This window comes from Hydra vulgaris, chromosome 02 (genome assembly GCF_038396675.1).
Source record: "Hydra vulgaris chromosome 02, alternate assembly HydraT2T_AEP".
NCBI classification, from domain to species: domain Eukaryota; kingdom Metazoa; phylum Cnidaria; class Hydrozoa; order Anthoathecata; family Hydridae; genus Hydra; species Hydra vulgaris.
Genome location: NC_088921.1, coordinates 50,400,122 through 50,465,000, shown reverse-complemented (window position 1 = coordinate 50,465,000; position 64,879 = coordinate 50,400,122). Strand labels below are relative to the sequence as shown.

Genomic DNA, 64,879 nt, shown 5'->3' with positions numbered 1-64,879 from the left:
CAGCTTGTTAAACTTCCAAGATCTGCTAAGGAACTAATCAGAAGTAAGTATATGGAGCTTTTGCAAATGCTTTATTACATGGTATTAAATATCTCTTGTAAACTGATGTAGATATCAGCCACATCTTAATTGACATCCTATCTTGATTGACAGGTGTGAATTAAATAGAGCTAAATGAAAAGTCAAAGTTGTTAGAAAATATGGACAAAATAAGCAGTTAGTTTGCTTTGGGGTTGACAACAAAGTTAATGTTTAAGATCAGACATAATGAACAAGTATAATAATAAACTTACTTTTTGAAATACTCAAAAAATGCATTGAACCTGAAGATAACCTTGCATTTACTTGTGAAGGTGGAGAATAAACTAAAAATTATTTGAACCATACAACATATTATATGGACATATTATATGACATATCTATTATGTGGCTACAGAATTAGTACTTGCTCAGTGTTTTACATAATATTATTGTTTTTGTTGATAATGCTGCTACCAATACTCTATCGATAAGTGGCTTAATGCTAAAACCAGACCGGTCACAAACCCAGCCCCGGTAATATTTTATCAAACCCGGCCCCGGTCAAATATCAACCCTGGTCGTTTACTAAGAGGTTGTTTTTTTTTTTTTAATGTAATAAATAGCTTAAGTTTATAATTACAGAATAACAGGGCTTCCACTCCTTAAAAGCTATCAAATCCTTAAAAATAAAAACCTTTTAAAATACAGAATAACAGGGCTTCCACTCCTTAAAAACCTATCAAATCCATAAAAATAAAAACCTTTTAAAATACAGAATAACAGGGCTTCCATTCCTTAAAAACCTATCAAATCCTTAAAAATAAAAACCTTTTAAAAAGCTTTTAAATAATCTTAAAAAGATAAAAATTTTAGGTGTCCTCCTTAATTTCCTCTTATTTTACTTTTTAACCTTTAAGAAAATATAAATGGACAGAATCAATTATATTCATCTATAGAACAGCAAATAATTATTTTTTGACAATTTAAAATCCTATAATTAAAATAAAATTTACTATATTTGCATTATTTTAGTATTCTCTATACCAAGATATATTTACATGATTACCTTCAAAAAGTTTTTCAATTTAGTTATATCATTAGTAAAACATAATTTTTTTTTATGACTTGTTTAATTATTATAGAGATATTTTTATGACTGATAATAATTGTAAATAAATGTAATACTAAACATGCTTAGTGCATCTTTAGTAATTTAGTTATACTAAATGGCATTTAGATTTTTAATTGTATCGACTATTTTTTAAAATGAATTTAAAATGAATGTTAGTGAAATCAATGGCACTAAAGCAAGTGTTGCTGACATGTCAGCAAAAAATTGTGTTTTTGCTATAACATATCATGATAAATGTTTAGATGCATCTTTCAGTTTAAATAACTAATTCAAACTGAATAATGCATCTAAGATATTCCCTTTATAGCGCATTCCTTAAACTAAAGAATGCATCTAATTATCGAGTTATCGTACTACTGATTTATTTAAGTTTTTTTAAGTTTCTGAAAATTTATTTTACATTGTATAATTTTTGCAACATAACCAATCAAATTAAATATGTATTTATGATATATTTTATAGATGGGTCTTTACCACCCCCAAGTCAAGAAATCAAAGGGAACATTAAAAAACTTATTGAGTACCGTTTTAATGAAGAAGGAAAAAGAGTGAAAGTATTCTTTTTTAAAGACTATTTTGAGTTATCTTTCATATAAACATTAAAAATCTTCACATTATAATTTTGGTTCTTAAAGTTTTTTTTTGTTATCAAAATTTATTGTTTAAATTGTTTTGTATATTTATTTGGTAATATAATATTGCATAAGTATGATATAATAGCATACAGGCCTTGTTTTAAATAAAAAATGCTTTACGCAATTGCCTAATGTGAATTTGACGTCATAAGATTCTCTTTATTTTTTATTTTTAAAGATATCAATTTTTTTAAATTACTGCAATAATATTAATTACAGCAAAACGATTTAAATGTTATTTAACTTCTTTTTTATCATTAACATAAGGGAATGTTTATTTTATTTTTTTTAATATTAAATTTAATATTACATTTTTAAAAATGTTTGATATTAACAAATTTTTTTACTTTTCTTGACATTTGCATTAATGAGTTAAAATATGTTAAATTTTTGAATTTTTAAACAATTATTTCTTCAATTTCTAAATGCGGTTTTGCAACTACAAATGATTTTTTATTTTAAAAATAATAATGATTACCAAATAAAAAAATTACATTAATTTATCTACTTTATTTATTAAAAGTTTATTATTTTATTAACAATTTTGTTATAAAAGCAAAGATTATTTTTCCAAACATCATTTATTAAAATTGTATCGTTGTATATATTTTTATTAAAAATAGTCGCTGCGATTTAACTTGCGTTTTTAAAAAAAAAAGGTTCAACCTACGTTTTTTGTGCCAATTTTTGATGCAGCCATTTATTTAAAATTTAATTTTGAGTTTAAGAAATATTTAGGAAAGAAAACTGAAGAAACAATTGCGATAAAAATGAGCTAATTTTTTTTAAAAAGCAAATAAAATTTAAATATTGAATAATAATTAGTAATAATTTAAAATAAATTTGACAGTAAAGTTAAACCCAAGCATTAACTTTAGTTTTAATAAACTTAAATATATTTTTCAAATCAAAATTAAATTATATTTTTTAAACCTAAATTAAGTTATATATTTTTTTTATTAGAATAAAATTAAATATTTTTATTAAATTAGTTTTAAATTAAATAATATAATTTTTATTAGTGTTAAATTATATTATGATCTTTGCGTTTTTTAAGCGAAAAAATCAATCATTACAATAAAATAAAAACTAAATAAATTTTTAATTTTATTTTAGTTTTTTTTTCATTGATAAATAGCACTTATATATATATCATTCAAATATTTTTACATAAATGTGTTATTCAAAAGATAATGTAATTTTTTTAAAATTTAATTACTTCTTTTATCTTACTGGTTATAGAATAATTTAAAAGTTAAAAAATAATAGAAAGTCACTTAACCAAAATTGCTTACTGCTTATGTAAAATTGCTTAAGGCGTATGTAAATGGCTCTACGCATAACCAGTAGCATAGCTAAAAGTTTTGGGCTCATAGGCAAGATCCTCTGAAGGTAAATTTATTTTATAAAAAAAGTAAATTCATTAAATATATTATAAATTCAGTAGTTAATTATTATTACAGAAAAGAACACAGTATGAAAAACACTTACAAAGTACATAATATTAAAAAACTTTTTTTCTAGCTTTTGCATATGCAAAGATATTCACAACTTCTTTAACATCCATTGTTGATGCTGTTTTATGCTCTATGGCTAGTAATGCAATATGATGTAGTCTGCTTTGAGTGGTTGCATTTCTTTTGTAATCTTTAATTATTTTTAATTTATATAAAACTTCTCTCCATGCTTGCTACCGTTACTGGTAATGTGAAAAATAAAAGAACTGTCATGTAAATTTCGAAAAAATCACTTTCCAATACACTATATTTGGTTGTCATTATTTCAGCTGTTTAACTGTCATTGTGTGGTTTAAATCTAATTTTAATAATGTGGTAAGTTGGACAAATTGATTAGCTAGGTTGGATGTAAATACTTCTGGATATTTGCTGCAAAGTGTATCATAAGCTTTTAACATATTTTGTTACGACATCGTTAATATATTCTTAGGTTCAAGAAATGCAAAATAATGGTTGTTAGTTCTCATTCCGGTGAAACGTTTATCGATTTGGACAATTATTTTGTCAAGTGTATAATAAAAAACATTTACCTTGAATATTTCTTCACTATTACTAAGACGATAATCTGATGATAATTCAACAAAATGACGTTTAACAAATCTTCGTTGTTAACACATAAAACGCGGATCAACTTTTCACAAGTTTGCTAGCACTTTAACTTCCATTTTAAACTCTTCATATAAGTCTCGAAATATTTTTAGTTTAATATTTAAATTTTCTAATGCAGAAACTGCCGTACCTAAATCCACATCTTTATTTTGTAAAATTTTAGATACATAATTGATTTCAGTCATGATTTTGAATAAAAATACAGTAATAAATACAAACTCAAAATTTTTGATTTGTTTTTAAATATTGGCTGCTTCATTTCTTTCATCCGCCTTATTTGATTGCAGTATTATTTTTGTAACTGCTTTTAAAATTTCAACGAAACGAACTTTAATAGCTGCTATAGATTGTATTCTCCCTGACCAATGCGTAGGGTTAAGTTTTTTTTAAAGTTTTTTCCGATTCCCCAGAAAACTGTGACAGCAGATCACACCGATTGATACTGTTTCCAAAGAAAATATATATATTTTGAAGTGTGATATAAAATGACATTACATCATGGCAGCCAGATACGCTATCATTAACAACTAAATTCAAGTTGTCACTGTTCCAGCGGACATATTCAGCATTTGGTTGCATTTGTTTACTTTTGGACTGTAGTCCATTGTAAATTCCAATAATACTGGCACCATCATAACCTTGACCATAGCACTTTTCAATTGGAATATTTAATTCATTAAGTATACGCAGAACCTCATTAGTAATTCCTTTGGCTGAATGATCCGTTAATTCAAAAAATCCTAAGAAGGTTTCAATAATATTAAAATGTGTCGCTTTTTTGTTTTCACTGTGATCTATGTGTACATGTCTTATAACAATGCTCAATTGATCTTTCTTAGTGATATCTTGTGTCGTATCTAACATTAAAGAATAAAATGACGATGTATTGATCGTAGTTAGTTCTTCCAATAATTTTACTCCCAAAATTGTTATTAATTCATTTTGTATATCTGGACTAAGATACGTAATGGATCCGGAAGACATTGAAATAGTTTGTTTCATCACATCATTATAATGAGCAAGTAGTTTTACTTGTGACAAAAAATTTCCGTTATAATCTCCTGTAAATCCTTCTCGATGTTCGCAAAAGGCTAAAGAATTTTTGGCGAGCATAAGCGTTATATGAATTAAACGCTCTAATGCCATTTTCCAAAAGGATGCTTTATAACGTAACTGTTCCTCCTGTGTTTCATCAATTGTCTGATTAGTTTTCCATAGTTCATATACTGCACAAGCATTAACATGAGCTTGTAAAGAGGTATGAGAACTTATACGTGTAGATAAATTTTTCCAATCTTTCAGACCAGTTTTCCATTGTCTATTTTGATTTGAAAATAACCAGCATGGCTCACAGTAGACAGCATCTAAAAGTATGGAATAACATAGCCAAATTTGAGGAACTGGACCATATTTTGATGTGTAGTAATAATAAGTTTCACTAAAACTCCTGTTTTTATAATCTTTGATTGATAATCTTTGGGAAATAGTCCTTTTGGCCGATGCGGTGGGTTACGTACTAATAAACATTTTTCATCATCAGATATAATTTGATTTAAATATTTACCCGAATCATTAGTTAGTGCCATAGGGTGAATATTAGTTTCTACTGCTGTTTCTTTATTTGCTCCTTCAATTTGTATTGCATTTTCAGTAGCAGTATCAGTAGTCTGCGATTCTTTAGTTTTCGGAAATTCATTTATATCCGCAGAATCTATATTATCAGATTGGTGAATATCATTTTTACTTTTTTTAAAAAATATATTGAGCTTGGGTAATTTTTGCAATTCTTTTTCCTTTCTAATTTTATGCTTTTCAGCGCCAATTTTAACTTTAGATGTAGATTCCGCCATGATAAAAAGGGTCTTACACTTATAAATTCCAAAAACTGATGAAATCAATATATATAAAAGTTTTATTACTTTTTTGAATTAATTTTTTACCCCTTAAAAAAAATACATAAATTTTATAAATGTCAGAAACATGTATTCTTGAGGCAATCCAATAAATTAATTGAGTTCAAACAATGTTCTTGACATTAACACATAACTATATGTTGACATAATGATCCATTTTAAAGAGCTCTAAATATTATATATATTAAACCCGTTTTTTAAAACGGGCTAGCACACTAGTAATGTATTAAAAATGAGATTATGTAATAATGCTTGCTTACCTTCGGTAATAATAAAAAAAAAATGTCTATTAATATACATATGACTAAATAAACAACGTAGAAGTTCACAAATATAAAAAACGATGACTTAAACACAAATCTATACTCTTTAAAGATTCTCATTGAACTACAATAGTTTATAAATATTTTAGCAAAAAATACTACAAACGTTACTTAGATAACAAAAATTCAAATTAAAAAAAAAAAACTTGCCAACTCTATTGCAAATTTTAATATCTCAATTTCGATTTATGAATTTTGAGTAGTGTCGACGTTTGGGCCCCTTTTTCGATGGGTTCTTAGGCTGTGCCTACTCTTGCTATAGGGTAGCTATGCGCCTGTGCATAACGCTTTAAAACAAGGCCTGGCATATAACTATGCTATTGTTTTATATGTTTTAATATTTATCAGGGTGGCTAGGACTTCACTAAAGTCTCTTTTTTAAAAAAATCTCTAAATTTATCCTCTATTATTTTTTTAAAAGTTAAAAATGTGAACAAATTTATTTTTGACTATTTTTTTTTTCAGGTTCACACTTGTTTTTTCACTTTATAAACTGAAGAGATTATTGTTAATAAAGAAAATGTTTATAAAGTATATATTTAAAAGTTTATAATATAAAAGAATATTGTAAATCTTTTGATTAGCAGATTTTCATATTAATTACACTAGTTTTATTTTCTTACACTCTAAAAAAAGTTAGAAATTTCTAAGTGAGCATTTCAACCTTTTTTGTTTAGAGTTTATAACAATATTAATGAAAAAGCAAATTTGTAAAAACTAAACTGGTTCGCATGTAGTTGTATTCTGATATGTCTACGATAAGGAATTTATTTGTTCCATTCAAAGGTTGTTTGTATAGAGATATAAGGGATGAAATAAATTTTGTAAAGTTTGTTTGAAGTCCTTTGGTGTTACAAACTGTGGAATCGAGAACATAAGGCAGCGTGCTAAAAGAAAACATGTAGAAAGATGTTCTTCTTGTAGCAATAAGATTTAAAACAAAAGTTATCTGAAGTAACTAATTTACTAAAATAGAAAGTAAACAAATTTGGTTGATATGTCAAGAATTTATATATTAAATACAGAAGCAATTTGGACATTAAAAGTTTTAAAATTTAAATGTTGACTTGTACCATCATCAGAATCAAAAAGTAAGCTTTTCTCTTCCATGTTTCCAGACAGTCAATTTGAATATAAGTTCACTTCTAAAATATAAAAACACAACATGCAGTTACATTTTAGGTTATATTCTTTATATATTTCTTCTTTTATTAAAAAAAATCCTGCTAAAAGTCTTGATCAACAAAATCTCTTATTACACCGCATTATTTAATGAATTAAAAAAAAAAATTCAAACAAATCTACATGTTTGCTTTTGGTATGACACAGACAAGTAAAAATATCTTCTTGGAGTTCTGAGTTAAAGCATCAGCTGGTAATGTTTTTTTTTAATATAGTATAGTTATTTAATAGGGAATAAAAAAAATCTTCGGTTTTCTTCTCCTCTAAAAGAGGATCACACACACAAACACTACTCTTTAGATTGTTTTACAGTCTTTCAAGTTACTTTTAATGGACCTAATGTAAGTCTCTAAACCCAACATTATTTAATGTGCTTTTCAAATAGGAGAAAAGGCTATTGACATGACTGGACATCGCTGGATTGAAAATAGTGAAAAATAAAAAAGATTAAAAATAACTGGATTGAAAAAGTGTTGCTAAACTGCCCAAAAATTGAGCCCAAGAGTATTAAAGTTGTAAAATTTTGCAAATGTTTAGCAAAATTAAAGCAACCTAAAAACAGAAAGCTTAGTCAAAACTTCAGTGGTTTTGCTACAGCTGTGGGTGATGTCACATATTTGACTGAAATATAGATATTTTAATGAACCTGCACAGTTAAATACATTTTTAACCACTTTTTAAATTAACAATCTGAGTCACTTTACGGTTTTCCAATGTCAAAGATTTTGTTATTGTATGTTAAATCCTTTTAAAATAGAACTAGTTGCTTGTTCATAAATCTAAATTTAAATTGAGCAAGGAGAAGAATGAAAATAAAGTTGTTTTTAAAGTTCAAAAAAATGTACTCTTAATACTTCATTGTAGATTCTTAAATTATACCAATCAAGCCACCCTATTTATGTTCTGATATATTAGCAAATAAATATATTGTTTTTGTAAATGTTGTGCATATTTATGTGATGATAAATTTTTAAAGTTTACATTCATTAGAAGTATTAGCTATTAAGATTTAATAAATTAAGATTTTTATATAAAATTTTAAATTTTTGTTTTAGAATGAAATAACAAAAATTTTCTTTTAATTTTTTATTTAATAATTTTATTTAAAAAATATTGATTCAGAATTAATAGTTAATTTTTATTTTTAGGTTACAAGGGTGTACAGTTTAGAAACACTCAAGGTTTCAACATCAATAGCAAAGCGAAAGGTAAATTAGTGCTTTACTTTACAAGTCATTTTTCACTAAAACTTTAATGCTTTAAATTACAGTGATAGCCATCACAACAAAGGTGGGTGTAAAACAAAGATGAGTGTAAAAGTTTTCCAGTTAAATAGCACACGTGTTTAGAAAATTTAAGATATTAATTGTCATCTAAATGATTTTGATAGGTGTTTTCTAGTGGTAAAAAAGTTGTTCCTCAAATTTAGTTGACTCCATTAGGTTTTTATTTTTTCACAACCACTGCACAACAACTGCTGCATTGAAATATATGTATATTCAACATGGCATTTTATATATATATATATATATATATATATATATATATATATATATATATATATATATAACTATATATATTGCTACATATAAAGGTTTCATGTATGTATGCGGTAGTGGTGTAGTGGTAGAGCGCTCGACTCATAAGCAAGAAGTTACAAGTTTGATCCCCACCACATCCCTGGTTGTACCGTGCTCAACTTGTTTCTCCGCGCAGTAGGAAGTGGCTGGAGCCCCATCCTCGGCTAAAAATAAGACTTTTTGCAAACCCGGCCCCGTCAAATTCATAAGATTTAGCAGGGGTTTATAGCCGGAGGTGGAAAAAAATTTACAATACTTTCCATATTATAATTTTATACTTAAATATATACTGTTTATTTAATACTGGCATATATTTATATATTTTTAAACTCTAATTTACTTTCAACAAGATTGCAAGCAACCGCTATTAAATTACGAGTTACTTTAAAATAGAGGATAGGTTAAAATAATAAGAAACAGTTAACTGAAGACTTAAAATGTTGTAGGTTGTATAAAAAAAGAAAACATGAAGATGGGTAAGAGTTATAAGGTTTTTTTGATGTGCAAGGAAAAAAGCTAGGTTAATAAAAGTTATTATAGCATGAAGGGACAGATGCAGTAAAAGGATGCAACTTGTTGAATAAGAAGCCAAGTAAGAATGAGTTTTGTTTTATCATATTAGAGATAATAGTTGGTTTGAGCATCAACCATGATAGTATTTTCAGAAAAAAGAAAGAAATACAATTTTACAACAATGGAAGAGTGGCTCAAGCTTGACAGATAATGCAGCTCTAACTACATTAACAATGTGCTTTTAGCAAATAGAGCCACTTTAGATGTAAAATTTTCATGAAGATTGTTATTCTAAATAAGAGCCATTACAGGAGCAAAGATAGAACTTTGTGGTACCCTTAAAGTTATTCAAAATGAAGAAGAGTGTAGGCCTTCAAGAATAACTTTAATACTGCAGTTAGAAAGAAATGATTTAATAATCTCAAAAACTTTATATAAGGAAACTAATAACAGAGTGAAGACTGACCGAAGGATAGTTAGAGAGGTCCAAGTGTTTTTAAGAGTTTTGAAAAGTTAGTACCACTTATTTAGCACTTTTTTAAGACTATGATGGAAATCTTGTTTAGAGAAGTTAAAAGTGTATAATTGAGAATTAACTGGAGAAGTTAGAAATGCTTAATTGATAATTAATTAGCATTGGAAGTCAGAGTGATTTGGATGTTTACAATTGTTTAATCTGTTTAACTGGCAAGAAGAGTATGAACATTAGATTCAAGAGTGAAATAAGAGTAAAATTTCTTTGCAAATCTGCCTTATTCTAGGGAGAAGTAAAAAAATCAGACCCATGAGTTAGAGATTAAATGTTAGACTTACTTTAGTTAATGACACTGTTGAAGACTTACCAAAAGTCTCTAGAACCTAACATCTGAGATAAGATACATGACAGGGACAAACCCAGACCTGTTTTAGTTCCATGGTAGGGCGCCCAAAAAAAGCGCCCAAAAATTATTTTAATTTTTTAATTTTTCTTTTGCTTTTTTATGAAAAATAGAAGAAAAAAATTTCAGTTTTGAATGCAGTATTTAATAATTTTCGGTTTATTTTAGCTACCTCATTTATTCTTCAGGTCAATAAAATAAATTAAAAAGAAATTGCTTTTTTACGTAATGTCGTAATTGTCCTTCAGTTACTAACTGAACATTAGTTTTAAAAAAAAGAATGTTGTTACGAAACTTAGTTTTAAAAACTTGTTATGAAATTTTATAACAATGGAGTGTATAAAAAATTTGCTTTTTCGAAAGATAGAACGATTTTATAATATCCTCTCCGAGTTAAGTTAACTTTTGTTATTGGCAATTAAGAGTAAACTGCTTTTGATAATAAATGAACAAAAGTAAAAAGTTCAATTGTAATAACTATCACGAAAATTTAACTTTTGAATGAACGAACTTTTGATCTTTAGCTTGCTATTTTAGTTTATGTGAGAAAAATGAAAAAATGAAACATAAACTTTTTCAGAAAGTTTTGTTTCATATTCTTTTTGATTTTTAAAATAATGAAAATAATGATGACAGTAACTTAATAAAAGTTTTATTAAGATCTGTTTAAAAAAACTGAATGTAAATTTAACTTATTTATTAAACATAATTTTTTTCATTACACTTGATTTGATTAAAAAATTATAATATATTTTTTAAAATATAATGTCTTTTAAAACATAATATATTTTTTAATAAAAAAAAATAACATTTTTAAAATTATGTTTACCGTAATTATCTCTTCTTTAAATATCTTTTATTTAAAAGGCGCTTTAAAATCACTTTAAAAATTATTAACCTTTAGTAGAAGTTAAATGAACCGATTTGCTAATATTTAACTCAAAAATTTAAAATTAAAATAATAGTAAACACGTTTATTAAATGCTTATGTTTTTTATTCAAATAGTTATTTGAATACAAGACGTAAAACTACTTTGTTAATTTTACAAATATTGCGCAATTTAATATATGCAAATATATTATGTAATGTAATTATTGATTAAAAATTGTTTAAAGTATTTAAACATTTAATTACTATTTAAAACATTAATAACTACTAAAATTGAATTTACTAAAATATAGTTAATAAATGTTTAAAATACTTTGAACAACTTTCAATAATTATTTACTAATAATAGCTAGATATAATAATATCGGGCCCCCCCCCCCCCCCAATGTTACCAGAAAAAAATACAGTATCCCCAAATAAACTCTGGGTTGTTCACTGCATGGTTTAGTAAACTGAGAATAACTGAGCTTAACATTAGATAGGACCTTTTTACATTGGCTTCTTGGAATAGGATATTTGTTCTTGAGAAGATGTTCTTGTAAAAAAGATAAAAAAAAAGAGTACTGTTTAATAAAACAACTGCTCAAGATGTTAAAAAATGTGGAGTAGAATGAGGCTTGACTTAAAACTGAAGAGAAGGAATAGAAGTTTCCAAACTTTTATTCCAGAAGGAATAAAAGCTTCCAAGATGCGCTTTATGCATACATATTATGGACATAAACATATATGTTTTCTATTTATTTATTTAGATGCTTGCATACAAAATCCTTTCATGTTTATATAAACTTTAGTATTTATATTGTGTAGTATTTGCCAAAAGAGAATCAGATGAATGTGTGGAAAAAGAGGCATAATCTTAGACTGATTAGAAAAAATTATTGTATCAAAGAAAGTTTGTTAGAGAAGATTAAAGCGATATTGGTATCAGCATGTAGAGAGGTAGCAGCTTCAGGAGAAAATGGTAGTGGTAGAAGTAAGAAAACTTGAAGAGAGTGCTTTACATATTGTATGAATGAGGTTTAGTTAAGGAAAAAAAATGCTCTAGATATTAAAGAAACAGCATAAAAGAAGAAGGCTAAAGCCTGATGATGATGATGGTGATGATAATGATGATGATAAAAATGATGATGATAAAAATGATGATGATGATAATGATGATGATGATCATGATCATGATGGTAATGATGATTATGATGATCATGTTAATCATAATGATGTTTATATAAGCGTATATATATACAAAATATAACATGAATTTTGAATAAAAATAATATACTTTAGGATGTATAATTGTTGGAAACCCAGCCCCAGCCCCTGCTATATTTTATCAAACCCCACCCTGGTCAGATATCAACCCCTCTCACTTACTACCATGCAGGAAAAAAAAGAGTATTAAAAAAATTCTTATTTATTTTTTCATTTTATTTTAATTTTCAGTGAGTTAAAGCACATAAATGATAAAAGAATTTGTTTTTAGTATTATTAGTAATAGACAAAGTTGTATATTTTATATAGAAATTTTTGTCTTTCGTTAATTTTTTTAACAGGCTAAGAACTTTAATAGCCCCTATATCATTTTTACCTAAATAAAGCACCCACTCAATACAACCTTTACATCTAATTTTACACAGTCCTACTCTTGATCTACCCACCCAATCTACCTAAGTTCAACTTTTGTGTATATTTATGTCAATGTATTTTATGACAAAAGTAATGAAGTATACCAGGTCTATAAGCATGAAGTGAGCGTCGAGTTACAAATGTATCAATAGAGAACATTTGTTGTGAACGGGCCTTAATTTTTTTTAATTTTGTTGCTATGACATCTCTTAAACATATTTAGTAAACATCATGTCATTGTATAAACATGTTGTCATTGTATAAACATGTTAAAAATGTTGAATTTTGTACCAGAAAATGATGATTTGCGGAAAGCACTAATTTTTTGTTTTCATTTGAAGAAAAGTGCTGCAGAATGCGAAATGAAGAACGTGGAAGACCACCAAAAAAGTTTGAAGACACAGAAATGGAAGCAATACTGGATGAAGATGACAAGTCAAAAAATGTTACGACACGAAAGGAAGTCAGTATTGCATCGAATTGTGACTGGTGATGAAAAATGGATTTATTTTAAGAATCCTAAACGCAAAAGATCATGGGTAAATCCAGGTGAAGCATCAACATCAACTACAAAGCCTGATCGGTTCAGAAAAAAAATAATGCTCTGTATTTGGTCGGACCAGAAGGGAGTGGTGCATCATGAACTTCTAAAACCTAGCGAAACTGTTGATACGCAACGCTAACGACAATAAATGATCACTTTGAACCATGCATTAATTGAAAAATGACCAAAATGGGCCAGGAAATGGACACGGAAAGGTAATTTTGTTGCATGATAATGCTCTGAGTCATACAGCAAAAGCGGTCAAGGAAACTATAACATCACTTGGCTGGGAATAGTTACCTCACCCGATGTATTCACCAGACTTGGCTCCTTCCGACTACCATTTATTTTCATCGATAGGACACGCATTGAATGAGCAACACTTCAATTCCTACGAAGAAGCCGAAAAATGAGTCTCCGAATGGTTTGCCTCAAAAAACGATCAGTTTTATTGGCGTGGTATTCACAAATTGCCAGAAAGGTGGTCAAAATGTGTAGAAAGCAATGGCAAAAACTTTGAATAAAATATTTTTTACTTTTCCATTAGAAAATAGTGTTTTATTTTAAAAAAAAAACACGCTCATTTCATACTTATAGACCTGGTAAATAAAATTACATGCAGTATTTAAGAAGACTTTAATGTAGTATTTTAGATATAGTATTGTCTAAGGTTAGTTTAACTATTTTATTTAGAATTTAAATGATACATTTGCCTATTTTAAATTCATTTGAAATAACAAATCAAATTAAGTTTTAAAATTCTGAGGTCAGAAAAAAATTGCTGAATTCAAGCACTGTTAAGTCGGCATTGCCCAAGGCCAACCCTAATTTTGAGATAAGCATTTATCAGCAAAATAAATAACAACTCCTTTATTTAATTACCATATGTTTTTTAAGTGATCTTTCTTTGTTATTACAGCTTCTTTTAGATAATATTTAGAATACTAGTTTTAGATAATATTTAGAATACTAGTTTTAGATAATATTTAGAATACTAGTTATTAGTTGATATTGTTTAATTACTAATGTTATGGCTTAAAAAGGTACCATTGGTTATTATATTTAAAATGTCCTTGTTGCTTTTCTTTTTTCTTTTTTTTTTGTAAACTTCTTAATTATGTAAATTAAAAAAATTGGATATATACATAGGTTTTATAATTTATTTATAGACATGGAAAAAGTTTGGTTTAGCCCAAAGGGATAATCCTCATGGACCTGATCATTCAACAACGTTTGTTGGAGAAGATGTTTATCTATCCTTTACAACAAATAAAGAAGTTTGTTTTTATAAACTTTTTAAAATATTATTTGAACTTTAAAAAAGTATATGCTAGTTCTAATTTTGTTTAAGCTTTCATTAAATATAAAAATTAAATTATAATTTGATTTTTGGTTTGTTTTAGCAATATTTAGTTGTTGTTTTTTTTGAATTTTTTTTTACTTGTATTTGCTTTAATTTTTTGATAAAGAGTAAAAAAGTTTATTTTAGGAATTGGATGAAGATAAAGATGATCCATTGAAGAAGTTAAAGGGAAGTAGTCTTGTGAAGTGCCGTATTTGCAAAGGGGACCATTGGACTACAAAATGTCCTTACAAAGATAGTTTAACACCTCTTAAAGAAATGGAAGATAAAGAAAGAGTTAAAGAAAATGGTATGTTAGGTATAATATATATATATATATATATATATATATATATATATATATATATATATATATATATATATATATATATATATATATATATATATATATATATATATGTATGTATATATATATATTTATTTGTAATAAAAATATAAAGTAGAATTTTTTAATTCAAAAAAAAAAAAAAAAAAAAATTTATTTTACCTTATTATAATCATGACAAATGTGCCAAATACAAAAAACACAAAAATATTTTTTTTAAATTTAAAATTTATTATGCTTAACCTTTTGAGCGCTCGATAAAATTTAAATGCCATTCAGAAAAATTCAAATAAAAAAAATCGGCAAAAAAACAACTACTTTTGAACTTTATTTTTTTGTAGGTTATATAAGATTAAAAGCAGTTTAATGATTTTAATGCACAACTTTTGTGTGATAATTAGAAAAATAGGTTGGACACAGTCCAACACCACATAACTGACACTGCCAACTTGTGTGGACTTGAGTTTGGTGCCCATCTACACATTTTATTTTTTTCCTGCACCAACTTTCACAAGAATGTGACCATATAATGGATTTTTATTTGCAGAATGTTGGGGAAGTGGGTATGGAACAATTGTACTTCTAGCCACTTCAATCTCTTACTGTTTGTCTTTTAGAAATAACTTCACTGGAAAATAACCTCCGGCTAAACTTTCCACTATAATCATAAAATCTGTTCTTAACATTGGCATATCTTCATTTGTATTGAGCGTATACAATAAATAGCTATTTAAAATTACCCTACCAAATAAAGAAAAAGCAGCTTTAGTTGTCCACTTTATTGTTTTACACTCAGACAAGTACACATAGAGCTGTGCATCACCCAAATCTACACTGTCCATGTTTTTATTGTAAAGGGAAACAACATTTGGTTTCATAACTATATTTTCTCTTCTGTTACGCACTTCAGTATAACCTGCTTTGGCAACAGTAGATAGTAATATAGGCTTCTTTTTACCATCTTGGTATGTCACACACAACAAAGGACCTTTTCTATATTGGCAAACCTACTTGTTTTTTAATTTTGATTTAATACAGATTTCTGGTAGGCCTTTCCTTTTTCTTTTCTGTATAATAATAATGAGAAGTATAATAATTGTCAATAGTGATGACCTTGGTGGAGGAAATTAGTTTGGCACAAAAAATGAAAAACTATAAGTTGTACAATAGGCAACGGCTTCTACATCTGGGCCTTTTCTTCCCTTGTAAATTTCGAATTGACACAAATAACCATTGGTGCTGTCTGAAACACACCATAACTTAATTCCAAATCTAGAATGATGTTTGTTTGGCATATATATAGACGCAGATGTGGTGTTTTTCTTTTGTAGCCAAACATCCTCTCATCTATAGAAATGTCTCTTTGTGGATAATAATAAAGAAATTTTTTGTTAAATTGTTCAACTAAAAACTGAATTTTATAAATATTATTGGTTGGTTGTTGATTTGGTACATGGATGTCTATAAAATAAAGAAATTTAAGCAAAAGTTGAAACCGTTCATGATTGAAGTGGGTAACAAACCAGGGAGTAGATCCACAAGGATCACTTATATCCCAGTACAGTTTAAGGTTAGCTTTTTTGATGAGACCCATGTTGGTTACAACTCCAATGAAAGCTCTTATCTCTAAAAGATTGGTCTTTCCCTGTTTGATCCATCCAGGACCTCATGTTAGATGGGACCTCAAATGTTGTTGATTATTTTGAATCCACGTATCAGCATAATTATTAGTAAAATTTACTATATTTTGCAAAAATTTAGGAGTAAAAAACAAGTCAAGATATTCAATAGGCTTAGACTCAGGTGAAATTGAGTGCTTGGTTCCTGATTCACAAGTAAAGTGAACAACATCAGGACCATGGTCATCTCCTAGAACAAATACCCAATCATCTAAAACATTACCACCAACATCATCTACATCAACATCGCCATCAGAACTGAAGTCTACATAAAAATTAAAATAAAAATCTCCAAATTATCATACTAGGTGATATATTTTTATTAAATAATATTGTATACAATTTTTAAATTAAAGTTATCGTGCCTTTATCAAACAAACTGTCATCACTGGAACTTAAAAATTCTTCGCTGGTACAACTCTCGTCATCCATACAACTTTCTTCACTGTCCCTCATTTTCAATGTTAAATATATAACAGCAATATACCATAAGATAGAAAAAAAATGTGCTCTATTTAATGCTACCTTTTTTAATGAACCAACATTGGTATTTTGCTGTAAAAAGTCATAGTTTCATATTTACTCATTTATTTTTATAACTAATAGTAAGCTCAAAATAGTAAAATCAAAATAAGAAATAAATCAAACAGCCAAGTGGAAACTAAGCATTCATTAAATACTAATTTTTATAGTATTAAGGGGCTAATTAAGTGATTGCTCGTTGATTAAGTGATCGCAAGTTAATTTAGTGATCGCCAGTTTAATGGGCTATTGACCTATCTTGAATGTATAATTGAAGCAATCGCTAATTTTTATATTCCTGGTTAAAGGTTTTTATGAAAAAAAGATTTTATCATGTTTTATGACAATGTTGATAAAAAACCAGGCCCAATTATTATATTATCATTTGTTAATTGTTTTAAAATTTCTTTGCCCTCCAGGTCTGGCAAAGAAATTTTAAAATTAACGTATGTACTTTTCGGACCACGAGTATCACCGAGAAATGCTTGTTTTTAAAGTTTGTTTATTTGTATATGCTTTTGAATTTGATTAAAGTATTTATTTACCTCATTTTTATTTTCTTAATTTAGCATATAACAATAAGTATTTTTATCCTAGACTTGTATTACCTGGATTAACATCTGCTTTATACAAATAATATATAAAACATGTTAGTTATGAATGTCTTTGTGGATTTTGCTATTTTTATTGCAGTAAATTCTTTTTTCTGAAAAGTTTTTAGAGTTAAATCTAACTATAAATTTAACAATTAGAATTAGAAATAAGGAATGTGTCATAGGAATAACTAAAAAATTTATATAATTAATATAACTTACAATTAATTATAATAGAAAACAGTTTATAATATTGTAAATCTTCTTTAAGCTGAACCTGTTACTTTACCAAATGAAGCAACTGGTAAACCTGCTGGTGCTGATAAATATATGCCTCCTTCACTACGTACTGGAGGTGATACACAGAGAAGAGGAGAAACAATGAATTCTCGAAAGCAAGGTATTTCACATTGAATACAATATTCTATATTTAAAATGAGAAATCATATTTAGAGAGATGCAAGGGAATTGTTATTTTGAAATAATTGAAAATTGATTCAGAAAGTTTTAAACTTAACATTGATTGTATGTTTTAACTTAAAGTTTGCTACTATTAGTAATTTATTTTCCCCAACAATAATAAATGATTTTCAAAATATGGTGTTATTTTGCTTATAGCCGATGAAGCAGCTACTTTAAGAGTGACAAACCTCTCTGAAGACGCCTGTGAAGCGGATATTCAAGAGCTGTTCCGCCCATTTGGCTCAATAGCTCGAGTTTATCTTGCAAAAGATAAAATCACTAATCAATCAAAGGTAATAAGAACCTTTATATATATATTTTTAAAAAAAGTGTTAGCTGACATGTCTGTACACCGAAGTTGATTAACCCCAAGTCTGCTAATTAGTTAATTAGAATAGGTTTTGCAATTGTTTTTTTGTAAATATTTAATTTTATTTATTGTAACACTTTTATTGCTGACCATAACTAAAGTATAGACATATGGCATTTATGGCAGCTAGTTGGAAGATAATGCCCCTTGAAAAGTAATTTTGATAAGAAGTACTAATGTTAACATTTATATGTAAAGTACACCATAAACTTTTTTTTTGTCCATTCTTAAATTTTGTCCATTGTTCTTTTTTCAATGTTTTTATTATAAAATTTTGCCCTCAGTCTCCACTTTTTTTTTTTCCTCCTGATATTGTTATAATTAAGTCTAATCTTTATTATATTAGACAAAAAATTTAAAGTTCTAGCTAGAGCTACTAATGATTATTAACTAATTTGTAACAGTAAATTTTTAAAATTTACTAAGTCTACCATATAAAGAAACTTGAAAAGTACATTATTCTACAAGAATAAAAAGAAAATAAGTAAGGATTTCTTTGAAAAAATATCATAATTAAAATTACAATATTGTTGTACTGAAATGCAATAAAATATTTTGATAATAAATTATTATAGTCTTAACTTTTTTTAATAATATTTGAATGACTGTTTTTGACTTTTTGCCAGTTTTATTAAACAATCCAAAAATGGAGAAAATCTTGTTTGCGTTAAAATTTATTAGTCGATGAAAATGAAGAAGCTTCATTTAGAGTCAATTAAAAAGTAAAGATTCAATAGTTTTGAAAAATTTCCCAAGTTTGCAATGCAAAAAGAACTAACATCGACCAACATATTGAATTATGTTTTTAAAATGTTAGCGACAACAAATAAATAATTTGTCGAATAATTTGCACGTTTAACAAATCATCAAAGGAATGAGATAATTGAAGTTAGTTTCTATTGTCATATAAACAATTAAAAGAACTTGAGATGATGTGTTAAAAGTTTCTTAAAGACTCTAGTTAATAAGAAAACTAATTGTTAGTAACAGTAAGAAAAAATAATTAATAAGGTTAGAGTTCTAGAGTTAAGAAATTACTTAATGTTTTTCCTAAAGTTTAAAAATGACTCAAAGTTTTTTCTTAAGTTTAAAAATGACTCAAAGTTTTTTCTTGAGTTAAGAAATTACTTAAAGTTTCTTTCTAGAGTTAAGAAATGACTCAAAGTTTTTTCTAACTTTTAGAAATCACTTAAAGTTTCTAGTTTTTTTTCTAGAGTTGAGAAATTTGCCCTAAAGCAAGTCAAAAAACTGTATTCTTTGAAAATGCATGTTCTTTTTATTAGACAAATATAATTTTCTATATTGGTATGGAACCTATAATAAGAATCACATAAAAGAACTTAAAAAAGTTCAAAAAATCTATAAAGATTTGCCTATTCTTTATAAAAATTTATTTTTAATTTTTACAATAAAACATCTTACTTATGTAGATTTAGGTATATTCACTACTTTTAAGAAGAAAACCAATGAATTTAAATCTATACTTTTTTAGGTTGATAAAAATAAAATGAATTTCCCTTGATAAAATATTTTTATATTACATACACTGTTTTGTATTCTTTTCTTTTTATTCTTATCCATCTAAATTCATTCATTAAAATTATGGTATTTTTTTAAATAAGAAGTGAAAATCCTTTTTAGGGTTTTGCTTTTGTCAGCTATATTAGACGTGAAGATGCTGCTCGAGCCATAAAATCACTTCAAGGATATGGATATGATCATTTAATATTGAATGTTGAATGGGCAAAGTAAGTCATTCTGTAATTTATAGGTTTATAAAAAGTAAAGGAAAAAAAAAAAATTGAAATAATCCTTTTATTGATAATATATTAAAGAGTTGTGAGAATTTATAGAATATATATATATATATATATATATATATATATAGATATATATATATATATATATATATATATATATATATATATATATATATAATATATATATATATATATTGTATATTCTATTATATTCTATTGTTTATATATTCTTATTCTATATTCTATTATATTCTATTCTTTATATATATAGTATATATATATAGTGTATATATATATATTATATATATATATATATACTATTTAAATATAAAATATATATATATATATATATATATATATATATATATATATATATATATTGCGGTTGGCGTAACGTTTTTTCCATTTGCCTTTGGTTAAGCCAATATATTGTTTTTCAGGGTTATTTTATGAAGAAACAATGTATTTGTAAATAATATTTTTTACAAATAAGCATTTTCCAATCATAGGGCAAATTATTTTTAAGCATTTTCCATTCATAGGGCAGTTTTTATGTTTGGAATTTTCAATACTTTTTAGAGATTTTTTTTTCAGTTTTTATTTATGATTATCTTTTTTTTTAACATTTGTTTGTGATTATCTTACTAATTTTTGATTTTAGGCCATCAAGTCACCAATAGAAGTCCAAAAGAAGCATTTCGATTGTACATTGTGTGATAATAAAATTAAAATATATTCATTAACTGGTCTTGTATTTCATATCATAGTTATTTTTTTTTTGATTCTATTGTTGTAGCTGTTATTATTATCTTGTATGTATATATGTATGTGTGTATATATGTATAAATGCACCGTAATAACTCACAACAACAACAACAACAGCAAAAAAATAACAACAACAACAACAAAGAAAGAAAAGATGAGAGTTAAATTATTTTTTTATCATTTTTAAGAAATTTACTAGATTTTTAATATTAGCATTTTCAGCTTTTAAATTTTTAATGAAAAGTATAAACAATCTAAAAAATCTCTAAAACCTAAATAATTTAAAAAATAGTATCAAGAGAACTTATATTTATTGATGTTTATAAATTTAATTTATCTAAATCTCATACAAGATGACAATACAAATGATAAGGTCGCCTTTTAATGGCTTCGCTCAAGTTCACATTAAAGGGACTTCTTTTGAGTAATGCAAGTTTAAAAATTATGGCTTCCAGAATTTATATATATATATATATATATATATATATATATATATATATATATATATATATATATATATATATATATATATATATATATATATATATATATTAGGGTGATTCTAAAAACAACTTTTTTTGAAAATGTCTGCTGGCACCCCTTGAATGTGTTCAATAAAATCGGTCCCCAATATTTAAAAAAAAAATGTCATGTTGGGTCTCAAATGAAGCAAAATTATATTAAAGTTACAAAAATATTAATCATTTTATAAAAGAAAAACATTGTTAAAAAAAAATCATTATTAAAAAATCTTGTTAAATTCCCTATTTTTCGTTTTTAGTTAAAAATATCATTTTTTGTTCACTGTAATCTAAAATAATAAATACAAAATGATTCATATTTTCGAAATTTTTATATAATTTTGCTTCATTTAAGACCCAACAATTTTTTTTATAATATTAGGGACCGATTTAATGTTTGAGATTCCGTAGCAACTGCTAAAAATATTTTTTATTGAAAAATTTTTAAAATCCAGTGTTATATTTTTATATAGAACACTTTCAAGGGGTGTCAGCAGACATTTTCATTTTTCATTTTATATATATTATATATATATATTTATAATATATATATATATATATATATATATATATATATATATATATGTATATATATATATATATATATTATATATTATATATTTATATATATATTTATATATATGTACTTATTTATATATATATATATATTTATATATATGTACGTATTTATATATATATATATATTTTTATATATATGTATATTTTTATATACGTATATATATATATGTGTGCCACTACTATTATTACTACTGCGTATTAAGATTGGCATGGTACTACACTGCTCACTTTTATTTTTAAAATTTGCTTTAAGTATCATTATTGTTATATTTTTAACCATACAATGAAAAAGTTATTTTTCTTAAGAGCAGCCATTGGGCAGTGATTAGAGTATGTTCTTCAGAATTGAGAAGTTTTATGCTTAAATATTCCTTCACAGTACTCTGTGCTAAGATTGTTATGTCTTCTTGGAGCATCTTAATAATCAGATGTAAAAAAAAAGTTAGCAAATCAGTATAATAATGGTAGTTATGTATTATTATGTAATTTAGTTTAATAATTATAAAATATTATCACATAATAACCATTATCATGCTAATTAAATACTCCTGTTATGGTAATTATTTTCGTTAGTTTTAACTAACAAAATTAGTTTATTTGTGTTAATTTTTAATAAATAAATTTTATGCTATTTAATAAATATAATACATAAATATAAATAAATAATAAATATAATACAATAAATATAAATAAATAATAAATATAATACATAAATGCTGAATAGCTAAACTAATTTAGTATAAATTTAGATTTTGGTTTACACTATAAATGTAAATTTTTTTATAAAGATTATATTTTTAGTTTATCTTTATAGTATGTTAATATTTATTGTTATACTTTGGCTTGATATTATCGCTTGTAAAAGTATAGATGAAAATGGTTATGTTGTATATTGCCCTTGTATGGGTATGTATTGTTTTTTGTTCATTCAGAATTTTATCATTACTCTGTTATCATTTCATAGTGCATGTTATGTCTCACTTTATTTTGAGTTTATACTATTTAGACTAGATTTGTATAAGAATATATTACAACGATCTTAATAATTTAAAGGTAGATTCGGAAATCAAGCAGAGCAGTTTATTGGTGCCCTGGCATTTGCAAAAGGAATTAATAGAACTCTGATTTTGCCACCTTGGGTTACATATTCATCTCGCATGATTTATAAATCAGTAAGTATTTTTGTTCTAAACTTCAAAGAATCGATCTTGTACCCAGATCTCAGGTGAACTTTATCAGTGTATATGTCCCATACATTGATAAAGTTAAGATAAAGTAAGGTCTTTAATTTTCTAATCTTTTTTAATTGTTTGATTTTAATATATTGTCTCTATTTCTATTTAAAACCAATCAAGAGTCAAAAAAATATAAAATTGTAAAACTTGAAGTGTTTAATAAAATCAAAAATTGTTTCTTGCTTTTGTTTGTTTTACATATTTATTATTTTTTCTTTTCTTTTTATCAGTTTTCATTCAATTAACTAATAATTGGTTCATTTAGCTTCAAATTAACTTTGATAGATGGTTTAAAGTGAATCCTTTGCAGTCATATCATCGTGTCATATTAATGGAGGAATTCATGGAAAAATTGTCACCTAAGATCTGGCCACCTGATAAAAGAAAAGGTTTTTTAGTTACTTAAAAAATTGGTGTTTTTTTATAATACTGTAACATAACTTTAATATAATTTATAATACTATTGTGCAGTTTTAATATAATGATTTGTATCTGTTTGCACCTGCTGTTGTTTTATTGATTTGAATGTGTTTTGCAAAATTAACTTTGTGTTGAAATTAGATTGCCATAGCAACACTGTTATAAATTATTGTTCTTGTTACACAATAACTAATTCTTATTGTTGAATAGTTAGTGTGTTACTGTGTTTTGGTAGTAAATAAAGTTTGTTTCTAAAAAGGTTTAGATCTAACCATGCTCTAACTTTTAATGAAAACATTAAGTTTAACTTTATAAATGGGAGGTTGCTGCCACATTATTAGATAATGTCATTATTATTGATCTGTTGCAGCATTTTAAGTTTTGTTACTACTAGAGATTTTAATTGATATCACTATTTCATCATAGTGTGTGCTGCAAAAATCTGCCAAAATGCAAAACCAGAACATCCTTAAGTGCAAAAATTTTCTGAATTTTAGAACAAGTCATGTAGGACCAGGAAAATGGTTATGAAAGATGTGCAGTTCTTCAAAGATCAAACATGGTTAACTGAAAATGTTAGTATCTTAAATTGTATGATAATAACAATAACAATAACTATGATTTAAAAGTATTAATTACCCTTTCAACTAGTATCACAATTCATACAAAAACTTACTTTAAATCTACCCAGTAATTCACTTAAAAGTATATATTATAAATATATAATCCCAATAATCCATTAAAAGCATTCTCTCAGCTGGAATACGAATAGCTCTCATGGAATGGTTCTTACAGAAAGAGTTTCACTTGAGCAACTCTTTCGATGAACTTAAAGAGTAGTTAAAGGAGTTAGGAAATTGATGGCACAATCAAATAAGGTTAAATTTACAGTATTCATCTTTTTTACTGTGTTTGGCTCCATAAATATTGTGTTTAATGTAACTAAGTTTAATCATTTTTTAAAGAATGGCAAGTCTGTTTACACCAGAAAGTATTTATTTACATTTTTTTGTTGCTTATTCCATTTTATTTATATATATTTGTTTGTTTTTTTGTGTATTTTTTTGGAGAATATGCAGGAAGTGTACATACATCAACTGACTTAAATAAGGAAAACATGAGAGGAGTGTACATACATCCACTTAGGGTTTAAGTTTGTGCAGTTAATTTTAATGCCAACCTTAATCTTTAGGAAAAATAACAAGATAGATTCTATTATAGTAAAATCTAGTTTGCTAATCTAAATGCCAATTACGAAGAAAATAGCAATTTCATGTTAGAAAATACTATGAATTGTTTTATTGTTAATGTTGTTATTGTTATTATGTACTTTTTAGTTGTGGGTGACCAGGGCCCCGGCAAAACATGAGACTTTTTGCTAACCTGGCTCTGGCAAGATTTAGCAGGGGTTGATAGTCAAGGGTAGAAAAAATTTAATTATATTTTATATATTATAAATTTAAACTTACATTTACTATTTATTAAATACTATCATATATTTATATATTTTTAAAAACTAATTTACTTGCAACAAGGTTGCAAGCAACAAGGTTGCAAGCAACTACTATTAAGTTATGAGTTACTAGAAAATAGAGGATAGGGTTAAAGAGCTAGGAAACAGTTAACTGAAGACTTAAAAAGTTGTAGGTTGTATAAGTCAGGAAAACATGAAAATGGGTAAGAGTTATGAGGTTTTGTTGATGTGCAAGGAAAAAATTGGATTAATAAAAGTTTTTATAGCATGAAGGAACAGATAAAGTAAAAGGATGCAAGTTGCATCCTTTTAATAAGAAGCTAAGCGAGTGAGTTTTGGATGAGTTTTGGTTGATCAAACTAGAGATGATAGCTTGTTTGAGCATTGACCATGATTTAGATTGTCGGAGAGTGAAAGAGTTATTATTCATCAATATAAGAATATTGACAATATTGCAATATTTGTTTGCAGTAAATTAATGAGTTTTGTTGTCCAACAAAATTGTGGATTTTAAGTCCAGACTTAAAATCCACAAGCCACTGCAAGCCCCAATTTGTTACAGAAGAGAGATCAGATTAAAATTGGCTGCTTGTTCTAAGCAATCAAAAAATGACAAATTTTTGTCAAGACAAAAGTATAAAGTTGAATCATCAGCAAATAGAGCCACTTTAGATTAAATATTTTTATGAAGACATTTATTGGAGAAACAATACAGAAGCAAAGATAGAACTTTGTGGTAACCTTAAAGTTGCTCGAAATGAAGTTAAAAATACTGCAGTTAAAAAAAAAAGATTTAACAATCTTTATATAAAGAAGCTAATGAGTGAAGCACAGAGTGAAGACTAATCGTAGGATAGTTAGCCAAAGTGTTTTCTAGAGTTTTGAAAAATTGGAACCACTTATTTAGCACTATTTAAAAGTTTAGCAAAAATTCAAGAGAGTTCTTGAGAACGCTTTTTTAAGACTATGATGGAAGTTTTGTCTGAAGCACAAACTGTAGAAGTGTTTGATTGAGAATTAACTTTAACATTGCTATCTAGAATGATTTGGATGTGAATCGTAGTAAGAATATAGCCATTTGATTATAAAGTCAAGTTAGAGGAAAAGTTCTTTCCAAATAACTCTGACCTATTCTATGGAGAAGTAAAAAGATCAGACCCATGAATTAGAGATTAAATGTTAGATTTAGTTTAGTTAATGACACTGTTAAAGACTTTTTAAAAGTCACTAGAGCCTAACATCTGAGATAAATACAAGATTTAGAAAACTGAGTATAACAGAGCTTAACATCGAACAGGACCTTTTTACATTGGCTCCTTGCAATAATATTTATTTAAAAACTTTGGCATATAAAATTCGCCAAATGGTTACACACAAGCAGTAAACGCCTGAATCTTCTTGCAATAATAAAAGGACATTCCAGAGAGAAAGTTCTTCTAGAGAGATGATCTTGTAAAAAAGATTTAAAAAATGATTACGGTTTAATAAAGCAACTGCTCACCAGGGCGCGACAAATCTTTCTTTTTTTAAATGAATGTTAATGTTTGTATCTTTTTGAGTATCTTATTGAAGAATGTCTAATTTAAGAGATGTGTCAAATAAAGGAATTTTATTTTCAAATAATTTTTATTCTAATTGAGAACTTGAAAGTTGTAATTAAGAAACCTAAAATGTAATTGAGAAAATGAAAGTAATAATTGAAAAACATAAGATGTAATTTAGAATATGAATGTTATAAATAAGAAACGTAATGAAAAAAGAAGATGTAATTTAAAATATGAGAACATAATAGTTGTAATTAAGAAAAGTTTATCGTATTCTAAGTCTAAGAACAAAGTTCTTTGTATTTTTAATTTTGTTCCCTTAATTTACCTTGTAATAAAAGGTTAGTTCCTAATTTGCCAAGGTGGCCATATGGGTTGGTTTTCAATAAATAATAATATACTACCAATAAAATAAAAAGTGATGAAAAAGGCATTTGCCGTTTTCACTAAAAGAAGAAAAAAACTATATTGTTGTATATACTCCTGCCACCTTTTAACTTTAAAACAGATACCTTGATAAACAAGACCTCTGCATGGAGAACTTGCTAGTTACAACTATTGAAAATTCTAGTTAATTAACAACTTTGTTATAACAATTTAGGTTTCTGTTATTCGTTTCGAAGCAATAAAGAATGTGCTATGAAAGAAGGAAATCCGTTTGGCCCATTTTGGGATCATTTCAATATAAGCTTTGTATCTACTATAGAACACAAAGGATTGCTATGGAACACTTTAGGTGATGCTTACACAAGGGAGGGCTGGATTCAAAGGTAGGTAAACTTTATATTTATATATATACACTGCCACTCATGGAAGTTAGCACAATGGAGATTTTTTCAAAAAAAAAAATGTAATTATGTTATAGAATTGTTAATTTAATTAATAAAAATTATATTTTTTATACATTTTCAATATAAAATATATCATCAGTCAGTTTTATGCAATAAAAGTTTATAAAATCCATAATATAATAATTAAATCTGCATATAAAAACACAGTAAGCAAAAGAAATACTTGTTAAATAAAAAACTTAAAAAATTTAAGTCGATAATGTAAAATACTGGTTCATACATGAATTTAATGTTTCTTAGTTTATTAAAACTTGAAATGATAAGGCTTTTACTTGCATGTACTATTTACATTAAAATAACTTAATTTAGAATTTTTTTATACAAATTTTATTTAACTTGATTTATTTTTATATAAACATAAATTTTATTAATATAAATTAATTTTATAATGCAATTAGATTTTAATATTGTTCTTTTTTTAGACAAAAAATATTTTTTGTCCTAACTTCCATGAGCGGCAGTGTGTGTATATATATATATATCTATATATATATACATATATATATACATATTTATATATATATATATATATATATACAGGGCTTGTGATGAAGCGAGCGCGATCGCGCTCCGCTCGTAAAATGCGCTCGTAAACGGTATTTTCAAACGTTCTAGGCGCGATAAACAACGCTCGTTCAGCTTATAACAAGCGTATAAAATAACGCTTGTCCAATAGTTCGGGATTATTTTTTTATTTTCATAAAATATTTAAAAAAGATTTTTTATTAAAGATATACTATTATCAAAGCACTAATATAAAATATAAAAAGCACTACGTCGTTCTCTTTTGCACTAATGTAATGAATGAGCAGTTTGAAGTCGTTAATAGTCACTAATTTCTATTATGGAATGTGCACGTGGAAACACAATGTGAATACAAAAATGCGCAAATAAAATAAGAATAGAAAATTAGAAAACCACTATAAGAAAATTAAAACTTTATTTTTAATCTTTTTAGAGTATTTTTAATCTTGTGAAAATATCAAGTAAGATTTATTTGATTTATTGTTTGTAATATTCCACACATCGTTTATAATAAAAATAAATATTAATAATAGTGTAATTTTTAAAATTAGTTTTTGTTTATAGTATAGGTTTTTTTATTAACTATTATTTATTTTAAATCAAATTTAAAACGATTCTGTTGTTTAGAATGTTCGCAATCGCATTCGAAAAGTAAACAAAGTAATAACGTCAACGTTTATTAAATGGAAAGTTATTATTCTAATTTATTCTTATTTCAAATTATGTGTTATTTTTTTAAGGTTAAAAAAACGTAATTTAAAAAAGAAATTTTAGAAAAAAATTAAATAATTAATTTGAATAAAAAATATCAAAAAATATAAAAACCATTAACCGTTAATTAAGTTTACCGCGTAACATTTTAAAATGCAAATATCAAAACAACGAATCAAAACACTAAATTATACTTCAATACTAAATCAATAAGAAGTTGCGTTTTTGTTTGATATTATTTTTTTATTAATATAAATAGTTAAAAATAAAATCGCGATCTGACAATATACAAGAAGTTTAGAAGTATAAAAATCTACTTCGTTGAAGTAGTTTCATGAGCGTGATACTAATTCAAACATTTTTTGACGAAAGAATTATGTAACAAATAAAAAAAGATAAAAAAAAATAAAAAGCTTTTTATGAGCATCGCCTTCAGCAATTTTCATGATCGCGCTCGCCGACGTTATTTCGAGCGCACGTAATCACGCTCGATGAAAACATTTTCTAATTTTACGAGCGCGATTTAACACGCTTGACGATTTTCTTCATCACAAGCCCTGTATATATATATATATATATATATGTATGTATGTATGTATGTATGTATATATATGTATATATATATAAATATATATATATATATATATATATATATATATATATATATATATATATATATATATATATATATATATACTTCCATTCGGTAACAACTAAAGTTTGGGTTTGTTTCGGTTATATCTAATGTTTGAGTTTGGTTCGGTCTTAAGCGCAGTTTGGGTTTCCTTCCATTTGTTCACAACTAAAGTTTGGGTTTGGTTCAACCAAATTGTTTTTTAATTAGTTTTATTAGTTACATTCACAAAGATAAAATTAAATTAAAGTAATATAGTAGTTAATAATATTAGGTAGTTAAAGCATTATAAATTATTTGCAATAATTAGCAATGATTTAGCTACTGCAACTACAAAAGTTCAAAAATAAAAACACTGTAGTTTGAGTACGCAAAACATAAAAGCAGTAACTTTCTGAACACAGATAACAGTAGCTTAAGTAGCCTACTAATCAGCGCTGTATGTTATGTATATCAGCATTTCTAATGTTTCTGGGTTTAGGCGAGGCCTGTGATCACTAATCGTCACCGCACATACTGAAAACACACTTTCACTTGCAGTATTAGTATTAAGAATAGCCAAAAATTCTCTAGCAGTCATTGCCATTATCAAAAGATTAGGTTAAAGGTCATTGTTTTTCAGAACTGCAATGCATCACACAGTCACAGACAGTGCTAAGTAATTGTCAAATTCATGCCTTGTGTCATTACTGCCAGCCTTAGACAGTGGAGTGGCAGTTGTTTTAAAGCCTGTCAGCAAGTTATACGATTTAGGGTTACATTTACTCTTTTTTGAAGGTAATTGATTTGAATGACTGCATTTACTTAAAGTGTCCATATCTGTAGTGCCTGAGGTATTGAAGAAAAAATTTTTTTGCGTACCATACTACACATCTCTGAATAAACAAAATTGCGATCTTCTGCATTGACAAAAAACAAGTATTTGTAAGAAGGAACATTAAGTGCTGAAAGCTTGTGTGAAGAATGAATAATATATTTTTTATTCATGCTGGACAGAAAAACTGCTTTTAAATATGCATGCTGTCGCTGTCTAAACCATTGATCTTACAGACTGGCCGTAAACAAAATAGTATTATGTTATATATTGTAGGCTTATATTACGTATTATGTATTGTAGACTTATTTTATGTATTAGATTATGATTATTATGTTATGTTATTTATTATAATTATACATATAATATAATTATATATATATACATATATATATATATATATATATATATATATATATATATATATATATATATATATATATATATATATATATATATATATATATATATATAGTTTTACATAATTACACATATGCACATAATTATGTTATGTATTGTAGACTTATGCTATGTATTATATAATGTATTATGTTATGTATTTTAGTGCAAATTGCAAAATTTTCACTATAAATCTCTTTTCGGTTTGGTTAGGGTAAAAACAGTTTGTTTGGTTCGGTTTGAAATTGACAACAAGTCAATTCAATTTAAAGTTCAGGTTCGGTTTGTTAACAAGTAAAGTTTGGGTTCGGTTCTGTTCAGTCATATGTTAGGTTCTAGTTCGGTTTGATTCATTTCCCATCTCTAATATATACATATATATATATATATATATATATATATATATATATATATATATATATATATATATATATATATATATGTATATATATATATATATATATATATATATATATATATATATATATATATATATATATATATATATATATATATATATATATATATATATATATATATATATATATATATATATATATATATAGAACCCTTAGATGTTGTCCGAAAGTTTTAAGTTTTTTCCATATTTTGTTGACAAAAAGTAAAAATTAAAATGCAAGACCGGAATTTTTTTTTTTTAATAATGATAGACTGCCTGCCCCAACCAAACCCTCAGTCGATGTAGCAGCACTCCATTGCGGGTCAGGCTATTTGTCAGTCGATGTAGCAGCACTCCCTTTCGAGTCAGGCTATTTGTCAGTCGATGTAGCAGCACTCCCTTGCGAGTCAGGCTATAAGATAGTCGATGTAGCAACACTCCGCACATGATTTACAGTAAAAAAAATGAAAATAAAAACATTTTATTAAAAAAAATAAAAATAAAAACATTTTATTAAAAAAAATAAAAATAAAAACATTGTTTATATTGTTAAAAACATTCAGAATGTTTTTAAAAACATTCTGGTCAATTAAGTTTGCGTTTTTGTGGTTTTTTTATATAACAATTAATTTGTAATTAAATTAATGGTTTTGACTTTCGTCCAACACGAAAATGTTGGACGAAAGTCAAAAGTAATTAAAAGTGATGTATGTGTTGGCGTAAGAATCACTTTTTTTCTTCCGCTCTTCCCAAAGCCAACAAACTATAGATCTATATATATATATATGTATATATATATATATATATATATATATATATATATATATATATATATATATATATATATATATTTATACATATACATATACATATACATATATATATATATATATATATATATATTATATATATATATATATGCTTATATATATATATATATCTTGCTTTCCTGATTCATATAATTTGCAATCTTTTAAATCGTCCGTCAATTGTTATCTTGCTCTACAATCTTCATCTTTTCTCTTACAGTAACTTCCAACTTTAATTAGTGGCTGCTTGCAGCCTTGTTGGAAGCGAATGATGTTTAAAAAAAAAAAAATATATATATATATATATATATACATATATATATATATATATATATATATATATATATATATATATATATATATATATATATATATATATATATATATGGCCAATTCCATAGTTCAATGACGCATCATGCGGAGAGATTTTTTTTAATAGAAATTTTTCTATAACTCAAAAATAATTTTTTATTACTCTAAATCAATCTTGAATTAAAATTTTATAATATAAATTAAACACAATTGTATTAACATAACACTGCTACATAGCAAAAATTAAAACATGAGTTCAGTGACGCAACGCGGAAAAAAGTGTTTTTTTATCAGCATACTTTTAAATGGAGTTTTCGCTGAAATTTTAATTCTTGCTTGACTTATTAGATTTTTTTGTTGTAATTTATTCATTTGGCAATAAGGTAGTCATAAAAAAAGCCACAAACAATAAAGTTTTCATATCGTTTTATTTTATAGAAAAAAAACTATCAGTTCAGTGACGCAACGTTCAGTGACGAAACAAAAAGACGAAATTAAAATCATTTTAAAAAGTTTTGTTATTTTGTAATAAATTTTAATTATACTCAGGTAAAAATAGCATCGGAACAACGTTATCATTCTGAACATAAAAATAATGTGATTTTGATATACCTTTGATTTTTCTTAAATAACTTAAAATTGAACTGAATCCAAGTTCATTTTTTTGTTGTCTTGTATCGTTATCTGACATGTGAATTACAGATATTTGCAAATCTTGTAATGCTAACGCAAAATCTGCTGCTGACCTGATTTCGTATTGACTAGTTTTAACTCTCAGGGCTGCGATTCGCTTAACAGTAGCTCCTATTCCGTCAACCACTCCTTTCTCGTGCAAAGAAATGCCAGAAGAATTTTTTATTAAAACGTTTTTCAAACACAACCATTACAGCCATAATGCTTTTGTTTTTGAACTGAGAAGTGGCATTATCGCTGAACATGTGTACTTCTTTGACTTGATCAGGAATAAGGTGAAGGATTTTGTCAATGTACGGTATAACGGAAGGCTTAGTATGATCAGTTGAATCTGAAACTATGGCAAATGTTTTTAACTCAATGTTCCAGACTGCTAGGGTCATGATAGAAACTTGATTTTGACCAAAATGAGCCACTTGTGGCTCATTTTGATAGAAACACCTAGCGTTTTCAGCCCAGTCAACTTGGATTACCGCAATTTCAGAATTAACACTCATCGAAACCTCCTTCAGTTTATTAAAAATTGTTGATTGGTTTTTCTTTACAAATGCGTGTTTAACGAACTTATCATGCATCGCTGATATGTGTTGGATGAGTTCTGTTACAGTAGACTTTTTTGAAATTTTTTCAATGTTTGCATATGTTTTAGTTTCAGGCTTTCTCCACTCGTCCCAGGATACTTCGAAACCAAATGTATTAACAGTTTGCAAGTGTTTATCGAACTGTTTCATACCTTTGCATGCAACGCATTTGTCGTAGGCGCAATCGTATGTGTACGGTTCACAAACAAAGTTATTTATCATTTCAGATCCAACTTTGATTGAAGGCGCTTGAATTTATTTTGTTAATGCATTTAAGGCAAATCGCATATTTTCATGCAAACTACAAACACAAACATTATGCGGAAATTTTGTAACTGATTTTACATTGCGTGGTCGAAGGTCGCAAAATTTGCTGAGTTTTTTATGTGCAGATGCTTTTACTTAAATAACTCAAAAGCTTCTTTTAGCGTATAATATAAATGACGTATCTGAATATTGTTTGCTTTTCCGTCAGATAATTGAATTCAAGTGACATCTTTTTTGTTTGGTAATATTTGGGAAACTTCATCTTCATTATAAAAGTTTACAACTGCTAAAACATTGCTTTCAGAAAGACCATACAGCTTTGAACATGCTGGAGGTAGACCCGAATTATCTTTACAAGCAGAGCTATTTGAAAAAATAGAAAGAATTTCAGATTGTTTCTCCTTTGAAGTTGGTAGTGCTTTTAAAACTTTTTTCAATGCTTTTCCTCTTTGTTGAACGTTTTTAAAAGATGAGCTTGGTCTTTGATATTGATTTAAAAGTTTTCTTTTTAAAGCGCGACTTTTTCAAACTCTTAATTTTGCTTTAGCAGCATAAGCTGCTTTTTTATTAGGATCGACTTTCAATTTTTCTCGATATCTCTTAGATCTAACTCTGGACATTTCTTTCTTTTTGTCAGCATTCTGAGAAACATAATTAGCTTGGTATTCTGCATAACGTTTTTTTTTTACTTCAAATTTTGATTCCATTTCTTAAAAATTTACAAATTTATAAGAAAATGTTAACATAAATCCAAAAGTTTACTAATATTTACTAATAGCCCTTCACAATACAAAAATGCAAAAATTTATTCAAATTTGAAAAATTTGAAAACTCATAACGAAATCTGATCTTTTGGATAATATTTTGACTTCTTTACCGCGCTATTTTATAAAACGCTAATTATCCCGTCGATGGGTTCAGTGACGCAACAGCTTTTAAACTATAACTATATGTTAATACAATGCTTTTTGACCAATTTTTTTTTTTGTAATGATTAAAAGTTTACATTAAAATATATAATTTCTAAAAAAAAAACACTTGAATTATTTTTAAAGAGTAAAAGTTTTTTTACTCAAGACATATATGTAGTCTCAAAGATTCTTTCTAAACAAAAATATGGATATGTTTTGTTTAAAATATTGCAATAACTAGCCCTCAAGTTTTACTCACTTTTTCGAATAATAAAAAGAACAAACAGTTGCTAACATTCATCAAATTTATCTACTCGGTTCAAACATTTTCTACTCAAAATTTATTTTAACAATAATTTTAAGGTGTTTAAACTATAATTAAAGAAATAAAACCTTTTGAAAAAAGAAACTTTTAAACACGAAATTTATCTCTTCCATAGTGGAAATAGCCATATATATATATATATATATATATATATATATATATATATATATATATATATATATATATATATATATATATATATATATATATATTTACACACTTAAGGTGTGTTAGCCAAGAATTTATTTTTTACTGCATTTTTGCAATATTGAGAATATTTATTGTTGTTATACTAAATATTGGAAATTTTATTTAGTATTATTACTTTTTGGGAGTTTTAAACCCATTGGGAATTCTGCATTATGCGCAGTGCCATTGGGCTGGCTAACACTCTATTATATATTCCTATAGTTTGGCATCTAAATTCACTGTTTGTAGTGTGAATTGGCTCTTAACAACTCTTTGTCTTTAAAAGTGACAGAATCAAGTACACTTTATGTAAAACTATTAGATTTAATTTTTTAATTAGTTTTTTTTTTAAAAAAAATCCACAAAAATACAACTTAATAAACTGGAATGTTTTATATTTTTTTAATTAAGAAAACAAACATTCTAAATGCTTTTACTACTATTTTAATTTTTTTATTGTTTACATATCGACTGACAAATATGTAAAATATGCAAGAAGTGCTGCCACTTCGACTGACAAATAGGTATATATGATATCTGTGTTTTTTAAAAGGGCGGATTTGCTCAAGAAGTTTTGAGCAAATTCGTCATTTTAAAAAACATGTTTCATATATACATTTATACATAATGGTTCATATATACATCATGCTTATTTATGCTAAACATTAAAAAATTGTTTTTAAAATAAAGAATTATTGGCATTATATTTAGATAATATATTCATTTATTAAATATGTTTAAATAACAAATAGATTTGGTTTTCTGTTCAACCTGTAAACAATCAATACATTTATTTAATAATTTTTGCCTAAAAAAAACTAGAGTATTTTTTGGTTTTTATAGGTTTCCTTCTTATAAATTTCCTGTTCTTGCTTTTCAAGGAGCACCTGGTAATTTTCCCTCATTAAGAGAACATCAATATCTGCAAAAATATTTGGAGTTTTCTGATCAGTTAAATAATCAGGCTGATGACTACATTAAAAATGAGCTCAATGGGAACCAATACATTGCAATTCATTTACGTAATGGGCAAGACATGGTAAATCTTAATTTTATGAAGTGATCAAGGTTTCTTTTTATTATACTACTGTGATCAAAAAGTAAGGTGAATTTTTAATTTAAACTTCCCGCCTTATTTGAATCGTCCAATCTTTTTTATTTTTAAGTTGGTAGGAATGTCATTAACATTTGCGCCAAATTACATGTCAAACTCATAATTATTTTTTTTTTGTTTACGCTTGTTTCTGAAGTACCAAAAGTGCATTCGGCGATTTTCACGATGTCTAATTTTGTTGAGCAAAGAAGTGCTATTAAATTTTGTTTGCGGAATGATATTTCTGCTGCTGAAACGTATCAAATGTTGCAAAAGGCCTTCGGTGAAGAGACTATGTCTCAAAAAAATGTTTACAAGTGGTACAAAGACTTCAAAGAAGGCCTAGAACGTGTTGATGACTTGGAACGCTCCAGACGACCATCGACTTCGATTGATGATTGCCACATCAACAAAATCAAAGAATTGGTGCTTGCAAATCGTCGGTTAACCATTCGAGACCTTGTTGACATGGTTGGAATATCATTTGGATCGGTGCAAGCGATTTTGAAGGATCATTTGGGCCTCAGAAGACTCAAATCACGTTTGGTGCCGAAATTTCTCAATTTCTTTGAAAAAGAGCGTCGCGTTAAAACGTGTGAAGCAATGCTTTCTGACTATCAAGACGTCTACAAACAAATTATTACTGGCGATGAGACTTGGGTCTACGCATACAACCCTGAAACAACCGACCAATCGAGTGAATACCGTGAAAAAGGCGAGCCGAGACCGAAGCAACCACGTCAGAGTCGCTCAAAAATCAAGGTCATGTTGACTGTTTTCTTTGATTATTGTGGTGTCGTGCACTACGAATTCCTTCCAACTGGCCAAACTGTCAACAAGGAATATTATTTAAGCGTTATGCGACGTTTGCGTGAAGCTATTTGCAAAAAGAGACCGGAATTATGGGCCAATAACTCTTGGATTTTGCACCACGATAATGCGCCTTCGCACACAGCACTGGTTCTTCGTGAGTTTTTCGCCAAAAACTCTACCCATGTTGCTCCACAACCACCGTATTCGCCTGACTTAGCACCGTGTGACTTCTGGCTGTTCCCAAAGCTCAAGAGACCACTCCGGGGAAATCGTTTTGAGTCCATTGAAGAGATCCAACGTGAATCGGCACGCGCATTGAAGGCTATCCCTACCGAGGACTTTTCGGCATGCTTCGAAGACTGGAAAAAATGTTGGCAAAAGTGCATTGGGGCCGGGGGGATTATTTTGAGGGGGACGATACAGATTTGGAAGAATAAAAAAAGATTTTTCATTTTATAAAAAAATTCACCTTACTTTTTGATCACAGTAGTAAGTAAATGGGGAAAAAAATGGATAAAACAATTTTTTTGTGTTTTTTCTTTAATAGCTTGGTATATGTGACGATCTTGATAAATATCAAGGTAGTATATTTTCATCAGCACAGTGTACTGGCTACAATAATGAGAAAAAACTGACTCATGAGATGTGCAATCCGTCAAAAGCTGAGATTATTAGCCTTGTAAAAAAATGCATTAAAGCAACCAAGCTAAATGTTTTGTATGTTGCTACAGATAATGATAACATGTTGAATGATTTTAAAAAAGAATTGATACAGTTTAAGGTAATTTTTTATTTATAGGTTTAGTCATTATTCAATCCATTTTATATATAAATTTATGTTTTTAAATTTTAATTATAATTTTAACTGATATTCAATTTTTTTTTAAACTTAACTGTAACTTACATAATATTAGTTAATAGCAACATCTAAATATTAAAGGTATATCAAGATGTTGCTCTTGTTTTTCAACAAAGTTTCTGCATTCTATGAAACTCTAATGCTATGCAATAATCTACCATGGTTCTGCATCCTCAAGCTAAAAGTGTTTTGAAAAAAAATTTGTGGTACTTCCAACAAAAAGATTACCATCCAAGGGTTAAGAGCTTTTTCTGACCTTACCCACATTTTAATTTTTTTTCTGGAGTTTGGGGGGTGGGGGTAGTAAGCTGCCTTTACTATATCTTAAAAGCCTCATTTGCTTCAAACTGCATTATGTAATTTTGATTCTTTGAAAAATATTAGGCAACTTAGAACTTAGTTTATTTCATTATTTCAATTTAAACAATTACTAGTAGCTTCTCAATTCTATTGTTTGTCAAGAACATAATATAAAGACCAGCAATATTGGAAAGCAAATTTAGTTTAAGTGTTATAGAAAAGAAAAATCCACTGAAAAGAGATTGACCTGGTTGTACTCAGGTGCACCACTAGATCTTCAAAAGAATGGGCTAAAACTTTACTGTTATGTCACAACAAACAGCGCCATTTTTTGAGGAGTTTTGACCTTGTATAAAGCACCAGCACCTTTCTGAGTTAAAAAGTTACTGTTGGATTTAATTTGTAAATAAAACACAAAGAAGATTATAAAACATATTTAATAATTATACAAATTATACAAAACGATGATTTTATATAATATATTTATGTTTTAAATTCGGTTAACGACAGACAAAATACATTCTTATAGAACAAGGTGGTTAGTTAAATAATAATGTCTGTGATTGGTTAGTTATATAGATAAAACATTTACAAATAATATCACGTAATTGTTTGTTTTCTCAAATAACATAACGCAAATGTTTAGTAAATAAGTAAAAATTAATGATAGTAAGAAATTGGAATCAACAACTTGATGTTGCCCTAAATAACAGTTATAAAAAATTGATGTTTTATTACGACACTTAAATTTATTTTGAATGGTTATGTTTTTTGTATGGTTACAAGGATACGTGGATTATATAGGATATATAGGAAGAGTTTAGTATGTTTCTTTCCCATATGCCCCTGTTTTTTTAAACATAATTCATTTTATCAGTTTTTCTAGAAACTTAGATTTTTTTCTAAAAATTGCTAGCATATCATTCCATATTGTAATTCACAATACTATATACTAATATTGAATTGTTTTTAAGTATTGAATTTTGTAGTTGGATTTTGTTGTTTACATTAGCATTTTTTGTTCTATTTCTATCCTCCATTGGTTTATTAGCTTTGACTACATGTAGAAAATGTAACAACTATAATGATGGTAGCGTCATTTTGCAAGCTATTTGCTTTTTTACTTTGGAATGATTTAAGTTTATTTGAGGGCTAAATACAAGTCGTATTACTTCGAAGAATAATAGAATTAAAAATTTAGATCAATTGAAGTTTTATATTTTTGCGTGATGAACTTTATTATTTTTATTGTCAGAAGTAATTTTTATAACAGCTTGTAAAAATATTTTAATTATGATTTATTCATATATAATCGATTATATATTTTGTTACGGATTATACTTGCAATATACGACAATTTTCTTATAATTTTTACTTAAATAATTGTATCATAGTTTATGCCTATTTATGATATATTTGTGTTTATTTTTATTGTTATTATTTACTTTATCCTGATTTTAAACTTTAAAAAGGTATCCGTATACTCAAGAAAAGGATTTTTCGAAGAAGAAGTAGACGAGCCTCTTATTGATATTGCCATACTTTCAAAGTCAAACCATTTTATTGGCAGCTGTTTATCGACTTTCTCAGCTTTTGTCAGGCGACAAAGAGAAACACGGGGCATTAGTAATACCACTTTTTTTGGGCTTAATTCTATGAACACTAAACACGAACTTTAGGAATGCTATCATTTTAACTGTTTTTATTTAAAATAAATTAATAAATATAAAAAAAATTTTATTTAACTAAAATAAAGTTATAATATACTTTGTAAAAATATGTATCTAATAATTTCGTTTTATAATGTTTTTGACAATCAGAATGAAAAAAAATTAATTGTAAGAATTGAAATAAGGTTTACTTCAAGCTTGTTTGTTAATGCATTAATAGCTATGAATTGGTGAATGTGACAAAAAGACTAGCTATTACAAAAGTACGAAAAAGGACGTCCTTTCAAAATTAGGGACTTTTATATTTTTTTCTGAATACGTATAAAGCAGCTAGTGTCTATGCCATAGGCATGATTTTAGTAGGCGGAAAATTTCTACTGTCCTTGCTTTTTTTTTTTTTTTTTTTTTGATCCAATTATTTATAACATTTTAATTTAGTGGTATTGCTAGTGGTATTTTTTTTTTTTTTTAGTTTAATGTGTAAGTTTTTTTATAATAGTATTTATTACTTTTTCAATTAGTATTTATAATATATTTAATAATTAAATTATTGATATGAGATGAAACGATATTTCTAATTTAGTTGCATTATGTTGGAATTTTATCTTTGCTTTTTTAAAAGAGTTTTATGATATTACTGAGTTTTACTCTATATTTAACTCATTTAAAGTTGTTAAAACCATACCACTCGGTGAAAGTTAGTGTAAAAAGTCATAAAAGTGTTCTTTAAAAATATTTATATTTATACAGGGGTCAAAATAGATCACGGACACCGACAACCCGCTATCAACCATTTTTCATTTTGTCAGAAAATATGACTAGTCGTTAGTTTTGGAATGTCTTTGAAACCCCCTTCAGGTAGGTTTCAAAGGCATTCCAAGAGGCATCCATGTTCAGCACTTTTTATCTACATTGGAGGAAGTCAAAACCAAATTAAAAAGAAAATTAATTTTTTTTTTAGAAATAAGACTGTTAATTAAGATGGTAGGCCAATGAAAAAATTTTCAAGCATTAAAGTTATATTTACAATAAAATTAAGCAATTATTAACAATACGCGAGGTTATATTTATCTTGTTCTATTTTATTGTGCGGCCGTGGCGCAGTGGTTAGAGCGCTTGCTTCATAAGCAAGGAGATCCAGGTTCGAAACGGGCTCTGGACAAATTTTCGTGTCACGGTAAGATAGGAGGCGTGAACTTTCTGGTTAAATGCACTGCCGCGGTGCTCTGTGACAAGACCGTTAGGACTTCTTGGGGCACCTAAAAAAAAGAAAAAAAATTTTTTTGCAAACTAAAAAAATCAACGTCATAGTTTGAGTTTGTTTGATACTAAATTCAAAAAATCATTTGAGAATTAAAGTTTTTCTTGTTAAAATTATACCATTTTTATCATCATTATTGAAGAAACGAAATTTATAAGAATTACGCTATTGCCTCTATTTTTTCACCCTCTTTTGGAAATAAAATAAAATATCTTTACAACAAAAAGGTTATTTTTTTACATCTTATTTATTAAATACGTTTTTCAACAACGACATGTTATAAATCGATAAATGTTTTAGGTAGTCATTCTTACGCAATGCAGTAATTAGGCACCCCCGCAATTTATGGCTGAAGGGGACCCTTTTCAAAATATAAGGAGTTTTTTTTTTGTTTTTTTTGTAATACTTAAAGACGGTAATCTTTTTTATTATTTTGGGGCCCTAATGAGGCTTAATTTTTGGGAGAAAGGCCTCCGGTCCTTTAGGTGAGGCACTGTTTTTGCGAGTTACCTTAATTTAACACCTGCTCGCGCCGGCCCTGAACAAGACTAACTCGCCTGATTTAAATTATTTAATCATTAAAAGTTATGTGAAAAAAAATATGAAGTTAAAGAAATAACTTTTTTTAAGTTCTGGATAAATCATTTATGTATTTCAGATATTAACACATCAATTAAATTAAGCACAAACCATGCAAGATGAACTTAATTTTATTTTTACTTATTCACTAATAGAGTTAATTTATTAATTGATAAAGTTAAACTGTTAATTAACAGAGTTTAACTATTAAATAAAAACTATTATAAAAAGAAGCTAAACAAAGAATTTAATCGAGATTTCTAAATAACAATAATTATGTATTATAAAGGGTGTTCCAAAATTAACGCTAGATTTAAATTTGTTGACATTTGTGCAGTAAAGTGTTGGCAACCCTAAAAAAAAACACTTCAACAGCTGAAAGTTTAGGGTTAGTAAAAATGGAGCGTTGAAAAATGAACAATATTTCAAAAAAAATGAAAGCTTGACGCCGCAGTTCAAAAATTTCATACAAAATATGGTCGAAATAGTGTTTTAATTTTGTCAACTGTGAAGAGATTAATAGAAAAATTCAGGGAGACTGGATCCGTTGGAGACGCCAAACACACTGGTCGTCCAAAAACAAGCCGGTCAAATGTCAATATCGAAGCAGTGCGTTAGAGTGTCGGTGACAATCCAGTAACCTCAATTCGGCGTCTAAGACAAGAATTGCAAATTTCAAGAAGTTCTCTACAGTGTATACTTACTCAAGATCTATGTCTCAATGCTTATAAAATTCAATTAATACAACAACTGAAGCTTAATAACCATGCACAGCGAAAAGAGTTCGTTGAGTGGATTATTAAACATCAACAAATGGATACTGATTTTTCGAGCAAAATCATCATAAGCGATGAAGCACATTTTCACCTTGATGGGTTTGTTAATCGCCAAAATTGCCGCTTTTGGGGTTCCGAGAACCCACATGTGATTGTCGAAAAATAAATGCATCCACAACGTGTTACTGTTTGGTAGTGATTTTGGGCTGGAGGCATAATCGGACCATACTTTTTTGAAAATGAGGAGACTGGTCAAGCAGTGACTGTTACTGGTGCTCGATATCGCGACATGATAACACAGTTCTTTCTGCCGAAATTGGATAATATTGATGTGGCCAATATGTGGTTTCAACAAGGCGGTGCCACATGCCATACAGCCCGTGAAACAATTCAATTACTGCATGAGACATTTTCAGGTTGTGTACTTTCTCGTTTTGGTGATCAGAATTGGCCCCCTAGATCGTGTGATTTAACACCATTAGATTTCTTTTTATGGGGTTATTTAAGATCACAGGTCTATGTTAACAAGCCCACAATCACCATTGTATTAAAGAAGGAGATTCAACGCTGCATCAACAAATTTCAGCCACATTTATGCAAAATGGTCATGGAAAATTTCGTCAAAAAAGTGCGTATGTGCATGCAAAGCCGTGGGGGCCATATAAATAACCCTATCCTATGTACTTTATGATTCAATAAAAAAATAACAATCAAAAGATCAAAAACTGTGTTTTCTATTTAATTCAAATCTTGCGTTAATTTTGGGACACCCTTTATACAATTGTAGGTTAATCGGAGATAGAACAAAATAATATTTTCAAATTTGCTCTTTTAGGCGAAAGAACAATGCAATACGGCATGCAACAACGCGTTAAAAGTTTTATGTGTTTTCAATATAATTAAAATAGAATAACATAATGCTAAATTATTCAAAAATTTTAAAATCTCAATTTTTTCAAAAACTAGATATAGAACAAAATAATTCTAACGTCACAAATAATTATGAAATTAAGGATAAAATAAAAATAAAAAATGCCTCGCCTGTCTTAAAAAAAAACTTAAAAACACTATTTCTCCAAAGTGACAATAGGTCAACACTTCAAAATTGGCATGGTAGTTTTACATATGTACAAAATTCATTTGTCCAAGGGTTTTTAAATTTCCCTCACAAATTTAAAAATCCCAGAACAATTTGTTTCGAAGAGAATAACAAATAATGGCTATAAAGTAAACCGATATCGATTTTTGTAATTTGTAATTGATAATAAGAGTATTCTTCTAACTGCTTCTATTGATGAAGATAACTCTGCTCTAATCCCAACTGTAGTATCTGACAGACCCCAAGTGAATTTTGATTATTTAAATAGTAATACAAAGAAAAGAAGATTGTCGCCAATAGCCGCATCTTTTTCATCTTCAGAAAAATTGTTTTCATCAGGTTGTAGTTTGCGCCAAGATGGTAAAGAAAAAGAAGCTATAGTTGTTTTATAATTATCAGAATGCATGAGTTTTGGTTTGAAAAACATTTTTAAACCAAATTTTATATTAATATATACACAAATAGGTTTAAGTCTTAGGTTCTTTTTTATATTATGTAGTAATTTCAAGAAATGTAAAATAAAGACCCGGAACTGCATGAAAACACCTAAAATTAGTAATTGGCTATGTACTAGGGTGGAGTGAACTTTAGTTTTTTTTACAATTCGTTTAGCCTGGGTGTGCAAAAGTTGTCTATTCATTTCATAAATACTCTGGAAAAATATCAATGCTCTAGGAAATTATCTTGAGGTTCCTCAAGACCTTTAAAATTTTAATGGGTCCCTAATATTATGTAAAAAAAAGTTTTTCAAAAGTATTTCATGTTGGGTCTCAAAAGAAGCAAAATTTTATAAAAATTTCAAAAATAACAATTATTTAAAAAAAAAAAAATGTTATTTTGTAGTTTATTGCAGAAAAAAAGACCTTTTAAACTAAAAATGAAAAAAGTTTTTTTTTTTAATTATAATTTCAAAAAAATCTTAAATAATAAATTTTTTATAAAATAATTGTTATTTTTGAAATTTTTATAAAATTTTGCTTCTTTTGAGACCCAACATGACATACTTTTGAAAAAAAATTTTTTACATAATATTAGGGACCCATTAAAATTTTAAAGGTCTTGAGGCACCTCAAGATAATTTCCTAGAGCATTGATATTTTTCCAGAGTATTTATGAAATGAATAGACAACTTTTGCACACCCAGGCTAAACGAATTGTAAAAAAAACTAAAATTCACACCACCCTACTATGTACTCAATCTTTTGAAGATTAAAAAATTTTCAATTAGACTGCTACATTATTATTAGTCTAGTTTATAACTTTGATGTTTTAAGTAAGTCACTTAATCCAGTAACTATACAAAATGAGCGGTTGCAGAACATTTCAGATGTCACTATCAACCAAACATAAAATACATTGTACACTTGTAGTATATAAAAAATCAGTGTGAAAAATTGTACAACACATTGTACAACACTTGTAGTATAAAAAAAAATCAGTGTATTTGAGTATTTCGATAAAGTTATTAATTTTGTCCAGTTAAATTTTGTTACGGTTTATAAAATATGTGGTTGCTAAGCGATTTACGTATCCATGGCAACTCAAAGTTAAAGTTAATGTCACTATTAAACCAAAATCCTCAGTACTAGTGGTCCTTAAATTATTTTTATATGACGAGTTATTAGTTTTGTCCAGTAAAAGTGATTGTGCGTTTCCATGGTTTATTTAGAAACGAGTTCTCTCTTTAGAAACAGCTTTTTTTTATTTATTTTTTTATTTGCCATATAAATTTATTGAACTCTCCAATGAAATTTATTATTGAACTTTCTAATAAAATATATATGTGCTTTGATAAAGGGGAACAAGTACTTGGAGTATTTATCGATCTCTCTAAGGCATTCGATACCGTTGATCACGGAATTTTGCTTTCAAAGTTAAAGCATTACGGCATTAAAGGCCTAACATATAAGTGGGTTAAAAGTTATCTTTTTAATAGAAAACAGTTTGTTGTCCTGGAGGAGTCAGGAGCTCTTGATATTAATTGCGGAGTCCAACAGGGATCGATCTTGGGACCTTTATTATTTTTAATATATGTTAATGATATGAATAAAGCTTCTCATAAAATATCGTTAATTATGTATGCAGACGATACAAATTTATTCTACAACAATTCTGATGTAAAAATATTGTTCGAAACAATGAACACTGAACTGGAAAGCTTTAACCAATGGTTTATACCTAATAAGTTATCATCAAATTGTGAAAAAAGAAGTTTTACTCTCTTCCATAAAATAAGACAATCAACTAATCTTCCGTTAAAGTTGCCAAAACTGTCAATTAATAAAAATGAAATAAATCGAGTAAATTATACAAGGTTTTTGGGAGTAATATTTGATGAGAACCTATCATGGAAAAAACATATCAGTCTTATTGAAGCAAAAATATCATCTGCTATAAGTGCATTATATAAATCTAGGGCCTTTCTTGATTATAAATCACGCAAAATGCTCTACTTCAGTCTTGTTCATTGTCATCTCTCTTACGCTAATATTGTTTGGGCTAACACACACAAAACTAAATTAATAAGATTACAGAGGCTACAAAACCACGCATGTAAAGCGGTTAACTATTTAAAAAGATTAGAAAACCCTTCCTCTGTAATGTAATACACGTATGTGTTATATATATCAAAACTTAATTCGCTTCAAATATTAATATTTATGTATAAATATAAGAATAACTTGCTGCCAAAAGTATTTTCTGATATTTTTACATTGGCGTTTTCCAAAAAATACAATCTTCGGTCAAATAGCAACCATAACTATCAATTGAGCAGAGTAAAATCACAAGTGTCAAAATTCTCAATTATTAACCAAGGTCCGTCATTATGGAATCAATTAAAAAATAATAATATAAAAGATTTGAAAAGCACTTCCTCTTTTAAACGACAAATGAAATTGCATCTCCTAAACTTCTGATATATATGCGAGTATGTTTATATATGTGTGTGCAAGTATGTTTGTATATGTGTTTGTGTATGTGTATGTGTACATATGAGGATGTATATATGAGTTTTTATTCTTCACCTAGTATTTTTCAGAAAAAATATTTTATTGTAAATTTACTAAAGTCATGTGGGCTTTAAATGTTATTAAATGTTATTGAGTTTTATTCTTCACGTAGTATTTTTCAGAAAAAATATTTTATTGTAAATTTATTAAAGCCATGTGGGCTTTAAATGTTATTGTAAAGGGGCTTTATGAAAAGATTGTGGTGACACCAGTCATCCGTATCTTCTTTGAGCCCCTGTCTGTTTTATATATATTCTTTGTGTAACATAAAAGTTTCATTGTAATTTTATTATTTTATTTTTATATAAACAGCAAGAAAAAAAAAAAAAAAATTTATTAAAGTCGTAAAGCATAATATAAATACAAATAGCAGGGGCAAGAAGAAGACATAATTGGTCTTATCACCAAGCCCCTTAGTCTATACCGTAAATGTAAGATAACAAAAATTAAAAAACGTAACACTATATAATATAAAACGTTTTTCTAAAGATTTAATGAAATAAAAAACATCGGTCCTAAAGTCCTACTTTAACTTTTTGTTTTTGTGTTGGTTAACAAAAAATAAAAAAAAAAAAAAAAAAAAAAAAAAAGGAATTTGTAGAAAGAAACTATATTACTAAAAAGCAAGCAAGCATATACGCATAATCCTGAAGCTTTCCTTTTACACCAGCATATACCTTTAAATATGTGAATAATTCTTATAAACCATAATTTTATATATATATATATATATATATATATATATATATATATATATATATATATATATATATATATATATATTTCAAACCTCATTAAAACTTCAGAAAAAGCTGAGCGCTACGTCGATCATCTGTAGTTTTTGCTTTAATTTATTCTTAAACTCATTTAGCATAGAAATTGTTTTAAGTTCATTAGTTAATACTTTATTCCATAATTTCGGCCCTCTAGTAGAAATTGAAAATTCGGTCGCCGCAAAATAACTTTTGGGTTGAATAAAGCTGTTATTTGAAAATCTGGTGAGATATCTATTCTGATTTATTTTGAATAATGGGTAAAATATTTTAGGAGATATATTTTTATTAATTTTGAACATAAATATAAGAACTTGATAGACATTTAATTGATAAACATTCATTATATTTAAATTAACAAATAATGCTTGGGAGTGTGTATAACGGCCCACATTGGAAATGATTCTGATTGCATGCTTTTGTTTATTAAATAGTTTTTTTATTTTATTTTTATTTGTACTGCACCAAGCAATATTTGCATAATTAAGATGGCAATGAATGAACGAGAAATATAAAAGCTTTAAGCAAGTTGGATTTAAAAAAGGCTTAGCTCTGCATAGCAGGCCTATGTTCCTTGAGATTGTATTTTCAAGATATTGTATGTGATCTCTCCATTTCACATTTTCATCAAGAAACACGCCGATAAATTTTAAAGTGGTTTCTCTTTTTATGTCTTGATTGGCAATACAAAGTTTTGGAAGTTTCAAGGGAATTTTATCTCGGTCATGAAAACGATGGAAAAAAGTATATTTTGTTTTGGTTACATTTAGAGATAATTTGTTTGCATTAAACCATTCAGTAAGATTTAATAGCTCTTTGTTTACTAACTTAAACAGAATATTTATATCATTATGTGCATAAAATAGATTTGTGTCATCTGCAAATAAAATTGTATCTAGTTCAGTACAAGCTTTGCTTAAATCATTAATAAAAATGAGAAATAGGAGTGGTCCTAATATAGAACCCTGAGGAACACCACATGTTATGTTCATATTGGTTGTTTTACCTTCATTATAAGAAATGTATTGTTTTCTATTTGACAAATAGCTTTTAAACCACGCAATATTTATATGTTTAATACCATAGTTTTCTAATTTTGTTAATAAAATGTTATGATCGACAGTGTCAAAAGCCATACTGAGATCAATAAAGACACGTAATGTATATTTATTTTTATCAAATGATTTAAAAATATCATGAACAAGATGAACAATAGCCTGATCAGTAGAGTAGCTCTTTTTAAACCCAAATTGCTTACTGTAAAGAATATTGTTTACATCTAAAAAGTAATACAATCTTTTATACATAATGTGTTCTAATAACTTTGAAAAACATGATAGTATGGAGATAGGCCTGTAATTGGAGACACTAGTCTCATCTCTTGATTTTAGTATAGGTATTACCCTTGCAATTTTAAGTTTATTGGGAAAGATTCCTTGGTTTAAAGAGAGCGTAAATATATGCAAAAGCGGAATTTTTAAATAAGGCATTGAATTAATTACTACATTACTGCTTACATCATCAACTCCATTACCTTTATTTGGTTCAAGTAAGTACATGGCATCTAGCAATTCTGTTTCTGTTAGCATATTATTGCCCATTATATTATTATTAGAGTTTAGGTATGACTTGAAGCAAGTTTTACTTTTATTTTTTTTGATGCTAAACTTGGACCTGTGCTAGCAAATTCATGGTTAAACGAATTAGCAATTATTGTGTCGTTAATAATTTCACAGTCATTTATAATTAGTTTTTTTGGTAAACGACTAATACTCATATTTTTTTTACCTCTTTCATTATGTTCCAAGTTTTTTGCAGGGGCGGATCTAGGGGACGTCTGGTACGTTTGTGGACGTACCCAAAAATATCAGAAATATAATTTTGGTCTGAGAAAAAAAAAGGGTAATGCTCAAATAATAAGTTACTAATAAAATATACTGCATTTCGAATTATATATTTTTTTATATTATAAATAATATTGCAGTTTTGTTGAATTAGGCCGGTGGCCATATAGCAAAAATGTGACTAAAAATGAGTTTTCGTTGGACACTTGTAATAACTAAGTTTTTTGTTTCGATATTGTTAGAGCATGGTACCAAGATACGAAAAACAGGAACTTGCCCCATTTTTGCCCTGCAGTTTTTGAGAAATTAGGGCTTGGGTCTTTTACCCCAAAAGGGCAATGGAAAAAAAAATTATGGTCAAATTTTTTGCAATTGAACTAATATATCTTTCCTAACATAGCAAAGATTAGACAAGAAAAATTGTATTTATAAATTAGTGAAAACTGTCCCTTTAGTTTTTCTCCTTACAGTGCGCACTTTATACCTCTCTTTTTTCTTGGGTTGGTCCAATATTTAAAGGTTGAACAATGATTCCATTAGCCATATGAGTAGTTCCTTTCCCAGATCTTGTTTCCTCACCGAAATCGATGTTGTCCCAAACCAAAATTGACAGTGATATGTCTTTAGTTTCTGATTAAAAATTTGATTTAGAAGACCAGAAATTTATTGTATAAACCGATAACGCCTTGTTTTGATCACTTTATAATTAAAATTATTTTTCATCATAGATATTGTTTAATCTTACCTTGTGGTAAAACTACATTTTCCTTTAGATTGATAGTTGTTAATGTTGTTAATGCTAATGTTGTTTCATACCTCATTGTTGCCGAATATGATATACAATGACCAAAACCACTCAATATTTTTATCAACTCTTTTGATCCAGTTATCTGCCTTGTTGCCATTGTGACAATGCCACAGATTTAGGTGTTTGTTTGTGCCCATTTGAACATATATAAATGCAATCTTGAATTAAAGATAAAACTTTTTTTTTAATGGTTTCCTCTATACACATGTAGGATTCAATTTTTGGTTCATCATCAATACCTAACAGCCAAACAAAAAAATTAAATAACCAGGTGGTACAATGTTCTCTATATTTTTAAATGAGAATTCAGAAGATAATGGAGGCCATGTTGAAAAGAAATCAGGAGTTGTATCTATTATATTTCGAAAATGCAATGCTGTTCTATACGGGACACTTTATAATTACTGGTATCAATATTTTCTTCACGATAAACGATTGAAACAAACAGACTAAACAACTTTTACATAAACATGATTTTCTTCTTTTTAATTAATTTTTCTATTATTATTTCATTTGAAAATATATGAAAAGATTTATTGTAATATTGAACTTTAGGCTGACCTTTGTGTTGATTTGCTAAACACTTTGTATAACTTATGTAACACGTTTGATGATATCTAACTTCAAGAGCAACACAGTTCTTTCCGTTAATATGTATAAGAATATTTTCATCGAATTTATAGTTGGCTGCTTCTCTTCACCTCCCACAATAGAATATTTCTGATCTTGAGAGCGATTCAAGCGTTTGTTGTAGAGATACCTGAAACCAGCATTGAAAATTATTATTTCTAAACAGTTATTACCCTCTCAACAGTTATCATCAAAAAGTTACTCTAATGCAATTAAAAAAAAAAAAATTAGTTACATTGTAAAAATATAATTTTCCTGTTAAACTGTTTGCAATACAAACAAAAAATTATTTTTTTAATTTTAATAATACTTATTTTCGCACCATTGAAGTCAACCAAATCAAACAAATTAAAAAATAAAATAAAGACAGATTTTTGAGAAAAACTATGGTAAAAAGTATGCATTAGCTATAGATTATTAAATAAAATTAGTTAATAATGTACAATTTTACCTTGTTATTATTCCATTTTTGTTTCTTTTGACATATTATGCATATATCTGGCCACAAATAATTACTCTCACCCAATTGTCTACACCAAAATTTTTTTCTTTTTGGCTGAGTCAGTGCTTTGTCAGTGCTTGCATTTATAGATGTCGATTGTTGCATTTCATCATCTATATTAGTTTTCCTACATTCTTTTAGCTCAGTTTGTTGGTGTTCATCCCAGTCAATTTTTTCTGTCTGCTTATTATTTTCTGCTCTTTCAAGTTTGAAAACATTACAAATACGTTCGTAACATTTTGAATGGTAAAAATAACCCATGGCAAAGCTTTCTATTTCAATAATATCTGCAATTGAGTTGAATTCCTCTTCTGTTTTAGCGTTAATGGTTCTACAAGAAAATCTTGCCGCATCTCCATTTTTATTTCGAAGCTTGCACCACCTTTTTTGTGTGCTAAATATTTTTTTTATAGCTTTAGTACTGCATTTTTTAATGCATTTATTCGGTATAACATCAAAATGAATTAAACAAATATTGACGCTTAACGATGTAGCTGCCATTTTGTTTGTTTATACTTTTAACCAAACGTGACAGAGATATTTTACGGAAAGATTTATTATAAAGTTTTAAATAACATTCGGTCGCTTTAGTTGTTCCGTAAATTACTAATTATCAACGATAGACAAATCGTTAGAAAACGATAAAGCACGATAAAGGAAAGTAGAATGATAGATTGTGAAAAAACTGCAGAGTAATAAAGGGGCAAGTTTACATTTTTAAAATGTTAATACTAAGAAACGCTTGATTCAATATAGAAATTTCAGTTATTAGATGTGTCCAACGGGATGAAGCGATAATTAATGTTGGCCACCGGCCTAAATCGGGTTAAAATTAGTCAGTTATATTTATAGCGTAACGGGTTCTTGTTTAAAGCGAGTTGTTTAAGCGAGATTCAAAGTTTACCACTGATCTCAAAATATAACTGGATAGCGTATGCGGCAAATTTTTTGAAGCCAGTTTTGGCCTCCCAAGATGGCGACAGTTTCGGTTGATTACAAATGAAGAAATTTTTGTTACGAACTTATATGTCATTTACATATATAAATATTATGAAATGTACATGCCTCAAATATAATTTTTGGTTTTACATAGCAATAATTAAAAAAAAAGGCAATATTACATATTTACGTAAATTTCTCTATTGTTTAACAAAATATATTCTAAACAATAAGTTTGTATAATATCTTGCTTTTTTAAAGATAAATAAATGTTATTAAATAAGATAAAAAATTTAAGTTTTTTTTAATTAAGAATTAGTTTATTTAACATTAGTAAAGAACAAATAAGGAATTAGTAGTTATACAAGTTAACAATTTCCAAACAACTTTCGAATAATTATTTTAAGTTTGAAAAACTGAAATAATTTTATTCATATTTTGTTTATTTTTATTTAACTACTTTCTTTTAATTTTAGTTTTACTATAAATTTTTGTTTAATATTGTTTATAATACAATTTATGCACCTTTTAGTTCTTAACTACACAATGCTGTGTGCTAGAAGGTTAATAACATAACTGCATGGTAGGCAGCTAAATATCTTTTTAAAATAAACTATTATGAAATTAGTTTTTCAAATAGATATCACAAATTTACAAATGCTGCATGAACTATTAGCTGAGCTCTGTGAGTACACACAACTCAGGGGTTCCTTCTAGAATTTTTTTATATAGTTATATATATATATATATATATATATATATATATATATATATATATATATATATATATATACATATTTATTTTTCTAGTTAATTTGGCAGCCAAACTGCCAAATGAGCTAAAACAAGGAAAATATATTGTTATCACTTATATTTGAGTCAAACATGAGGAGCTAGATCAATTATTATTTTCAAGAAATCGACTGATCTCAAAGCAGCACTTGCTAATGCATTTTGAATTCCAATTTCATTTGGAAAGAGGCAATCTATTAAAACAACCAATTAATTAGGAAACACCTTTCTGTTTCTTTGCATATATCACTTATGGTTGGTTTAATCAAACCTCCTATCTTTGAATTTTAAAAAGCTATTTTGTTTTAAATGAAAAGGGAGTACTAGTGCATTCTGACATTTAATGAGGATATTTTTTTTTGAAGTCATTTTATCTACGTATCCAGCAATATATGGGATCAAAGTTTTTTTGTATTCAAATAGATTGTTTGAATTTGGAATATCTGCATTATGGTGACCACTAACTGTTGGTTCTCTCTCCAACAAATCATATTTTCTTATTAATTCAATTCCAGTAAAAGATATTTTAGTACTAAAATCACCAAAAGAATCGTCTAAAACATATATATGAGTTTTATCTCTGATGCTGCAGTTTTCATTTGAAAATTGAACGGTAATTTGCATAAAAAGTTATTTATATGTGAATTGTTGGCAATTGATATTGCTGTTAAACATTTCTGCAGATCTCACAGCACCAAAAGAGCTCTAGATGGTTTTGACTGAGCTTATATGATAATAAATAATTTAATGGTGAACCTTCTTTTTCAACCCAGTCAAGAAATACCTTTAGCAGATTTAATTGCTGCCAAATATCCAATGAAATCAGTTTTTCGATTATACAAGATCATTTGTGTAGCAGTAATCTCTTTAAGACTAATGATATTTTTCAGCAAATCATTTTCTTGAATTTAATGTCATATAATCAATCTATTATGCAAATAAACTCAACAACATATTTATAAAATTATTTAACAGCTATTTATAAAATTATTTAACAGCTACAGTTCATTAATATAAAAAAAAAGTCAGCAAGCTGTAATATATAACCATAATACTTAACAGCAGGTAAGCAGGATATTTGATTAAAGTTAAGGAGATATTTCAAAGAGGAGGAAATGTTTTGAACATTTCATTATATAAAGATATAAATAAATTTTTTTCAAACAAATGTATTTTTAAGTACATTTGTTTCTTCAATTGTATTGAGTGATTATCCTTCAAACTATAAGAAACTATTATTTACTTTTTATTTGTTTTAAAAGTTGTTATAAATAACTATAATTCAGACCTGGTTTTTTTTTACCAGTATAAGTGACACCTAATAATATTTTATTCAAATAATTTATGCAATAATAGAATTCAAGTATAATATAATTCTAGAAGGAACCCTTAAGTTTTTGTATACTCACAGCACTCAATTAACAATTCAATTATGCGGTAGTGGTGTAGTGGTAATTCAATTATGCGGTAGTGGTGTAGTGGTAAGAGCGCTCGCTTTGTAAGCGAGAGGTTCGGAGTTCGACTCCCACCACGTCCCTGGAAGTACCGCGCTCAACTTAGTTTCTCCGCGCAGCGGCCTTGTTCGGCAAGGTTCGTGTTTCGGAGTTAAAGAGTTGAGAGAGGGTTGCACCACGAATAACAAGTAAAAAAAAAAAAAAAAAAGAGTAGCCTCCTCGACTGTAGTGGCCCCCATTGGGCCTTGGGGAGGTGAACAATCTAAAAAAAAAAAAAAAAAATTCATGTAGAATTTGTACAAAATGGCATCTTACTACAAAAAATAGAGAATATAGTAGTAGAGAATATAGAGGGTAGAAATGATTGCCGTTTATCATACAGTTATGTTATTAACCTTTTAGCATACAGCATTGGGAACTAAAAACTATAAGACTTATAGTTTTTAGTTCCCAATACTTATACATAAGACTTAACTAAATTTGTAAATGCCATTTAATAATAAATTCAATTATACAAATAAATAATTTCTTTTTTTCTCTAATATTTATAAAATTCATTTATTTTCATTTATTTTGAACAAATTTATAAGCTTATTTATTTATTTTTTTAGTAATTTGATATAGCCATTTAAATTGTATATCGGTTTCACCGCTAGGAACTAAAATCGCCGCCATCTAGGGAGGCCAATTTTAGCTTCAACTTTTTTCGGAAAAAACAATAAAACCAGCTATCCAGTTATATTTTGAGATCAGTGAAGTTTACAGAAAAATAGTTATGAACCGGAAGTCAAAACAATTTTTGATATATAATATTTGTTGAAAAACATTAATTGACGCTCCCAATTTTATTTCACTATAAAAGGAAAATTGTTGTTAATTTTGGATTTAATTTTTTAAAAAATTATTAATAGAACTCTTTACTTAACATAAATTTTGGACGTCCCTTTCGACATACACCCTAAGTTAAATATTTATTAAAATCTTTTGTTATACGGTTATCAGGAGGTGAAAAAAATTATAACAACAAATACACAATACAATACACTAATGGACGTCCCCAATTTTATATGATTATATAGTGTATCTTTTTTTAAATTTTAGTCTTCGCAATTTATTTTTTATATATATGATTTATTTGATAAAAAAAAATTGTCGGACGTTCCCTTAGACATACGCCCTGAAATATATAAAATTTACAAAATTAATAAATGGAATCATAAACTTAAAAAATTGTCAAATTACCAAATATTCAAAATGTCGCTCGAAATTGAAATCACGAAGCTTAATAACGAAGTCAAAACAGCTATGCTGCAAAATGACAAAATAAAATTAATCTCCTGGAAAAAAAAGTTAGAAACAAATGTCAGTTCTTTTAATGATGCCAATATTGTTGACTCTTTTAAAGATGAGACACTTAAAAGTTATGAAATCTTTATTCCAAAGATTTTCAAAGAAAAACAAAAATTTCAAAATTGTTTTGTTATTGATACAATGTATTGATTTTTTTAAGTAATAAATATAAAACTAATAAATATAAAACTTAAAAATACACATAATGAATTTAATGAAAATTATTTAATTGTTATATTTTACGTATATCTTAGGTCTCAAACAACTGGAAACTGTCTATACAGTTCTATCTCCTTATGTCTATCTGGGAATAACTGTATAGTTAATGATTTAAGATTATTGACCTCAATTGAACTTTTCCTAAACGCTGATTTTTATTATAACCACCCAACTTTTCAATATGTTTTTAATAATAATCCAAGCTCTTTTTTATGTTTTGATAACATTCTTCCTTTGTCAGTCTTCCTAAGTTCTTTGGATACAGGAAAAAAATGTGAAGAGTTGGTACAAGAGGAAGCTGTTAATAATTGTAATGATAAAAACTGGTCTTCTTTCCTTTGTATTCTTGCATGGTCAAGTGTTTGCAGCAAAAAAATAGAATGTTTATACCCAGATTTTGGTCTACCAAAGTATTAAAGTTTATTTAGCCATACTATTTTACCTTGTATAAATTCATTAAACAATATTAAATCTTTTTATCTCCTTTTTTGTTATGAAGGTATTTTAAATTTTTTTTCTCCTTTTCAACACAGCCATTATACTCCTTTATTAATGAGAGAGAATTTAAAACGCAAAATTTGCGATGGAATTGGCAAAAAGTTATAAACTAAAATAAATTTCTATGTTGAATCTAAACATCAAGATTGTAATCTTTTGCAAGAAAAAATAAAAAATAAATCTATGCTAGTTTCTAGTCAATCATCTACATCTTTATCCAATTTTAGTAAAATTACTTCTTGTGAACCATTTTCTTTACCCTCCAATAATTACGATATTGGTTATTTGGTTTCTAACTATACTAGTTATTCAAATGTTGCAAAAAACTTAAATAATTCCGAACTTCAAAATTTAGTTCAATCTGTTTTTGTTCCTAGTAAGAAATTTATTTTTCCTAAAAATAAAAATGGGCGAAGTTTTCAATTTATATGGATAGAAAAATTTCCATGGCTTACATACTCAAATATATTTGATGGAGCTTTCTGTTTACCATGTGTACTTTTTGGGCACAATTTTCCATCTGAATATAGCTGAAAGATTATTTAGTAAGCCTTATGATCGCTGGAATGATGCTTCTTGTTACTTTCAGAAACATGTGTTTGGCAAAAACAAAGTCTGTCTGCAGAAATAAAGGTTTACATGTAAAAACTGCTCAAGTTTTATTTTCATTATCATCGATTTGGTATTGTAAAACAGAATCAATACACATTATATCTCAAAAAATAGTTCAATCACAGATTTCCAAAAATCAACAGTTATTGCAACCTATTATTGAAACAATTATTCTTTGTGGGCGTCTTGGGCTTTCTTTACGTGGGGATAGAGACGACTCTAAGTTTCATCCTGAAAATGGTGAATTTTCTAATCACACTCAGGAAATTTTATTGAATTGCTACATTTCCGTGTTCAAGCTGGTGATAAAATTCTTGAAGATCATCTCAAGTATCATCAACAAAATGCTTCCTACATATCTAAGACATCACAAAATCAACTAATAAAGTGTTGTGGAGAAGTTGTTACTGACGCAATAAGTGGAGAAAATAAAAACTCTAAGTATTTTTCTATTATAGCTGATGAAGCCTCAGACATTAATAATAAAGAACAACTATCATTAGTACTATGATTTGTTGATTCCAAGTTCAATATAAGAAAAGAATTTATTAGTTTCTTACATTGCACTAACGGTGTTACTGGTCAAGGATTATTTAGTGTTATGTTAAAAAGTATTTCAGATTTTTCGTTGGATATCATGAATTGTAGAGGACAGTCATATGATGGTGCTGGAGCAATGTCTGGACACACCAAAGGGTTATCATCTCGTGTTTTAAATCTTAATGAAAAAGCTATATATGTTCATTGTTACAGTCATAGACTTAATTTAGCCATTTGTGCATCATGCAATGTTCAATATGTCAAAAATCTTCTGGCGCATGTTAAAGATGTATCATACTTTTTTAATCTTTCACCTACAAGGCAACAAAATTTAGAGGAGCACATTGAAAGAACTGCTCCAGTTGCTGGTAAAAAAAAATTGAAAGATGTTTGCAGAACACGTTGGGTAGAAAAAGTTAATGGTTTGGATACTTTTCAAGAACTTTTTATTCCTTTGGTTTCTTGTCTTGAAGAAATGTCTTTAAATGTTAATAAGAGTTTTAATCACTCAACGTCTTCCAGTGCATCCTTGTTTCTGAAGTTAATAACAGGTTTTGACTTTATTGTTGCTTTATGTATAACAAGAATCGTCTTTGACATTACTCTTCCAGTAACACGAATGTTGCAGTCAAAGAGTAATGGTATTTATGATGGTTTAAATCTTATTCGGGCATTAAAAGATGTTATATCTTCGCTTAGAAGTATAGCTGATCAACACCATCAAATGTGCTATGAACAAGCTCTAAAAATAGCCCATGAGCTAAATGTTACTGAAGCTAAGCCAAGAACTTCATTTATTTCAAAAAACAGAAATAATGCTCCTTCGGAATGTGTTTCTGATTATTTTAAAATAGCAATCACAATTCCTTTGTTAGACCATCTGAGTACTGAACTAGGCACAAGGTTTGACAACACTACCATAAAATTTTATAAAGCGCTTGTCCTAGTTCCTACTAAAATGATTTCAGAAGTTCGAAGTTCTCGTGACACTAGTTGGAAAGAATGTATAGTACCTTTTAGTGAATTTTACAGGGCAGATTTACCAAATCCACTAGCTTTACCTGGTGAGCTTGACCTATGGGAAGCTTATTGGTTAAATTTTGAAGGTAATGTCCCTTCTAATATTACTGATACTTTAAAAGCAATAAATTTTCCTGGCTTTGAGAACATAAAAATTATTCTACAGTTACTTGCTACCTTTCCTTTAACTTCATGTGAATGTGAGCGCACATTTTCTTCGCTTCGGCGCCTGAAAAATTATACGCGAAGCACAATGGTAGAGGAACGCTTAAATGGTTTAGCTTTGATGAATATTCATACAGAGTCAGTAATAGATATCAAAAAATTTATTGATAAATTTGCAATTAATAATCGTAGATTAAGTTTTAAATAAATATTAAAAAATAAAAATAGAAAATTAATATATAAAAAATAAAAAAAGTAAAAAAATTAAAAAAAAAAATTCATTACCGCTAGGTAAAAAGGCTATTTTCATAGCCACACATTTTTATAAAACATAATTTGGCATGAACTAATTATTGGTATACAATGTTTTTTGCTGTTACCTTCAGGTGTATCGATTTTGTTGCGGTTCATTCTTTTAAAGTTTTATATTATGATTACAAATGTTATGATTTTATTTTTTTTAGATTTGTTTATCAGCAAGGTTGAAAAGAATGAAGATCGGTTTACAATTTTTTTTTTAGCTAACTGGAATACTAGAATGTGACACTAAATATATTTTTATATAACTCCATATTGATCGTTTTTTGTTTTGTTTTTAGGTGCCCTTAGTTGTAACAGTCTTATCACAGAGCGTAGCTGAAGAGGATTTACTAGGAAATTTGTGCCTCCTTTACCAAAGCTTTCTTTGAACCAGGGATATCTTGCTTCTGAAACATGCAGCTATTACATCACGGCTGTTCATTATAATATTATTATACCTAATGTAAAGAATTTTTTAAATAACAAATATATAAATTTAAAACAGTAATGTGTAATCGTATAACTTTATAATGGAGTATCAGCCAGGACCCAGGGGGGGGGGGAAGGGGCCCCCTACACCATAATCTTAAAGTCCTAAATGTTCTTAGAATTCAGAACATATAGAATTAGAGGACCTTTTTTTTTTCTTTTTCTTTTTGGACGTACCCAAATAATTTTCTGCATCCGCCCCTGTTTTGTATATCATTTTTGTATTTTAGCAATTGGCTACTATAGTAAAAATTTTTTGAGCGCTTTACAATCGTCACAAAAAGGCGATTATAGTTTGTTTCATTTTTAAAAGTTTTTTTTTAATGAACTTCTCATACAATCATTGCTTTTTTTTTGAAGATTTTATAATTCCGGGTGTTATCCAGGGATTTTGTAGAGTTTTTGTTTTAATAAATTTAGTTGTTATTGGGAATGCTTTATTGTAGTGCCATTCAAATATATGATAAAATTTATCATAAGCTTCATTAACATTTTTTGTTTTCAAAACGGATTCCCAGTTTGTTGTCGATAAAAGGCTAATAAATTTCACAAGAGAAGCGTCCTTAATTACTCGTTTTTTAGTTTTTACTTTTTTAGGTTGATTTAACGATTTTTGCGCTGTTATAAAAACCGGAAAATGATCAGATATGTCTGTAATAAATATTCCAGTTTTAATTTTTATGTTTTTGAAATTATTAATTATAATTTGATCAATTGAAGACTTCAAAAAATACTGCTACTTCAACTTGAAGTAGCAGTATTTTTTGTAATTCGAGTAGGTTTATTTATAGTTGAAATAAATCCATTTTGAAACATAATATTGAAAAAAGTTCTGACGTCTTTGTTTTTGTTATATTCAAGTAAATCTAAATTCAGATCGCCTACGAAGTAAACGCATTTGCCACATAATTCTTCGCTTATAATTAAGCTTTTAATTTGTTTGTTAAATGCTTTTTTATTACCAGAAGAATATGACGTGTACAACTGCGTTCTTGCAAGTCTTGTTTACAACTTTAATTGATAACAATTCAAAATCATGCGTAACAGCAAAATAATTTTTGCGTAGTTTGAAATCTAAGGAGTTGTGGATAAAAATGCATAATCCTCCACCTGTTTTTTCAGAGTCTCTTATTTGATGCAAAACTTTATAATTATTAAGTTGAAAATTAGAATTGTCTTCAATTTCCTTATCGCGGCACCATGTTTCGGTTAGACATGATTTGAAAGTTAATTTTGACACTGAATAAAAATTGCTTAAATTTCTCAAAATTATTATCAAAGTTATTCTTAAATAATCGATTAGTTTCCATTTTCAAAATATAAATTTAAGATAACAAATATTAATAAAAATAAAAAAATAATAATTACTATTCCTTTCGAATCCACTCTCGAACGATTAGTTTATCGTAAGATATTACTGCAAACTTGCCAAGCTCTCGTTCCTTTTTCATCCGCTCTTTTAGATCTTTTCTTATTAATATTGTTTCTGCGCAGTAATCTTCATTAACGTAATTTTTTTTTCCTTTTAATTTTTGGACGTTTTTTAAAATAGTAACTTTATCTTTATAATTTAGAAGTTTTATAATAACTGTTCTAATCTTTTACGAGTCTCTAATCCCTGTCCTTTGGGCCCGTTCAATTTTTATATTTTTCAATCTAAGTAAATCTTCGAAGAATTTTTGCACTTTTAATTCAGTCTCATTCCAATTTTCGTTTTCACTTTATATCCATAACAAGAATTTGAACGATACCAAGAAAATAAAAGAAAAAAGTTTTTAAAAATAGTAAAAATAACAACAAAAATAAAAAAAAGTTTCAGCTAAAAATTTTCTAAGCTTTAAAGCGTCTGCTTTCAATTGAAGACCTTGTATTGACTGATTGAGCTTTTCCTGCTTGTTCACTAAAGTAACGCAATTCAATGTTCTTATCTTTTCAAAAAAGTGTTACCGTCACTTCGTAATCTAATACCATAGTTAAACAATGATTCTTAAATAATTCAATGTCATTAAATGTCATTTTAAAAGTTTCACTGAAATAATCCAGTAGCCTGAATGATTTTAACTAAACTGGAAATAACTTATGATATTTAACCCTTTTTTTTGCAACCATTACTATTAAATGACCCATTTTCTATTGATTTTATAATACTAAAATCATTTTCAATCTCTTCTGGATGAGCTAGTTTGTTTATTGTTTTGAAGATATGGCTTATTGCACCTTCCATCAAATAATGGAGGCAAAAAATCGTTAACAAAAAGTTTTATTAAATCAAGTTATTTTTCTTGGGTTCTTTGTTTTTATATTGAATTGGGTTAGGATTCTTTTAATTTTTATGCCATCTGAAAGAGAATAAACTGAGGATATTACACTTTTTATAAAGATAATGTTATTGTAAGCAGCCATAATGTAGTGGTTAGAGTTCTGGCTTCAGTACTGGAGGACCGTGGTTCAAAGCCACGTACTTTAAGTGAAGAACTATTTTGGTCGGATTCTGTTACTTTACAATCTTTTTAGTGGAAACCTTATTCGATAAAAATCTTGACCGAAACGACTAGTTCGTCTTTTTCTTGAACTTGGCAAACCTGATGGAATGTACCCATTGAGGCTGTGAAGCCGTTGGTTAAGCAACCAGGGAAACCTTCATATCTTTGTAGAAGCTTTGTGACCTTGTTCTAACTGCTGGTTTACTATCTAAAATTTTCTCTAAAAAAAAAAATAGCTTTTTTAGAAAAGAAGTGAGTGGGTACGTGCCCCCATGGAAATGAATTCATCATTTGAATTCATTTTTATTACAACCTTTTATTTCAAAGCTCTTCAAGTAATCAAATATGTCAGTGTCTCAGATCTTTCACGAAGAGGCCAAGAACGAGTTCATTTCCGTGAAAATAAAGAAAGGTTTGAGAAGGTTTTAAGTCGCACTTTAAGAAGGTTTTAAGTTGCAGAAAAAAAATCAGCGAACAGGTTCTTGTTCTTATAGCTCTTAGAATCTAATAGTAGATCGAGTGAAATAGAAGAAGTTAGCTTTGAGCACTTAGCTTGGAGCAGAAATGAAAAACTTTGGATCAAATCTATGTGAATAATGTGGATTAAAAGAAACTTATTGGAGAGGTTTGTCATCTGGATACTATGAAACGCGCCAATTTTTTCGGTTCAAAAGAATTTCTAACTTCATAAAAGCGCAAAATTGCACAAGTGTTTTTTCGGTTTTCCCTCTGTTCTTTATTTAATTCATGTAGCACCCATTTTCTACACTTTTACATATTGTTTCTGATAGAGCATGATTATATGCCTCAATAACCATTCGATGCAACTCATAGTACTTTCTTCAAATGAAAACAAAAATTAATGCTTTCCGCAAAACATCACTTTCTGGTTAAATATTCGACATATTTAACACTATAAAAAAGTTTGACGTTGTTTGTTCGATGACTTATTGTATATTAAATATGTTTGATATATTTGATATGTTTGATTTATAACAACCAAACAAACAAAAATTAAGGCAACTTAACAAAAAATGTTCCCTATCGACACATATGTATCTTAACGCTCTCTTCATACCGGTACACCTGGTACACTTTGCTCCTGTTTTCCTCAAGACAGGTCCGTTTAAATAAACTCATTTTGTCAAGAAAAATAAGTAAATTTAAAAGCACAAAGAAAACACACTTTATACTTTACGTGAAATATAAAGATTTATATACCATATTATAGTATTTTACTATAGTGTTGGAAAGTTAGAAAAAAGACCAAGGATAATTGTCTGCAAAATACTCAACTGGCAAGATAAAGAAACAATTTTAAAAAACGCTCGTAAATTAAAAGGAAAAAATATATTTGTTAACGAAGATTTTAGCGAAGAAACAACGAGAATACGCAGAGAACTTTTTGCTCAAGCTAAAAAAAAATTTTTTATTCATTACTTAAATTTAATATAATTCTTACTATTTTGTAAACCAACAAGAATTACGCAAAAAACTTCTTCTGCCATTAACAATATTTTAACAAACAACTCTTATAATTCTGATTTTGAATCTGGTATTTTAATTGCTGATTTTTCTGATCATTTCCCCATTTTTCACATTGCTTGTGGTATTCTATCTAATAGTGATAATGTCTTGTCACTAAAAGAAACCTTACTAAAAAAAATCTCGATAATTTAAAAAATAAACTATTTGAGAAGTCTTGGAAAATTGTATACTCAGCTAAGGATCAAAATCAGGCATTTAATAACTTTACGGCTACTTTTAAATGTATTTTTGATACTGTCTGTCCAATAATAACATCTGAAGTAAAAAATAAAGAGTTAAAAAATCCATGGATTTTGAGTAATCTTATAAAATCGTTTAAAAGAACGCAAAAACTTTATATAAAATTTATGAAACCAAAGGATGAAGGTGATGAAAAAACATACAAAGCCTATGAACAGTTTTTTCAAAAAAGTATTAGACAAGCTAAAATAATATATTATTATAATCTGCTAAATAAAAATAAATTAGACATAAAAAAAAAACATGGTCGATTATAAACGAAGCAACTGGTAGAGAAAAAAAGAAATCCTTTAGCATACCTCAAAAAACTATTTTGTGATAAGAAATACATTACAAATGAATCAGATATTTAGCATGAACTTACCAAATACTTTGTAAATCGTGGTCCCAGTCTAGCTTCAAAAATAGTGATGCCAAATAGTTTGATGAATTTATTGGAGAAAAACTCCTATCATGTATATCAAATAAAAAAATGTATATCCTATAAAGAATTTAACAAAGCTCCGACTGAACTAAAGTGAAATAAGTCATGCGGATATGACGAAATTACTATCAATGCACAGTGGGTCAGAAGCCGGCAAAACCATACAAAAAAGTTTTTAAATTTTGAAATTTTGAAAAAGGCAAATTTTGCTCAATATATTAAAAAGCCAGAAATTATATTTTATTAAAAAATAATTTTTCAATAAAACGCCATATTTGTTGTTTAAATATTTCCTTAAATACTTTTTATCAATAACAACAAAAAAGTGTGAAAATTTTGTTTTTTTACATCTTTTGAAAACTTTGATTTCTTATTTTAAAGAAGTTTAAGTTTATTTTT

At 27.4% G+C, this 64,879-nt stretch overlaps 3 protein-coding genes across 4 annotated transcripts in view; all 3 read left to right on the top strand.

Annotated features, from left to right (window-relative positions):
* Nucleotides 1–21,173, top strand: part of LOC100208698 (eukaryotic translation initiation factor 3 subunit G) — a 25,185-nt gene extending 4,012 nt beyond the window's left edge. Inside the window, exons 3-10 of the mRNA XM_065791268.1 lie at nucleotides 1,616–1,707; nucleotides 8,481–8,540; nucleotides 14,526–14,633; nucleotides 14,846–15,008; nucleotides 18,110–18,238; nucleotides 18,457–18,593; nucleotides 20,312–20,418; nucleotides 21,092–21,173. Of these exons, the coding sequence (XP_065647340.1) occupies nucleotides 1,616–1,707; nucleotides 8,481–8,540; nucleotides 14,526–14,633; nucleotides 14,846–15,008; nucleotides 18,110–18,238; nucleotides 18,457–18,593; nucleotides 20,312–20,418; nucleotides 21,092–21,110 (815 nt within the window). The 3' untranslated portion in view covers nucleotides 21,111–21,173. The remainder of the gene's footprint in view (nucleotides 1–1,615; nucleotides 1,708–8,480; nucleotides 8,541–14,525; nucleotides 14,634–14,845; nucleotides 15,009–18,109; nucleotides 18,239–18,456; nucleotides 18,594–20,311; nucleotides 20,419–21,091) is intronic.
* Nucleotides 21,174–23,045: 1,872 nt separating this feature from the next.
* Nucleotides 23,046–40,758, top strand: LOC100197986 (GDP-fucose protein O-fucosyltransferase 1). Of its 2 annotated transcripts, none has more exons than XM_065791266.1 (7): nucleotides 23,046–23,201; nucleotides 23,349–23,467; nucleotides 23,796–23,919; nucleotides 27,570–27,738; nucleotides 36,233–36,428; nucleotides 37,843–38,076; nucleotides 39,927–40,758. In XM_065791266.1, exons 1-7 carry the CDS (start codon nucleotides 23,111–23,113, stop codon nucleotides 40,131–40,133), a joined length of 1,140 nt encoding a protein of 379 aa, XP_065647338.1. In that variant the 5' UTR covers nucleotides 23,046–23,110; the 3' UTR covers nucleotides 40,134–40,758. The 2 variants fall into 2 exon arrangements, with proteins under 2 accessions (XP_065647338.1, XP_065647339.1); XM_065791267.1 differs by having other exon boundaries at nucleotides 23,090–23,201; nucleotides 23,353–23,467.
* A 17,150-nt stretch (nucleotides 40,759–57,908) lies between these two features.
* LOC136076118 (52 kDa repressor of the inhibitor of the protein kinase-like) lies at nucleotides 57,909–59,204 on the top strand. The gene has a single exon (XM_065789584.1). The coding sequence runs from the start codon at nucleotides 57,909–57,911 to the stop codon at nucleotides 59,202–59,204; it is 1,296 nt and encodes a 431-aa protein (XP_065645656.1).
* The last annotated feature ends 5,675 nt before the right edge of the window (nucleotides 59,205–64,879 follow it).

Excerpts from the sequence above, each read along its gene's own strand:
- LOC100197986 (XM_065791266.1), top strand. The coding sequence starts at position 23,111 with ATGTTAATATTTATTGTTATACTTTGGCTTGATATTATCGCTTGTAAA. Across the intron at positions 23,202-23,348 it reads TGTATATTGCCCTTGTATGG|GTAGATTCGGAAATCAAGCA; the intron begins GTATGTATTGTT and ends AATAATTTAAAG. Across the intron at positions 23,920-27,569 it reads GCCACCTGATAAAAGAAAAG|GTTTCTGTTATTCGTTTCGA; the intron begins GTTTTTTAGTTA and ends ATAACAATTTAG.
- LOC136076118 (XM_065789584.1), top strand. The coding sequence starts at position 57,909 with ATGAATTGTAGAGGACAGTCATATGATGGTGCTGGAGCAATGTCTGGA.